Genomic DNA, 72,089 nt, shown 5'->3' with positions numbered 1-72,089 from the left:
ACATAAATGAATAAAGAATACTGATTAATAATAAAAGATGAACATGAAGAATATACTGAACATTCTGAGCATGAACTAAACTTAATGCAATGACCAAGTTCATAACAGACTGAAATATAACTGGTAACATGGTCAATGCACTAGAATCTGACCGTGGAAGCTACTATTAACCGACATAAAACCATGTGATTTAAAAGTGGTGTCCGATGTATACGCTCCATCGAGAGGACCCAATATACCTTGCCAGGGGTATAAAGGCATGACTGGCGTGATCACTAAATGTGATGCCCACATACGGGACTTAACCTATGGGGGGTAGTTCTGGGACTGTGAGGGTGACTGACCCTAGTCCAACTTGATATTAAGGTTGCTCCCAAATAGAATGCGTACAACACAACACAATTGAAAGAAATTGAATAGCTGAAGATTCTGACATGCTAACTAAAAATGCAACATTAAGAACTAATAAAGAAACATTTGAAAACTGATGCGTGTGTATGTGTATAAATTGACCTAGCAAGTGTAATTCATGAACTAAACGAATCTACAAGACTAGGGTTTTGAATTTTATGCAAGAATTAAGCAACATAGTTATGAAAATGTACTATGTTGATTTGGATTAATCTAATAGCTTAATCACAACAATATTCTGAAGTTCTAGAAACCCTAAGTCTAAACATAATGAAGGGAATCAAGAATGTGACTGAATTTTAGAGACCTAATGGGTGAAAGGAACCCACTAGTGAAATCCCACATACCTGGTGATGCATTCCATGGAGAAATCTTTCGATTTTGAGGCAGAAACTGCAGGAAACCAGCTGCGTTCTTCGAGAGGGTTTGGTCGATGCTTTGTCTCTTCTTCTGCTTAGTTTTATTGATTCTTGGGTGAATGAATTGGTTAGGGTAAGGTCTGATTAAGTTACTAAGCTAAAATTGACCAAATCGACGTAGTTTAGGGGTTAAACGACATAGTTTAGGTATCCAATGCATAGGATAAAGACCAAAAGATCCCTGACTTAAAAGTTGTCGAGGCCAATCGACGGACCTGACCGACGGACCGTCGACTGACCTACGGTCCATTCTAGTCAGTCGTCGATTGACTTCAGAGGATGGCTTTAGGGCGTCTTGAACCATGGCCCTGGACCACAGATCGTGGTGCCATCTACGGTCCGTAGGTCCTGGCTTGGGTCGACTCTTAGCTGAATTTTTTCTGGGTTTCTAGGGAGGGGGTTGCAGGTGGCCAACCACGGACCCTACCTACAGTCCGTGGGTCAACCTACGGTCCGTAGGTGGCCTTGTTTGTTGCACCTACAACTTCTGTAATTTTGCATTTTGGTGTTCCTAGCCTACAGGGTCTTTCATTTGGACTATTTGGCACGGGAGAGTTATGGAGTGCTTATTTAAATTAAGAAGTACGAGAAGAGAGCTTTGGCTCCAGCTCCAAAATGACGTGAAAACAACAAAAGAAGGTGGTAAATTGGCAAAAGATAGATATGACCAATACAAGTAAATTTGGTGATAAAAGGTACATGTTTTATTTGATAACATTTATTACTGTAATGTTGATTATATGTATTTTATCTATGATCTGTTGTAACTAAATTTTTTTAGCAATTGGAAGTGGTGATATTTTAAAGGTTCGATGGTGAATCTTAATGTATTTTGACATAATATGTCATTAATTGTGGGTAAGATGACAGATTCATGTCCAATCGCATCAAGAGGGTAAGACAATGGATTCATTTCCAATCGCACTAAGAGGGTACGACAATGGATTCATTTCCAATCTCTCTAAGAGAGTAAGACTGTGGATTCATGTTCAATCGCACCAAGAAGCTAGGACATCGAATTAAAAGTTTCGGTGCACTACAATGATAGAAGATGTTGGATTTATGTCCCATAAATTTATGGCCTAAAACGCATTTATACGAATAAGCCATTAAATATAAGTACCAATGCACTATATTGATGATATATTGACTATTAAAGCAAACAATGTGCTTATGATACAAAAATAGTCACGAAACATATTCCATTGAAACTGCTTCATTCCCTAAAGTGAATGTGATAGCAGTGCATAATATGTCTGAAAGAATACAAGTGATTGAATAATGCGCATGAATATGTCTGAAAGAAGACAAGTGATTGAATAATTAATGATTTCGAGATTTGGACTCATTTGGGGCTTTGTTTATATAGTTTTAGTGTCCTCAAATGCATAATTTGTGCCATGAACTGATGTTAAAGCCTTGATTTTAGGGTATATGGATTGAGGAGCAAATCAAGGACACTAACAGGCAAAATGGAACAAAACAAACTGTAGAAGTGGAGAAAGGCGAGCTTGATGATTGCCAAGAGCACTTTGCAAATCGTCGAGTGGCTATTTTGACCGCCAAAAGTTCCAGTGTGCCAGCCTTGAGGGAAGAAACCAAGTTAGTGACAGGAAAGGGGAAGTTGGCGTGTCACCGATCAATTCTACGATGATAAGAGTTATCGCCCAAAGTTACAAGGCTTGAGGAATCTGAGAGCCAATGCGGAAAGGCGATAGAGGAGAGCAAAGAGCAGTTCGCCAAACCACTCGGCGAACCCAACTTACCTCGCCTAATGGCCCTTCATGGCTAATTTTTGGCAACTATCAGTTGGTTTTTGAACTGTTAATTCATGAGCTCTTTTTTCCAGATTTTAGGCTACTACCATTTAGAATAGTTTCTTGATGAGTTTGAGATTTGGAATCATTTGGGACTTTGTTTATATAGATTTAGCGTCCTCAAATGCTTAACTTGTGCCATAAACTTATGTTTAAGAGTTGATTTTCAGGTATATGAATTGAGGAACAAAGCAAGGATACTAACAGGCAAAAAGGAACAAAACAAACTAAAGAAATGAAGAAAAGCAAGCTTGGTGATCGCCAAGAGCACTTGACGAATCGTCGAGAGGCTAATTTGACTGCCTAAGGTTCCAGTGTGCTAGCCCTGAGTGGAGAAACCAAGTCGTCGACAAAAAGAAGCAGTCAGCGCGTCGCCGAGCACTTCTGTGAAGCAATGCTAGATCGCCCAAAGTTATAGAACTCAAGGATGCTGAATCCCAAGATGAAAAGGTGATGGAAGAGGTCAAAGGGTGGCTCACCGAGTGGCTCGGCGAGCCCGACTTACTTTGCCAACTGGACATTTGTAACTTTTTTTTGGCAACTATAAATTAGATTCTAAACATTTAGTTTAGTATCTGGACACATGTGGATACATTTTTGAAAAATACGATTTTAGCTTAGAACTTTTTTTTCTATAGTATATCATAGATTTGAAGAATTGGAGAAGTTCAATTTGGAGTTTTTGGAAGTGAGTTTCGAAGATTCAACAAATTGAAGCATTGTAAAGATTAAATCACTCTTACCCAGTTGATGGATAATCAATTCGGTAAATGTTTTTACCTTTTAATAATGTTTGGCTAAAACCCCAATTCTTCGGGTGTAATCATGTCATTATGGTTTGAATTAGTTTATGAGTATTGTTAATTACTGTTTAAATGCTATTTTGAAGTGAGTTTAATCATTAATTGTTGGTTAATTTATGAGTTGTAGTTGCAAATGCAATTCTATCTTTGTGTTATTGGCTTGCTTGAGAGAGAGGTTTTAGAACTAAGATTATTGATTGATGATTTGTGGGTATTGGGTTGAGCTAGGTTTAGCTCGAGAGGGTAAATCCTAAACCCAATCCCACACATTTAGCTCGAGTGAGTGAATGAATTAAGGTGTGGTTTGTTCTTCATTGTCATGATTGTTGATGTTTGAAAGAAATCACCTTATTCGGGGTAGTTGTTCGAGAGAAAACTATCTCCCTTATAGTCTAGCCTACTTACTGATATTAAGTTATTTACTAGTAGTTGCAATTACCCGTATGCCTATATTTGCCTATAATCGATCACATCCCGAGAATCCTTCTCCCTATTGTTAGTTCGAAGTTCTTTTGTGACTGTTTATAGTCGATAAATAAAACCAAAAAAACCCCATCTGACATTCTTTTCACCTCTTCTACTTGATAAATGTCTTTTCTCGATAATTTCTATTTCTATGGCTGATTAGACCACATTTTCACTTCCTAATTGAATTCAAAACATGTACCACTCCTTGTTGGATTCGACCCCCACTCATTTAGTTGGGTTATACTAATTTACGATTGTTGACACCAAGAATTGGAAGAGGTGTGCTTGAAACGTTAATTCAAAATGGCGCCGCTGTCGGGGAGTGGTGTTGTTTGAAATTCTTTTGGTGAAGTTGAATTGTGCTCTTTTTAGTTCTAGTTGAATCTACTTATTTTTGTTTTTGGTTTTGTGTTGTTGTGTTAAACAGAGGAGGAGATGAGCATTAACAGAAGTAATGATAGCCAAGTGGGCCACCAAGATGATGTTGGAAACCTCAATGACCCAAACGCCAATGACCAAGTCCAAATGGGTTGTGTTGAAGCCTTTCATTTATCTCCAACCGAAGGAAACACTGTTTTTCACATCACAAGCACCATGCTTCAGCTCCTACAACTGAAGGGTTTATTTGGGGGCAAGCTCATGATGATCCCCACGAGCATATCAAAAATTTTGTTAATGTCTGTGGACCGTTCTCATTTAAGAACATATCGCAAGAATCGGTCCATTTGAGATTGTTCCCATTCTCTCTAATGGGCAAGGCAAGCAAGTCGTTGGCTGAATTGCAAAGAGATTCCATCAGTTCTTGGATGGAATTGGTTACAGTATTCCAATTGAAATTTTTCCCTCTGTCAAAGATGATGATGCTTAGGGATAGCATCAGAAGTTTCAAATGCTTGGAAGGTGAACCGATCCACGAGACATGGCTGAGGTTTAAAAAGTTGTTGCTGCAATGCCGAACTCATGGATTGCCCAACAACCTAATGCTGCAATACTTTTATAGGAGCCTTGACTCGGTGAACAAAAGAGTTGCTGACCAACTTGTTCTCGGTGGTATAATGCAACAACCCTATGAAATAGCTTCCCAACTCCTTGATAGGATGACCAAGATCAATAGGGTGTGGTACACTCGAGAAGATCAAGTCTCTCCTCTCAACTTTAGAATGACAAAGGAGCAGATTGAAAAAGATCAAGAGAGACCAAAACATGGCAAAGATGATGACCCAACTGGATATCTTGTCTAAAAATGTCATGGGTGTTAGTACAAGGAGTGTTAATTCTGCGGCTGTTGGAGGAGTAAACCCCAATGAATACCAATTTGAAGCTCAGTACAATGAGGAAGTGAACTTCCTAGCCAACCAAGGAGAAGGTTATCATGCTAACTACCCAAGACCGGGTGGAAATCAGGATTCGAACAGGGATGAAGGTTGGAGAGACCTTGACAGATTGGAAGGAAAGAGAGGAGGAGAAGGATAGGTGTGTTCCTCTACATGAGCGTCAAAAGCCCAAAGATTCTAAGGGTGGTCGCACGGAATACATGCTCTCACACATTCTCAACAAGGTTGTAGGGTCCGTTAAAGTTTTGAAAGAAATGAAAGAGGATGTTTCGACTCTCAACTAGACGCTGACCTCTTACGCAATCTCAATTAAGCAGCTGGAGACCTAAATGAGACAGATTTTTTCACATTTTAACCTAAGACAACAAGGGGGGTTGCCTAGTGATATTTTGGCAAACCCTAAAATGAAGCTTAAATGGGTACTTGCGTCGTGCCACGACATTAACTAGACTGATTCCTTGGAGGCAACCTAAGTTTTTAATGCTTTGTGTTTGTTTTTGAATAACGAGTGTTGATTGTGTAGGTTGAAAGTGGAGTGTGATTGAGAATGTGCATTTTTGAGAGCCAAGAGTCTAGTTGGCAACTTGCCGAAGAGGTCGGCGAGCCCGACTTGGACCGCCGTTGGACTCACAACAATAGAAAGTGGAAGTCTGTCAAACTCGGTGAGCCATTGGCTGAATCGGCGACTCACCGAATAGGTCAGCGAGCCTGATTTTGTTCGCTGTTTGGACCCCTATATTGACTAGAGGTCCTGTAAAACTTGGCTAGGTTAGTCACAACTCGGTGAATGGCTGAGTGGTTCGGCATGGTCGATTTATTCGGCTAAAAGGGCACGAACTGAAAGGTTTGAAAGGCCAAACGATTTAAATTTTCAAAAACATTCACGTTCTCTCATTTCTAACCCCGTACATTCTCACCCACAGTATAGATTATCATTACTTTCCCGTATTTTGCTATCTTCCTTCGTTTGTGTGTGTTATCTCGTGCTTGGATTTGGATTACTTTGCCGCCTAGCTTATAAAATTCTCTATTTAGCATTAAGGTTGGTTTTTCGAACTCTAGATTAGTTGTTGAACTCGAATGCTCTTGGTAGATTTGTGTTGTTGTGTGTTGGGCATGTGTTTAACTCGTGTTTGATTCGTTAGTTTACCTATTTTGTGTTTCGAAAGTGTGCATAATTGCTTAAAATGATGAATCCCCGTGTTTAATGCATTAAAATTGAGTCTAAATTATTGAGTTGCGGTTATTTTACGTTGGGTCTAATTGGGTGAAGTCTAACTAATCCTTAATTGAGCCAAATGATGTAATTTGCCCAATGATGGAGCGATTTACGTCATTCTTTAGCGTAAATGTCATCAAATGGCCAATTTTGGCCAAACCGGGGTAAGGCTGAGTACCCTGGAGGCATGGGTGGGTCTTGTCGGTCCTGTATGAATTGCATTGTGTGTGAGTTTGATTATGATTTCGGGGATGCAGGCTTGATTTTGGGAAACGGGGTTGAAATTTGGCACGTTGGGTAGTTTGGCGAGCTGCGTCGAGCTCGCCGAACGGTTCGCCAACATCCCCCCTTTATCACCTTTAATCGCTTAACTTGGCTAATTGGAGTCTGTAATTTTCGGTGGGGAGCCTGAGCTTGCCGAGTGAACTCGGCAACTCACCGAAAGGTCCTTTGATCACCCTTTCTGCGCCCTAAACCCCTAAAACACACTGTGAATTTTGGTGGGTTATTCTAAACTCGCCGAGTGGAGTCGGCGACTCGCCGAAAGGCCCTACACATCACAAATAAGCCATATTTCTGGAAAAAAATTCAAGCTGATCCTTTCGGTGAGTCAGATCCTTTCGGCTAGCCCGATCTGACTCGCCAAAGTGACTCGGCGACTGGTTCGGCGAGTCTTTCTGCAACTTGAATTTTGCAAATTTTCTTAAACTATTCCTAATTGTTTTCGATGTGTTTTGCAGCTATGGCTAGGACCAATTGGGAAGAATGTCACGACCCAAGGGTACCCCCTAGACGTAACAAGGCACATAATGCCCCTAAGGCATCATGAAAGCCACTTAGCATCATCATCACATAAGTAAAGAACAATACAGAGTAGAAATACATTTTTCAAAGTCTTTAGAAATCAAAGTAAAGCGGAAGTCTGTACTTGTCTCATATAATACCATCTATTACAATAGGAGTCTCAAAATAGGGTCAAAGCCCTTAACAACATAATTCTCAAATGAAAGTACAAGAATGACACTAGAAAATCATCATCCGTCCTCGAACCATGAGGACTCACCAATAAGCGAGGAGAATAGTCAATCCAAGCTTCAAGCAAGAAGGATACCACCTCAAGAACCGAGACCTACACTTATAAAAAAAATAGAAGAAGTATGGGTTAGTATAAAAATGCACTAAGTATGGTAGCTATGCATACAAACCTTAAAACATGCTAAAAAAGGACAATTTAGTTGAAAACTATGCATTTTACCAAGATAAGGATCATCATGGACAATTTAGTTGAAAACTATGCATTTTACCAAGATAAGGATCATCATGAAAACTAAGTGCAAAAGCATAAGATACAAGCATATTAAACATATTGATCACTATATCATAAATGGAAACATACCATAAATATCCTCAAATAATCTTTGTGCATTGTATGAATAAGATCTCATACTCCTACCCACACTAAGGAAAGCTTATTAAGTAGCCATTGCACATAAATCATATTCTAGTTCATTCTACCATAGTGGGATTGGCTAAATAACTGACATAGATCATGAGTGCTTAATCATGGAATCAGATGTCTGCCCCACACCGAAAAGGGGTTGTCCTACTTGCCTAAGGTAGAACTATACTCTTAGCTTAGGTGGGTCCACTAGCTAAAGACCTATGTGGGCACATAGTTTATGGGCTAATGGTATTGCTACTAGAAAACCCGACCTCTACTAACGTAAGGGCTTCCATCCCAAGATATTGTTCCTAGAAACCCGGCCTCTACTATCGTGAGGACTTCCATCTCATATCATTATCCACTCGGTGCTAAGAATAACTCCCATTGAGTTTATATTAAGTCTTGACTTAACTTTATAATTAAGTAAGAATGTCTTGATACTCAATCCAACAATTCATTCTAAAGCTCCTAGATTCATTAGGGGAGACTAGTCTTCAACCCTTAGAATCACTACATGTGACAAACCTTTCACATTGTATGACATTCATACCTAAGTGTGCAAGTAAGAATAATCATCCAATCAACACAACAATTAGATTATAATGTATTCACTTTACTCTCAAAGCAATCTAATTGGATACACACAAGTCTCATACCTATAGACAATTCTCATGGTTTACCCTTCAAAGGCTATAGATCACATTCAACCAATCCTATCTAGAATTACTACATTAGATAATGATGAAAGAACGATTTAAATAACTAAAGTACTACAATTGCAATTTCATGGTATTCATCTTACTGCAATTCACCCACATCACAAAGTCACAAATTAGGGTTATGGGGATTTCATGGATTCATGGATGATTTTATCATAAAAACTACTATAATCAACAATTCAACAGTAATATATGTTAATTAAATCAATGAAAATGTTTTAAGAAAGAATCCATGACTTGGAGTGAAAACCCTAGGTTTTGGAGACTTTTCTACCTTGAAATTGAGAGTTTAAGGACTTCATGGATGAAAGCTAACCATGAATCAAAACTACCATACCTTAATTGAGGATTCTTCATGAATTTGAGTAGAAACGATGAGTCCTTGAACCCTAGACTTTGACTTCTTCTTCTTCTTCTTCAATGGAGGTTTTAGAGAGAAGATTTTGGAGAGGGTTAAGTTAGTTATGATTTGGGTAGTTAAGATTTATGAAGTAAATGGGTTATTCAATGGCTTAAAAACCCTTATATAGGTCTAAATAATCAACATAAAACGAACTCACTTCATAATAACTAACCTAGGAATTTACCCTTACGTTGGCCGAGAGTGGGCAAGTTGCAGGCATGACCTACGCCTTAGACCTACCTACGGTCTGTGGATTGGCCTACTGGCTATCCTGCAGGTCTGTAGGTCATGACCTGCAGGTTTTTTTGGAGGGCTTGACCCACGACACCCACCTATGAGGCATGGTTGGACCTACGGGGTGTAGGTCTCCCTCGTGGGTCACTGCCCATGCAATTTTCTAGGCCTTTTCCTTAAGGACCCATGGTTGGTCCTTGGTGTTTAGTCCTTGACTTTCTAACATGTAAACATGAATTTAAGGTATGGGGAGGTATTTTCTAAGCTTTAACCCTAGCGTCAAGTTTTAAGTTCCATGTTAGACACTAGTTTAGTTTAGAACTTTCCAGAATTTTACATTATCTCTCCTTTGGGAACATTTCCTCGAATGATGATCTGGACACCTTACAGATTTAAAGACTCAAGACTAGAAGCCCATCATGCATGAAACATCAAAATAATGCACAATTCAAAGGAGGAAACATAACCTCCGTCTCAACACATAATCAATGCAATACAAGGGAGTAGGAACGACGTCTAACAACCCAATATTCATGAAGCTCCATATTTCTCATATTCATAAGAGAAACTAACTTTTCCCCAACTAAATAATGCTTAACACAACATCATGGAGCCAATATGCCAAATCTCTCAAAAGCACTCTAATGCATGTTCATCAATACATCTCATGAAGTCAAATAGGCAATTTTTACTAAATGCACAAGAACATGAGGAACATAACCATGAAAACTCATTTTCTCACTAAACATGAATTCATCAAGAACATGCATAACATAAGGAAATCATGAAAAAACTCATTTACACAAATGACTCCCAAAACACTAAAACTCAAGAGAGACTACTTACCTCAAGCTTGATTAGGAGTAGAAGGAAAGATATGAGGGTATTGGGACTTCATATCGGCCTCGGCCTCCCAAGTAGCACCCTAAATTAGATGATTTCTCCATGAAACCTTAACGGAAGCTACTTCCTTGTTTCTCAACCTTTTGACTTGCCGGTCAAGGATCTCTACAAGAACCTCTTCATAGGATTGTCTTTCATCAACTCCCTACCTTTCTAGAGGAATAATGGACACCGGATCCCCAATACACTTTTTGAGCATAGAAACATGAAATATTGGGTGAATCGGGGCCAACTCATAGGAAACCTTCCTAATACGCTTCAAAATTTGATAAGGAACTACAAACCGGTGACTAAGTTTCCCTTTCCTCCCAAACCTCATCACATCGTTCATGTGTGAGATTTTCAAATAGACCCAATCACAAATTTCAAATTCTAAATACCTCCTCCTCACATCGGCATAAGACTTTTGCCTACTTTGAGCCATTTTCAACCTTTCTCTAATGAGACGAACTTTCTCAATAGCCTCATAAACCGATTCGGGACCAATAAGGGAAATCTCACCTACTTTAAACCAACCTACCAGAGACCTACATATCCTACCATACAAAGATTCAAAAGGAGCCATATCGATACTTGAGTGGTGACTATTATTGTAGGCAAATTCTATCAAGGGCAAGTGATCATCCCAATTACCTTTAAAGTCTATAACACATGCCCTCAACATGTCCTCTAATGTTTGAATGGTACGTTCCATTTGACCATCCGTTTGAGGGTTGAAAGCAATGCTAAGCTTCACCTTAGTACCAAGCCCTTTTTGGAATGACTTCCAAAAGTGAGCTGTAAATTGAATACCTCGATCCGAAATGATAGATAGAGGAATTCCATGCAACTTCACTATCTCCCTTATATACAACTTGGCATAGTCTTCCGCTGAGTGAGATACCTTAACGGGAATAAAGTGGGCTGATTTGGTCATCCTATCAATAATGAACCAAATAGAATCATGTTGCCTTCGAGTACGGGGAAAACCCACAATAAAATCCATAGTCACCTCTTCCCACTTCCAAGTGGGAATTGGAATCTCTTGTAAAAAGCCTCCCGGCCTTCGGTGCTCAACTTGACTTGTTGACAATTAGCGCATTTGGCTACAAATCCCGCAATATCCTTTTTCGTACCATTCCACCAATAGACTTCTTGTAGATCACGGTACATCTTGGTGGCTCCTGGATGAATAGAATATCTAGAACCATGAGCCTCTTCTAAAATTTTCTCCCTTAACCCATCAACGTCTGGAACACATAATGGACCTAGGTACCTAAGTACCCCATCTCTCCCTTGGGAGAAAGCCTCAACGGACTTCCGAAGTTCTGACTCTTTCAAATCCATTAATATAGGATCAAGGTATTGTTTAGACTTCACATATACCACAAATGATGATTCAGAACCATTATGAACCGTGAAATCACCCTTAGGAGAATCTACTAGTTGGATACCTAACCGGGCCAATCTATGCACATCACGGACTAGCTCTTTCTTTTCATCCTCTATGTGAGTCACACTACCCATGGATAAGCTACTAAGTGCATCCACCACAACATTAGCATTGCTGGGGTGGTAAAGGACACTCATGTCATAGTCCTTTAAAAGTTCTAACCACCTTCTTTTTCGGAGATTCAAGTCTTTTTGGGTAAACACATATTGGAGACTTTTGTGATTAGTGAAAACATCTAAATGGACCCCATACAAGTAATGTCTCCATATTTTCAAAGCAAGTGCAACCGCCGCTAGTTCAAGATCATGGGTCGGATAATTCTTCTCATTTACCTTGAGTTGCCTTGAAGCATAGGCAACTACATTACCATGTTGCATGAGGACACATTCCAACCCCACTCTCGAAGCCTCACAATATACCACAAACCCATCGGTACCCTCCGGTAAGGTCAACACCGGAGCGGAAGTAGTCTACCTTTCAACTCTTTGAAGCTTTTCTCATAAGCCTCTCACCAATCAAATTTAGCCTTCTTTTGAGTCAAAGCCGTCAATGGGGAAGCAATGGAGGAAAAACCATCAAAAAACCTCCTGTAGTAACCGGCTAAACCCAAAAAGCTTTTAATATCGAAAGGAGTTGGAGGTCTAGGCCAACTCTTGACTGCATCCATCTTCTTAGGATCTACCTTAATACCCTTGCTCGACACAATATGACCAAGAAAGGCTACAAACCTCAACCAAAACTCACAGTTACTAAACTTTGCATATAGTTGGTAATCTTTAAGGACTTGCAATCAATCCTTAAATGGTCCATGTGTTCACCTCACTCCTTGAATAGATCAAAATATCATAGATAAACATGATCACAAACATATCAAGGTAGTGCCTAAACACTCTATTATTAGATCCATAAATGTCGTCGGGGCTTTAATTGAGCCAAATGACATCACAAGGAATTCATAATGCCCATACCTAGTTCGAAAAGCTGTTTTGGGTATATCATTACCTCTCACCCTAAGTTGGTGGTAGCCCAAACGAAGGTCAATTTTTTAGAAGTAGCTAGCCCCTTGGAGTTGATTAAACGTGTCATCGATTCTCGAAAAGGGGATATTTATTTTTAACGGTTACCTAATTCAATTGGCTGTAATCGATGGACATTCTAAGAAACCCATCCTTCTTTCTAACAGACAACACCGGAGCACCCCATGGGGAGATATTTGGTTGGATAAAGCCCTTGTCTAACAAGTCCCTTAGTTTCTCTTTCAACTCCATTCTATAAGGGGGAATGGCGATAGGTTGCGTATTTGGCTAAAGATGAATGCCAAAATCTATTTCCCTTTCGGGAGGAATACCGGGCAAGTCATTGGGAAAGACTTCCGAAAACTCACTCACCACGGGGATTGACTCTAGAGAAGGGGTTTCAGAATCAACATCCATTACCCTAACAGTATGGTAAATGCACCCTTTGGAGATAATTTTTCTAGCTTTGAGACAAGAAACGAATTGACCTCTAGGGATAGAATTCCCCCCTTTCCATTCTAAAGTAGACTCATTTGGAAATTGGAATTTGACCACCCGGGTCCTACAATCTATAGAGGCATAGCATGCATGCAACCAATCCATACCCAAAATTACATCAAAATCAAGGATGTCTAACTCTACCTAATACACCAAGGTAACTTTATGAGACAAAGAAATAGTCCAACTTCTACAAACTATTTTTCCCACTACCGAGTCACCAACCAGGGTAGAGACCGTAAAAGGCTCTAACAACACTTTGGGGGAGTATATCAAACTTCATAGCCATAAGAGGTGTAACAAAGGACAAAGTGGAACCGGGATCTAAAGAAGCATAAACATCAATAGAAAAGACTTGTAACATACCGGTCAACACATCCGGGGAGCTCTCTTGGTCACCACGGGATTGAAGAGAATTAAAGTGGTTTTGCTTTTGAGCAATGGAGTTGGACTCGCTTGGAGGTGTTTGTTTGCCTTCTCTCCCCTTGGCCATGAGTACCGGGCAATCTCTTATCTTGTGGCCACTCTTACCACACCCATAACACCCATCTAAGCCAACTAAACATTTGCCTTCATGTTTTCTACCACATTTTGCACAATTAGGCCTAGCAACAAAAGAACCACCACTATTACCTCCTTGTGGTTTAGGGTTGGAAACCCTATCCTTCTCAACCCTTGGAGTACTAGAGGAGCCTTGATTGGAGAATATTTGCTTAAACCTTTGCCGACCTTGCCCATCGGACTTAGCATTGGAGAAATTACCATCACCGATTCTAGCTCTTTTTACCTGTGTTGCCTTGGAGTTTATCATCCTCCATTTATTGAGCATGCACCATAAGGCATGAGATATCCATATCATGAAGAAGCATTGCCGTACGACATTCTTTTCACTCCAATTTAGACAGACCTGTCACATACCTACTAATTTCATCCCTTGGATTTTCCACCATAGATGGAGCATACTTGCACAACTGGGTTAACTTTAGAGAATATTCTTGAACACTCATACCTCCTTGACGATGGTTGGTAAACTCTTCCACCTTAGCTTCCCTCTTCTCTCGGGGAAAAAACTTATCAAGGAATGCCTTCTTGAACACTTCCCAATCTATCAGACCCGCTTCCACCGGCCTATTCCTCTTTTATTGAGTAAGCCATACTTGAGCCACACCCATCAATTGGTAAGCGGCTAGCTCCACTTTCTCTACCGAAGTCACCCCTATGGCATCAACTATCTTATAAACCTCTTTCACAAATTTTTGAGGGTCCTCCCCTACTCTGGAACCAAGAAACATAGGAGGGTTCATCCTTGCAAAATCCCTCAATATAGAAGCTGCGGAATTCACATTGGTGTTCAAAGGAGCAATCACCTCTCTATTGGCTCGAGTAGTCGCAACTTGAGCCAACAATTAGGTAGTAGACCGAAATTCCGCATGAGTCACATTTTCAACAACGGGGTCAACCGAAGCTTGGTAAACTTGAGGAGCTTGATTTCCTTGAGGAACTCCTTGATTCACAATCTCATCCTCCACCCTTTTAGCATTTTCCCTTTTTGTATTCATTTCATGAAGACATAAGAAAAGGGTTAGGAAAGGGACCTTTATAGAGTTAAACTCTAAAGAATCGGTCCGTTTGAGGTTGTTCCATTCTCTCTATTGGGAAAGGCAAGCAAGTGGTTGGCTAAATTGCCAAGCGATTCCATCACTTCTTGGTTGGAATTGGTCACAGTATTCCAAGTGAGATTTTTCCCTCTGTCAAAGATGACGATGCTTAGGGATAGCATCAAAAGTTTCAATCGCTTGGAAGGTGAACAGATCCACGAGATGTGGCTAAGGTTTTAAAAGTTATTGCTGCAATTCCCACCTCATTGATTGCCCAACAACCTACTGCTACAATACTTTTATATGAACCTTGACTCGGTGAACAAATGAGTTGCTAACCAACTTGTTACCGGTGGTATAATGCAACAACCCTATGAAATAGCCTCCCAACTCCTTGATTACATGACAAAGATCAACAGGGAATGGTACACTAGTGAAGATAGAGTCTCTTCTCTCAACTTTAGAATGACAAATGAGCAGATAAAAAAATATCAAGAGAGACACAAACATGGCAATGATGATGACCTAGCTAGATATCTTGTCTAAAAATGTCATAGGTGTTAGTACAAGGAGTGTTAATGTTGTGGGTGTTGGAGAAGTAAACCACGATGAATCCCAATTTGAAGATCAGTACAATGAGGAAGTGAACTTCCTAGCCAACCAAGGAGAGGGTTATCGTGCTAACTACCCAAGACCGGGTGAAAATCAGGGATCAAACATGGATGAAGGCTAAAGAGTCCTGGTGCGATCATAACGCCACTTGTAAGGAAAGATATGAGGATAAGAATAGGTATGTTCCTCCCCATAAGCATAAAAAGGCCAAAGACTTTAAGGGTGGTCGCACGGAATACATGCTCTCCCGAATTCTCAACAAGGTTGTAGGGTACGATAACGTTATGAAAGAAATGAAAGAAGATGTTTCGACTCTCAACTAGACGATGACCTCTCACTCAATCTCAATTAAGCACTTGGAGACCCAAATGGGTCAGGTTTCTTCGCAGTTTAACCCAAGACAACAAGGGGGGTTGCCTAGTGATACTTTGGAAAACCCAAAAAATGAAGTTTAAATAGGTATTTGCGTCGTGCCACAATGTTAAACTAAGGTGCTTCCTTAGAGACAACCAATGTTTTTAATGCTTTGTGTTTTTTTTGAATAACGGGTATTGATTGTGAAGGTTGAAAGTGGAGTGTGATTGAGAATGTGCAGTTTGGCGAGCTAAGAGTCCAGTCGGTGACTTGCCGAAGAGTCGGTGAGCCCGACTTGGACTGCCGTTGGACTCACAACAATAGGACGTGGAAGTCTGTAAAACTCGGTAAGCCATTGGCTGAATCGGCGACTCACCAAACAGGTCAACGAGCCCAATTTTGTCCGCCCTTTGGACCCCCAAATTAAGTGGAGGTCCAGTAAAACTAGGCGAGGTTAGTCACCAGTCGGAGGATCACTGAGTTGTTCGGTGAGGTTAGTCACCACTTGACGGATCGCTGAGTTGTTCGGCGAGGTCAATTAATACCGCTGAACGGGCCACGAACTGAAAGGTTGAAAAGGCCAAACAGATTAAATTTTCAAAATCTTTCGCATTCTCTCATTTTTAAACGCGTGCATTCTCACCCGCACTCTAGATTATCATTACTTTCCCATATTTTGCTATTTTCCTTCGTTTGTGTGTGTGATCTCGTGCTTGGATTTCGATTACTTTGCCTCCTAGCTTATCAAAATATGTATTCAACAGTAAAGTTGTTTTTTTGAACACTGAACTCTAGATTAGTAGTTGAATTCGAATGCTCTTGGTAGATTTGTGTTATTGTGTGTTGGGCTTGTGTTTAACTCCTGTTTGATGCATTGGTTTGCCTATTTTGTGTTTCGAAAGTGTGCCTAATTGCTTAAAATGATAAATCGCCGTGTTTAATGCGTTCAAATTGACTCTAAATTATTGGGTTATGGTTATTTTATGTTAGGTCTAGTTGGGTGAAGTCTGAGTAACTCCTAATTGAGCCAAATGGCATAATTTTCCCAATGATGGAGCGGTTGACGTCATTCTTAAGCGCAAAAGTCATCAAATGGTCAATTTTGGCCAAATCGGGGTAAGTCTGAGTACCTTGGAGGCATAGTTCTTGTGGGTCCTATATGAATTACATAGTGTATGAGTTTGATTTTGATTTTGGGGGCTGCGGGCTTGATTTTGGGAAACGGCGTTGAAATTTGGCACGTTGGGCAATTTAGCGAGCTGGGTCGAGCTCGCCGAACGGTTCGGTGGTTCTCCAACATCCCCCTTTTATCACTTTTAATTGGTGAATTTGGCTAATTGGAGTCTGTAATTTTTGGTGGGAAGCCTGAGCTGCCTGAGTTCACTCGGCGACTCGCCGAAAGGTGCTTTGATCTCCCTTTCTATGCCCCTAACCCCTAAAGAAACTGTGAATTTTGGCGGGTTAGTCTAAACTCGCCGAGTGGTGTCAGGGACTCACCGAAAGGCCTTGCACATCGCGAACATGCCATACTTCTGGAAAAAATTTCAAGATGGTCCTTTCGGCGAGCCCGATTTGACTCGCCAAAGTGACTTGGCAACTGGTTCAGCGAATATTTCTGCAACTTGAATTTTACATATTTTCTTGAACTATTCCTAACTCTTTTCGATGTGTTTTGTAGATATGTGTAGGACCAATTGGGAAGAATGTCATGATACAAGGGTACCCCATAGACGTAAGAAGACACATAATGCCCCTAAGGAATCATATAAGCCACTTAGCATCATCATCACATATGTAAAGAACAATATAGAGTAGAAATACATTTTTCAAAGTCTTTAGAAATCAAAGTAAAGCTGAAGTGTTTACTTGTCTCATAATGCCATCTATTACAATAGGAGTCTCAAAATAGGGTCAAAGCCCTTAACACATAATTCTCAAATGAAAGTACAAGAATGAAACTAGAAAATCATCATCCATCCTTGAACCATGAGGACTCGCTACTAAGCGAGGAGAATAGTGATACGTCCAAACTTACACCTTAATCAAGAGATATAAATGGTCGAAGTCAATTTATAGAATTCAACGTGAGTTGAGGTCGATCCCACAGAGAATATCTTTACAAAAATGATTTCATTGTCGCGTTTTACTCAAATGTCGTTAATATTTCCTAAAGAAACAATTACAGAAAGTAAAATGGGTTTATTTGTGATGTTCTAGTAACTAAGATTTGTAATCAAAATCTAGATTAACAATTAACAGAGTTTTCAGTTCTCAAGTTATTTCGATGATTAAAAGAAACCAGGATTGTGTTCCCCATAACGTTACTCCTAATGTTCTTCCGTAGTTGAGTTTCAAGCAATTTATCTTTACAAGATGCAGACTAATTAGATATATCTGATACTTCTCAGTCTAATCAGATAATGTTCACTCAAGTCCTCTCGGTCCTAGAGTGTTACTAGTTTTACCCTCAATTACAATGGTGTTAAACTTCTTTTCTCTCGAACTCAAACTTTGACTCCATTTCTTATAGTTAATTTAGATTTTTCCTAACTATTATTTTTCTCTCGAACAAATAATAGATACAAGTTTACTCCAATGCGCGCACTCATCAGAATACGTGAATAATGAAAGCTAGATTATAAATTGCAAATATAAATAGCCTATCACTCATTTTACAGAATTACACTTTGATTTTACGTCATAGATCCCACAATCCCAGTTGTGGTATTTAGCCACTCATGATTTCATGTAAACATTCAGAAATAAAAAATGAAAACATGTTTAGAAAGTACTTACGAGAATAAGCCAATCAATAAGCCAATTCGATAATTCAAGAACTAAAAATCCAAACTTCGAACTTAATTTAATGTCAAAGTCAAAAGTAAAAAACTAAGAATAATGCAAACTTGTTAGTCGTTCAAGCTACGATAAGATAAAATTCAAAAAATGATCTAATTAATTCAAATAAAGTTTTTAAAAAAGAGTCCTACTCGAAGTAGGACTGAACTGTCGGCAACTTCACTGCCACTTCTATGACCCGTCAAGGGCTTCACGGTTCATGAAGCCTTTTGTGGTCTTTACTTGGACTCGCCCAAAACAGGCTCTTTAAGACCTGCACACTGTATCATCACGGACACTACCACGACTCATGACAATTACCACGGTCCGTGTAGTTGTCCGTGGTCTTCACTTAATGAATTCCCTCTTCAACTTTCCAATGCCCCTTCACTGATTCAACTTTAGGAACTGTATCACGACCCATCAAAGGTATTATGGTACATCAAGTCGCCCGTGGTCCTCACTTAGCATTGCCACAAAATGCCTTCTCAAAGCCTGCTCATTGGAAATTACATCACGGACAACACCACGGACCGTTGAAGAGATCACGGTCCATCTGTGTCTGTGGTCTGCACTTAAAACTTTCCAAGATTGGGTCTCCAATGCTAGCCTCCTGGAAATTGTACCACAGATGCTATCACGATCAATCTTGAACTTCATGGCCCGTAAAGGCGTCCGTGATCTTCACTTGATTTGTCAGCACTTTAGGTTTCAGCTTGCATTTTCATCTTTTCTATCTTCTTTCTCTTTCACTTGTTTCACTTGTACAAACACTACCAAACACATTATATCCACATAAATACACTCGAATCTAGTATCAATTCTTAGTTTTCAAGCATCAGATGTGTCAAGATTTCGCGGCACATCAACATCCTCAACTTAGAACCATTACCTGTCCTCAAGTGATGAGAAATCAATACATTTAGCCCTTAAATCATTCAAACACTTTTGAACTTTCGCAACAGCCATCTCAAGTACAATTTGTGTCCAAAACCATGAACCTAACATGCAAGGATCAATATATGACATCTCATTACTCATAGTCGATCATGCTTTTGCTTGTGAACTATTAGCTAACATAATCTACTCTCAAATGCAATCACTGTGTCCTCACACCAAAGAAGTCCCTCACTCATGACAGTTAGGACTAAGTACTATGCTCGCATTCCCAAAGAACTTCTAACACTAACAACAAACTCCCATAGGCTTGCCCTTTCTTTCTACGCATTATCTTTCAAACACCCAAAATAGGATCACTGTAGGACTTTATCGGCTTCTAACATAGGCTCAGGCTAGGGAATGGATATTTGGGTTTGTAAGTGACTAGTCCCTTGGTTTTCCAAAGTTTTATTTTCACACAACTCTTTTCTGAGCGATTCCCTCTTTTTCTTCATTTCAACACATCCCAATAGCAACTATTTTCTTTTTCTTTTTCTTTTATTCTTTTTCTTTTCCTTTCTTCACACTTTTTTTATATGCACTCAACTCACTTGTTAAACCTTCTTTTTCACTTCTTCTTTTTGCTCGGATTGCAATCACACTCAACTTAGGCTTTTGGCCTGAGTTGTGACATCGTATCTTCGGAGCCCAAAGGATATGATATTTACTGGGTAAGAACAAAGATTGGTTTTTAGGCTCAAATCGGGTTCAAGGGATAAGCTTTTTGTGTGGTTGTTCTATTTTTGGCTTTTTAATGTCTTAAACAAAAAATGGCCTACTAATCCTTCGCTATCCAGTTATTGTCATATTTAAGCAAGACTACTCGGGCAAGTTCTAGTTTTTGCTCCTAGTGTTAGACTTCGAGCAAAACTCACAAAAACATGACACATGACTACACTCTCCAGTTTCTTGGTTCACCACTTTATTGATCAGACTAGCAGTGTTCAACATGTAAGTATCTAAGATGTCATCTAAAGATCCTACTACGAAAATCTCAGAACAAGGTAATCATTACAGACAGACTAGCTTCTACACACCTCAACACACCAACACAAGCACATGACCATAGCAGTTTTCACAGTAAACACATAGTCAACCTCCATTCATTCTAATAGCTAGAATGGAAGGTAACTCACCACCCCCTCCCCAAACAAAATGCTTTGCCCTAAAAGTCAATAAAGAAAACAAAATAGGGCTATGAGGAGGGGTCATACATGTGGCGCTCTAGGTGCCAGTAGTCGGATCTGCATTGAAACCCTTATCAACAGGTGCACTCTCAGAAACCAGTGCAGGATAAGGCTGGCTAGTGCCCACCAGGACAGGGACTCCGCCACCAGAAGCTCCAGAGTGTTAAGCTCCAGTTAACACTCTATCTTATTGTTGTTGCTCAAGTTCTTATTTTTCTCTATCTTCTCTCCTTGATGCCATGCGAGCTTTCTTGTGTTGCCTTCTTTCCTCTCTGGAAAAGTCAGTTGGTAGATCATCATCAGATTCTCCAGCTTTTTTATTTCTCTTGCCGAATTTGCTTTTAGGGAGTTCCATCCAGATATCGTCAAGAGACTGAGTAGTAGGCTGCACATCAAATATCTTCATTAATGAGTCTGGCATGACTGGAGTGGGCACCTATACCGACATTTTAGCCAGTTTAGCATCTTGGAACTCGCATTTCGGCCAACTGCTTCTTGAATTCTTCATCATTGCCCGATCCGGCAACCTGCAATTGTGTTTGGACATGGGCCTCCAAGTCATCCATCATGTTCTTTAAAACAGCAAGCTCCTTCCAAATTTCATATTTTATACTCTTCTCCGTGGCTAACACATCGCGCTCTTTGAGCTGAGGCATCCGGTTGACAATTTGGTCGACCAATGTCCTTGTCTGTCGCTGATCTGCAACCAACCTTTCAAGGAAAGATGTGGGAAAAGTGATATAAGTACCTATAGTCTGGGAGTCTGTAGCAGGTGACGATGATGGTGCCCTCAAAGCTAGCTGTGATGGCTCACCCTGCTCAGTTTGGCCTGCAACCTGTGGGATGACTACTAGAGCATGAGGTACTACCCCTAACGGTCCCACCGCTCCTGATTTTCTCCTAAAAAGAGGATTGTTGACATCCTGGATTTTGGAAGCTGCAGTTATCTTGGATGCCGCAATCGGTTTATCTACCAACTTATTTGGAGAAATGTTCGCTTGCAAGTAAAGTTTCCCTATTAGACAGGGAAATGACAAACCTGCTCGGTCATTCAGCGCTCTGTCTCGCATCTCCGTGGTTATGATCTGACCTGCATTCACAAGGTAACCTACCACGAGGTAGGCAACCAATGATGTTAATGATGAAGACAGTTTATTATCATTTACTGTGGGTCGCAGTTGAGCTTGAACTATTGACCACAAGACCTTGGCTGGAAAGGTGAGGGATACTTTTGTAATGGCACATGTGGATCAGACACCCATGCTACTGCCTCTCTTTCTGTAGCAATGTAACCAACAATCCAACGCATGATGTATGCTCGTGAAGTAGGATCCTTAATCTCTGATTCACTCGTGACAGCGTGCTTGTAACGACCCAAAAAAATGAACTAGTGAAACTAGAGCCTCACATGTGAGTTTGGCGTTGAGAACTTGATGAAATGATGAGAAATGACAGTGACGTCCGGAAACTAGTCGTTTGAACTAGTAAGTTGTAAGGGTCTTGTCGTTGAAGTTTGGAGTGTTGTTTAAGGGCTTAAGGGGTTGATTAGCTAGTTGATTAATCACCTTTATAAGCTAGCAAGACCTTAATCTAGGTCATGAAATCATTTAGAACCGAGACCCTCAAAACAGTCCCCTAAAAATAGTTTTTAGTTTTAAATTAGGAGTGAGGGTCAACTTTAAATGGTCATATCTTTTAGCTCAAAATGAATTAGGTGGACCATTACCTATCCAATTAAAGTTATCTGAGTCCTCTTTCCAACGCCACCGAGTTTCCCCTTTTCCGATCTCGGAGTAAAAAGTTATGCCCAAAATAGTGAAGCACTGTCAGCATGGACGAGCTTAGACGGGTTTAGTGGAAACTTTTAAGTGGGTCCTTATTTCTTTTCCTAAGTTGAGCCCCTTTTATTATATGCCTTTCCTAGCAATTATAAAACCCTTCTAGACCAAATTCTTCCATTTTAAGTCACTCCAATTAGAATTAAAAAGAACTCACCTCCTCTCAAATACTTTTCTCTCTACAATCCTCCATTTTAAGAAGGTCAAGAACTTGGAGCTAGGGCTTGGATTGAAGGTGGTTTCTTCATCAATTTTCTTGGGGAATCTTAACAAAGGTATGGTGACCCTTGATCCTTGATTATCTTTCCTTCAAGGAGTCCATTCAAAAGGGTTTCAAAAGTCTTCAAAGAACAAAACTTCTATTTTCTATTCTAGGTATGGGTTCATGGGTAAAATGTTTTCAAAGTCATTATATTGGTGAATTGAAGTTCTATTTATGATTTTAAGATGATTTTTATATGAAACTTCTTCAAGAACCCATGTTTTCATTAAAAGCCTAGAATTTGCTAATGAAGTGGGTTTAATGCCTATGATTTAATGTTGATGAAATTGTGTTTAGATTGGATTGTATTGTTGATTTATATGGTTTTCTATACCTATTTATGATGAATTGTTGGTATATGGATAATTGAGGATTGTGGCCTTATGGGCTAGTTATGGAAGAATTCTCTTGTGGTAAGAAAAATGGTTGGGACTTGAGTGTTGTTGATTATGGCTTTGGAGGATGGTAAGTTGGCTTAATCTCATATTATGGATAAAAAAATTGTTCTTGCTTGGTTTGATCCACTTATGGTGGAGGTGTTTAATTATGGAATGTATTGTGACCATGGCCTTGAAGGCATAGTATGAGAAATATAAGTGTTACATGACATTTTTATGAATGGACATTTAATGGAGCTAATGTGATCATGTTATGAACGTAAATGTGTTATTATTGAAAGGATTTTTCTCAATTTGACACTCATGAATGTTGATGATAGAATATGAAGGATTCTCCAATTTATTGCATATCTCGAATTGGTAGAGCTTGTGCATCATTTTCTTGTTTAAATGATTATATTATTGGTTGTTGAATCCTCGGATCGGTAGGCTAGTAGCACCCTTCCACTCATGATAATAATGAACCTTGGAATCGGTAGGCTTATCGCACCCTTCCATTAATGATAGTAATGAACCTTGGAGTCGGTAGGCCTATGGCACCTTTCCATGAAGGTTAATGATGAGACTTGAACCGGTAGGCCCATGGCACCCTTTCAAGAGGAGTTAATGAGCTTTCCTAAATGAACCTTGAAACGGTAGGCTTAAAGCACCCTTTCACGTGTTAATGAATGTAATTTGGAGTTGGTAGGCCAATGGCACCTCTCATATGTGATAATGTCAAGGTAACGAACTATTCTATGGGAATGTAGGCTAAGCACCGAGTGGATTTGGTTAGATGGAAACTCCCCCAATGGTTAGGCATGAGTTTCAATGATCGTCTACCTTATCCCATAAACTATGTGCCCGCATAGGTAGCTAGTGGATCCATTAAGCTATATATACCGGTCTTCCTTAGGCAAGTAGACCACCTCTTTACGGTGTGGGGACTTATGACACCGGATTCCATGACAAGCTCTCATGGTCTATGTCGGTTAAATGCTTACTTCCCATCATGTGAGATTTCATTATGGTTTCTTGATAGGCTCTACAAAGTGTAGGTAGTAGTATGGGATGCTACCTATACATTGCACGAGTAGGCTTGGAGAGGGTCATAGTGAGTTTCTCTAAATCCTAATGTATGTGACACAATTGTGGCCTAAATAAGGTTATTAAAGAATGTTGGCTCTCAAATGCTTAATATGAGATGCATGCTATACTTGGGTTATATTATGAGTTATTTTCCCTTGTCATGTCTTAATTAATGATATACCTCTTATGTATGAATATTGTGCAAAGGTGAAAGAAAGGAATGATAAGTTACTTTAAGTGACCTAAATGTGGTGCCTTAGTATGGATGGTGGTATGGGACGCCATCCATACATTGCACGAGGTATAGCATAAGGGTTGCTTGAGGTGAAGGTCCAAGGTAAAGGTTTTCATGTTGATATTGTTTAAAGGTGATATTATGACTTACTTGATGTTTATGCTTGTCTTGTATGTCTTTTATGCAACTGTTCATGATACTTCAAAAAGTGGCATAATGCATGGTTTCTAGCCAAAATGTCCCTTTTAAAGCATGTTTTGCATGGTCATCATACTTAGTACTTAATTGTGCTAATTCCATATTTCTCTATTTTCTACTAGTGTAGGTTCCGGAAAGTGAGCGGGTTCTATAGTAAGCTTGGAACTTGAAGTTCTTCCAAGATCTTGTGGTATGTCCTCATATGTCGAGGACAAGACTTTTCTATTCTAATTTTATGATAAGGTTCTTGTAATAGACTTAATAGACTTATTTTGATTGTAAAGGGCCGTGTCCCTACTTATGTTTTGTGATTGTGTCTAAGATGGCCATGTGAGACTTAGACTTCCGCTGTGTGTTTTTAAAGTTGTTTTAATGAAGCTTGAATGTTTGGATGTAAATAAGTTTTTAATTCCGCACTATTATCATTATTGAATGCAATGAATGACTATGTGGCTTGTATAAGACCCCTTCGGGGTCAAATACGCCTTGTTACGACTTGGGGGTGCTCCCGGGTCGTGACAGTGGTGTTTGCCCTCAAATAGTCCTACAGAATCTGGTGCGGTATAATCGGGGTCATATAGTATTCTATTAATAGTTTCCTCAGAGAAGTTCACAATCTTACCCCGCACAGTGATTGTATCTAAAGGAGCCAATATGGCTGCAAGTGTCTTCTGTGTTCGCTTTGTTGTTTCAGTTTCTGCAGCAATGTTCATTAGGGTGGCGGCGTAGATAGTATAGAACTCTCGAGGTAGATGACCGGTGTATTCCCTAGGAGCATTGTTCATCCATCCAAACTGATGAATCTGAAACAGTCTGTAAATCTCTGGAAATGCCTAGATGTTTGCCATCACTACTCTAGTCTCAAGCATGAGTGGTCTCTTTCTAAATCCCCCTGACTTGTTCATAATTCCATTTTTGAAGAACTCCTCCGACCTGTTCACCGTCCACATAGACCTGAAACAATCAATCAGTTGTTGTCTCACCACTGGGTCAAATTCGTGGAGGTGAACATACTGAACCATTGTGTCATCTGGTGTAACCTCATCATCCCCTTCTACTGCACCTGCCTCTGTCTGAGCTCCATTTTCAACTTGTGGTCCTACAGTGGTTGGAGATGTGGTTGCATCTTCTTGATAGTCGCTTTCAGACTCTGCACTGCCTCACGAACCATCATGGCTTCCCGAACTAGCATCCAATTTACTTCCGGATTCCTCTCTGCTAACTGAACTACTACCTCCCTCTTCAGACTGGGGAGGAGTGTCATGGAGAATTGCCCTTCTTGTTTGTGCTCTAGTATCCCAAGGTGAGTGATCCTCAATGGTGGTATTTATTTGCACCTCGAAACTACTAGACTCGGAGTCATTATGACCTTCTAATTGAGAAGCAGTGGGGGAGGAATGTTTGGTTGTGTTCTATCTTCGGGGAGCCATAGTAACTGAGAATTACAAAATTCATTAGTTACGCAAATCAATAAAATGACACATTATTGGGTACTCAGACTTCTCCTGTGTAAGTACAATGTGACGCCTTGCCTTAAGAGTGTCGTCACCTAATCTATCAATGGGAAGGGCCACAGAATCAAAAGATGAAACAGAAATAAAAGTACAAAAAGTAAACTATACCGGAGCTCACATGGGCCATAGTACGGACCATGTTCGTAAAACTTCTCGTGGATTTGTTATAGAATCAGTGTATAACAGTGGGTTGACCAAGTATTGTTCCTGGCTAATTCCACGGTCCGTGGAGTGAACCATGGTCCCTGGTAATGCCCGTGAACATAACCAGTGATGGTATGAAATGCCCAAGTGTGGTACACGAGTTGTTTCACGGCTCGTAGTAGCTTTCACGATCTGTGAAGCCTATCGTCGTCTTACACTTGGGCACTCAATCAGTCTTTGTAACCCCCAACTTCATTATAGGATATGTTATCCCCATTTTTGACACAGGATCACAACATAACTACTAACCCACAATAATTCAACAATCACAAGGACAACAAGAACAATATTCATCCAATACACATATACCTTAATCCTACCCACGTAAAAATAATCAATTGTACACAACGCATACTAATATCCATCAAACATAAGACAACTGAATGTAATACTCATTCAACCAAACACATACCCAAACATCAACACTGTTCTTCATATATTCAATTACCCCACATAATATCACAACCAATTTAGACAAAACTCATATAAACCCATAACAATTCATCAAACCCTCCTAAGTAGATATCATCAAAGATCAGTTCTCACACAATCATGCTTAATTTCGATCAAATATAAGCAATTCTAACTTTTTTATAGATAAAATTAAACATATAACAACTGAATTAGGAAACTTACGTTGAATGAGAGCAAAATTTGGTTCGACACTTCGATGAACCTAGGAAACTTACACAGAGATATAATGAACCACACTTCGATGCTTTGACACTAGAACTAGGGTTTTGATTGTTCAAAAATTTTGGAACTTACGGATGATGGAAACCTAGTTATACTTGTGATAACCGTTATGGAAGAGAGAATGGGAAGAAAAGATGACCCTTGGCGCTTTATGGACTTAATATACACTTTAATTTCAATTCTTCCTTTCGCGAAGGTCGGGTCGGGTTACCGACATTCTGGAGCATAGCCGACGGACCGTGAAGTTATCCGTGAAGGGCACCATGGTCTGTATAGTGGTTCGTGAACATGACTTGAAACTAAAGTTCTTAGTTGAGGTTCACGAGAGGCTAAACGGTCCGTACAAACGATGACGAACCGTGAACCCTTCTGTGAACCATTTTGTGGCAATTTCTAGTAGCTTCCTTAGGTTGTTGTTGAAAATGATGGGCCGTGAAGTTGCCCATGAAAGGCACCACGACCCGTGAGGCTGCTCGTAAAGAGCTATTTGCACCCAGTTCCTGCAATTCTTAACTCCAGTCTCTCCTGCACACATCAACACACAGTGACTCTATAAAAATATAAACAAATGAGGAAAAGGAAATTACCTATTACAATTACATCTTGGGTTGCCTCCCAAGCAGCGCATAATTTAATGTCACGACGTGATGCAAGTTACTTGATTACTCAGACTTCATCAAGTTTACATTCCTCCACAATCTTCATATCTTCTGGAACACCCAAGTATGCCTTGATTCGCTGACCATTGGCTTTGAATCTCTCACCCTTGTCATTTTCAAGCTCAATAGAACCCGACTTGAACAACCTGAGTAACCTTAAAAGGTCCAGACCATTTGGATCTCAATTTTCCCAGAAACAAACAAAGTCTGGAGTTGAAAAGTAAAACCAAGTCACCAGGAGTAAAGGTTCTCTTCTCAATATGTTTATCATGATATAGCTTCATCCTCTCCTTGTACAGTGCTAACCTCTCAAATGCTGTCAATTGGAACTCATCCATCTCATTGATCTGATCAAATCTCAAGTTTGCAATTTCACCCCAACTAAAGTTCAGCTTCTTCAAAGCCCAGAGTGCTTTGTGCTCAAGCTCAACTGGAAAATGACATGCCTTTCCAAACACCAATCTATATGGGGACATACCAATAGGTGTCTTGAAAGTTGTCCGATATGCCCATAGAGCATCATCTATCTTTCGTGCCCAATTTGTCCTGTTGGCATTCACTATTTTAGTTAGAATCACCTTAATTTCTCTATTAGACACCTCTACTGGGCCACTAGTCTGTTGGTGATAAGGTGTTGCCACCTTGTGTTGTTTAACCCCATATTTGGTCAGAAGCGCACTGAATACCTTGTTGCAGAAATGGGAACCGCCATCGCTGATGATAGCTCTGGGTAAGCGCAATGAATACCTTGTTGCAGAAATGGGAACAGCCATCACTGATGATAGCTCTGGGTGTGCCAAACCTTGAGAAGATATTCTTCTTCAAAAAACCAGCAACACTCTTGCCATCATTCTCAAGCAAAGCGACTGGCTCGACCTATTTGGACACATAGTCCACTGCCACCAATATGTACTTCTGCCCATAAGAGCTCACAAATGGGCCCATGAAATCGACTCCCCATACTTCAAACAGCTCCACCTCCAGAATATATGTCATGCGTAACTCATGGCGTCAAGAGATGGCTCCTTGCTGGTGGTACACATCACAACTCCTTACTATGTCTATCGTATCCTGATGAATTATGGGCCAGTAGTGCCCACACTGAAGTATCTTGTGGGCTATACGAGCACCTCCATGATGACCACCTATCGGAGATGAGTGACTAGCTTCTAGAATATGCAACATCTCAGCTTTAGGAATACATTGCCTGATGATGTTGTCAGCACACACCCTGTACAGATAAGGTTCATCCCAAAAATAATTACCCACATCATGCAGGAACCTCTTCCTTTGCTGAAATGTCAGCCCATCAGGCATCAAATCACTAACAAGAAAGTTAGCAAAATAAGCAAACCAAGGATTAAGATCAAGAGTGGCAGCCAATACCTACTCATCCGGGAATGGATCATTGATTTCTAGTTCATGTTCCTCTTTCTTTTCATCCTCCAACCTAAACAAGTGATCAGCCACCTGGTTCTCACAACCTCTCCTATCCTTGACTTCAAAATCAAACTCCTGAAGAAGTAATACCCATCTGATTAACCTTGGCTTGACATCTTTCTTAACCACGAGTTATCTCAGAGTTGCATGATCCGTATGGACTGTCACTCTAGTACCCAACAAGTAAACTCTGAATTTCTCGAAAGCATACACCACAACCAGTAGTTCCTATTCAGTAACTGTGTAATTTCGTTGTGCTTCATTTAGTGACTTACTAGCATAGTAAATCGGATGGAACATCTAGTTGCGCTTCTGCCTTAACACAACTCCTAAAGAAGTACCATTAGCATCACACATTACCTCAAATGGCTCAGCCCAATCTGGGCCAATGATCAATGGGGCAGAAATCAGCTTCTCCTTCAGGCATTCGAAGGCTCTAAGACATGCCTCATCAAAAATAAAATTTAACCTCCTTCTCAAAAAGCTTGCACATAGGGTGTGCAATTTTCGAGAAGTCCTTGATGAAGCACCTATAAAATCCAGAATGTCCTAAGAAATTTTGAACACCCTTCAAACAAATAGGTGGAGACAACTTTTCAATCACCTCAATTTTGGCCTTGTCGACCTCTATCCTATTTTTGTGACACCTTGTGCCCAATGACTATGCCTTCCTTGACCATGAAATGACACTTCTCTTAGTTAAGCACTAGGTTGGCCTCCTCGCATCTCTGTAGGGCCCTGCTAAGATTAAGCAAACATTCATCAAAGGTGTCACCTAACACTGAAAAAATCATCCATGAAAAACTCCTAAGTGTCCTCCACCATGTCCGAGAAGATAGACATCATACACCTCTAGAAAGTTGCCGGTGCATTATATAATCCAAATGGCATGCGTTAAAATGCAAAGTTGCCATAAGGACATGTAAAGGTGGTCTTTTCCTGATCTTCAGGAGCAACTGATATCTCGTTGTAGCCAGAGTATCCATCTAATAAGCAGTACCACCTTTTTCCAGCCAACCTGTCAAGCATCTAGTCCATGAAAGGAATCGAGAAGTGATCCTTCACGGTCCACTTGTTCAGCTTTATGTAGTCCATACATACTTGCCATCCAGTGACTATTTTTTATGGGACCAACTCGTTCTTTGCATTTGCAACCACAGTCATACCACTCTTTTTTGGGCACACATTGCATTGGGCTGACCTAGTGACTGTCAGAAATAGGGTACACCACCCCATCATCTAACCACTTGATGATCTCTTTTTTAACCACCTCTTGCATAGATGGGTTTAACCTCTACTGGTGTTCAATGCTTGGGATGCAGTCCTCCTTAAGTTGGATCTTATGGGTGCATATACCCGGAGGTATCCCAATGATGTCAGCAATGGTCCACCCGATAGATCTTTTGTACCTTACCAACACTTTTATAATAGCTTGGACCTGTTCATCATTCAAATTTGCAGCAAAAATCATAGGTGAAGTGTTGTTAGTGCCCAAAAATACATACCTCAGGTGGTTGGGTAACTGTTTCAGTTCCAACATAGGTGGCTCCTCAATGGATGGTTTTGCGGGAGGGCTTGGCCTATTTTTCAAATCCATGTCTAGTTTCTTTGGAGCATAAGAGTGTGCTCCCATTCCCTGCAATGCATTCATGGTCTCTACATAGTCAGACCAGAAATCAGCTTCAGTATTTATCAACACGACAACTAAGGTTTCAATAGCCAACCTCTCCTCAATGGTTACTCCCATTTCTTCTTCATAAAAAACCTCTATCGTAGACACCACATTCATGTTATGTGGGTATTTGATTGACCTGCAAATATTAAACTTTACCTCTTCTTTGTTGAGTCTGAACTTCAGTTCTCATCTCTCAACATCTACCAATGCTCGTCCTATGGCCAGAAATGGTCTTCCCAAAATTATAGGAACGTCAAAATCCACTTTGCAATCCAAGATCACGAAGTCTGCCAGAAAGATGAATGTGTCCACCTTTACGAGCACATCATATAGGATGCCCACATGCCACTTCACTAACCTATCTGCCATCGTCAACCTCATTGCTGTGGGTTTTGGAACTGCTAACCCCAGTTGCTTGTAGATGGCTAGCGACATCATTCTTATACTTGCCCCTAAATCACACAAGCCCTTTGCAAATTTGATTGACCCAATGGTGCATGGTATGGTGAATGCACCTGAATCCTCTTTCTTCTATACCAGAGATCTAGTAGCAATAACACTGCAGTGATGAACATGGTTAGTCAAATCAATACTTACAACTCTCTTCTTGGTAACCAAGTCTTTCATGAACTTGGCATATCTTAACATCTGCTCCAGGACTTCCACCAATGGTATGCTTACTGACAGCTGTCTCAGCATGGTGATGATCTTCTCAAATTTCCCATCCTCGGCTTTCTTTTTTAGCCTTTGAGGGAAATGAGGAGGTGGTCTTGGGATCTGCTGTAAAGGAATAGTTCCCTCAACCTCTTTTTATTTTGCTCCTGTTGGTTTTGGTATTGGTATTGGTTGAGCATCCTCCAAGTCATGTACTCGTTCAGCTTCATCCTCATCTATTCCATCTTCCACCAACACCTGCTCATGTTTAGTACCTACAGAAATTATGTCATTAAGAATCTTACCACTTCTGGTGGCGATAGCCATGCAATGCTCGTCCTTCTTAGGATTTTGGATCGTGTTATTTTGTAGTGACCCATTCTTCCTTTGATATAATGAGGCTGAAGGTTGCCCCAACTGCTCAATTTGCTTGATGGAGGTGGTGTGAGAGTCTACCAGTTGACTCATACTGGAGAAATCACCTTTCATCTCCTTCACCCCTGCATCAGTTGATTCAACTTTTTGGAGCACCTTGGCAAACATGTCTTCCAGTTTAGACCTGCTGGAACTACGACTTGCCCGATCTCTATTACCTTGGGGCACATAGACACCACTGTGATCATTTTTGTACCCATCTCTGTTCTGCTAGTTTCCCAGCTCTCTATTTGCTAGCCTATCATATTGTCCTTCCCTTGAGTAGTTTCGACCTGCATTTCCCAAATTGTAACCCTGGTTTCTCGAGTTATAATTTTAGAAACCTCCTTGGTTGCCCAGGTAATTAGCCTCCTCACCTAAATTGATATACTGATCTTCATACATGTTCGGCTGTACCACAACGTTTACCTTTTCATACTTTGAGATTATATTCTTAGTAAGTAGATCTGTTTGGGTCCTCATGTGTGCCATGTCCTGATCTCTTTCTTCTTCTCTTTTCCTTTGTTCAGTTGAAAGTTCAAATGTGTACCCAAGATTTCCTACTTCTGCATCCCTAGTGTACCATGCCCTGTTATTCTTTGAGACCTCATCCCTCAGTTGCATGCTTTCTGAGAAAGGCTTCCTCATAAATGATCCTCCACACGCTTCATTAGCAACAATTTTAGTAACATAATATAAGGATCTATAAAATATCTGTTTTAGATGCCTCTCAGTGAGACCATGGTTTGAACACTTCTTCAGATTTTGGTTGAATCTCTACCAGGTGTCATGCATCGCTTCTCATGGTAGCTGCTTATGAGCACTTATCCCATCTTTCATCTGCAGCTCTTTTGATTCTGGAAAGAATCGTTCCAGGAAAGCTTCCTTCAGTTTAGTCCAAGTCCTGATTAAGTCATCAGGCATCTCATTCAACCAATTTATTGCCTCTCCAGTAAGAGACAATGGAAACAACCTCAATCTCATCGTTGTTTTGCTAACTCCAGGAATTTCTTGCGATTTGCAGATCGCCATAAAGTTTATCAGATGTTGGTTAGAATCATCACCACCTGCACCCCTGAACATACCTTTCAGATTCAGCAATTGAATCATAGTGTTGGTGATTATGAATTTAACACCTGGAGGTAGTGCAGGTAACACTATCGCTCTAGTGGCTCCAACCCCATCCAAGTCTAAGTCATTCTCTTCATACATCATGTGAGTTGGAGGGTATGGTCTACCCCTTGGAGCTATTGGTTGGCGGTCGGGAGGAATGATTCCATCCATTGTTATGTTTTCGTCCACTGCCCTAGGTTAGTTGCTCACAACATTCAGTGGAATACCTCTTGCAACGGTTTCAGCTTCCAAGCCAAATCTTTGTCTCTGCGCCTCAAGTTCTTGTGCGTTCACCATGTTGCAAATTATTTTCAGAGTTCTGGATTGTATGGGACTAATGGGGCTCCCTTACTGCTGGTATTTGGGATACACAGTCGAACTAACTTGAAAGAGACACAGACAAAAAACAAGATGTAAATTTAGGAAATCTAACTACAATTAGAATAAAATCTAGTAAAATAGTTCTAAATTTAAATTCCCTGGCAGCGGTGCAAAAATTTGATACGTCCAAACTTACACCTCAATTAAGAGATATATATGGTCGAAGTCAATTTATAGAAGTCAACGTGAGTTGAGGTCGATCCCACAGAGAATTTCTTTATAGAAATGATTTCACTGTCGCTTTTCACTCAAATGTCGTTATTATTTCCTAAAGAAACAGTTACAGAAAGTAAAATGAGTTTAGTTGTGATGTTCTAGTAACTAAGATTTGTAATCGAAATCCAGATTAACAATTAATAGAGTTTTCAGTTCTCAAGCTGTTTGGATGATTAAAAGAAACCAGGATTGTGTTCCCCATAACGTTAACCTAATGTTCTTCAGTAGTTAAGTTTTAGGCAATTTATCTCTACAAAATGCAGATGAATTATATATATCTGATACTTCTCAGTCTAACTAGATAATGTTCACTCAAGTCCTCTCGGTCCCAGAGTGTTATTAGTTTTACCCTCGTTTACAATGGTGTTAAAGTTCTTATCTCTCGAAGTCAAACTTTGACTCCACTTCTTCCAGTTAATTTAGCTTTTTCCTAACTATTATTTTTCTCTCGAATAAATAATAGATAGAGGCTTACTCCAATGCGTGCACTCATCAAAATATGTGAATAATGAAAGCTAGATTATAAATTGAAAACATAAATTGCCTATCACTTGTTTTACGGAATTACACTTTAATTTTACGTCATAGGTCCCATAATTCCAGTTGTCGTATTTATCCAGTCATGATTTCATGCAAACATTCAGAAATATAAAATGAAAACATGTTTAGAAAGTACCTACGAGAATAAGAAAATCAACAAGACACTTCGATAATTCAAGAACCGGAATCCAAACTTCAAACTTAATTCAATGATAAAATTGAAATTCATAAACTGAGAATAATGCAAACTTGTTTGGCGTTCAAGATACAATAAGATAAAATAGAAAAAACGACCTAATTAATTCAAATAAAGTGTTTTAAAAAAAGTCCAACTCGAAGTAGGACAGAACTGTCGGCCACTTCACGACCACTTTTACGACCCGTCAAGGGCTTCACAGTCCGTGAAGCCCTTTGTGGTCTTCACTTGGACACGCCCAAAATAGTCTCTTCAAGACCTTTACATTGTATCATCACTACAGACACTACCATGACTTGTGACAATGACCACGGTCCATGTAGTTGTTCGTGGTCTTTACTTGATGAATTCCCTCTTCAACTTTCCAATGCCCCTTCACTGATTCAACTTTATGAACTGCATCACGACCTGTCAAAGGTATTACGGTCCGTCAATTATCCCATGGTCCTCACTTAGAATTGCCACAAGTTGCCTTCTCAAAGCCTGCTCATTGGAAATTACATCACGGACAACACCACAGACTGTTGAAGAGATCATGGCCCGTCTAGGTGTTTGTGGTCTTCACTTAGAACTTTCCAAGTTTGGGTCTTCAATGGTAGCCTATTGGAAATTGTACCACGGATACTATCACAATCCGTCTTGAACTTCAAGGCACGTAAGGGTGTCCGTGATCTTCACTTGATTTGTCAGCACTTCAGATTTCAGCTTGCATTTTCATCTTCTCTATCTTCCTTCCCTTTCACTTGTTTCACCTGTACAAACACTACCAAACACATTATATCCACATAAATACACTCGATTCTAGTATCAATTCTAAGTTTTCAATCATCAAATGTGCCAAGATTTCGCGGCACATCAAATAGTCAATCCAAGCTTCAAGCAAGGAGGATACCACCTCAAGAACCGGGACCTACACTTATAAAAAAATTAAAAGAAATATGGGTTAGTACAAAAATGCACTAAGTATGGTAGCTATGCATAAAAACCTTAAAACACGCTAAAACGGGACAATTTAGTTGAAAACTATGCATTTTACCAAGATAAGGATCATCATGAAAACTAAGTGCAAAATCATAAGATACAAGCATATTCAACATATTGATCACTATATCATAAATGGAAACATACCATAAATACCCTCAAAGCATCCTTGTGCAATGTATGAATAAGATCACATACTCCTACCCACACTATGGAAAGCTTATTGAGTAACTATGGTACATAACTCATATTCTAGGTCATTCTACCATAGTGGGATTAGGTTTAACCGATATAGGCCATGATTGCTTAATCATGGAATCTGGTGTCTACCCCACACCGAAAAGGGGTTGTGCTACTTGCCTAAGGTAGAACTATACTCTTAGCTTAGGTGGATCCACTAGCTAAAGACCTATGTGGGCACATAGTTTATGGGATAAGGGGATTGCTACTAGAAAACTTGACCTCTACTAACGTAAGGGCTTCCATCTCATATCATTGTCCACTAGGTGCTAAGCATAACTCCCATTGAGTTTATATTAAGTCTTTACTTAACTTTATAATTAAGAAAGAATGTCTTGACACTCAATCCAACAACTCATTCTAAAGCTCCTAGATTAATTAGTGGAGACTAGTATTCAATCTTTAAAATCACTACATGTGACAAACCTTTCACATTGTATGACATTCATACCTAAGTGTGCAACTAAGGATAATCATCCAATCAACACAACAATTAGATTATAATGTATTCACTTTACTCTCAAAGCAATCTAATTGGATACACACAAGTCTCATACATATAGACAATTCTCATGGTTTACCCTTCAAAGGCTATAGATTACATTCAACCAATCCTATCTAGAATTACTACATTAGATAAGGATGATAACATTATTGAAATAACTAAACTACTACAATTGCAATTTCATGGTATTCATCTTACTTCAATTCATTCACATCACAAAGTCACAAATTAGGGTTATGGGTTTTCATGGATTCATGGAAGATTTTATTATAAAAACTATTATAATCAACAATGCAACTGTAATATATGATAATTAAATCAATGAAAATGTTTTAAGAAAGAATCCATGACTTGGAGTGAAAACCCTAGGTTTTGGAGACTTTTCTACCTTAAAATTGAGAATTTAAGGACTTCATGGATGAAAGCTAACCATGAATCAAAACTACCATACCTTAATTGAGGATTCTTCGCGTATTTGATTAGAAAAGGTGAGTCCTTGAACCCTACACTTTAACTTCTTCTTCTTTTTCAATTGAGGTTTTAGAGAGAAGATTTTGGAGAGGGTTAAGTTGGTTATGATTTGGGTAGTTAAGATTAATGAAGTATATTGGTTATTCAATGGCTTAAAAACCCTTATATAGGTCTAAATAATCAACATAACACGACCTCACTTCATAATAACTAACCTAGGAATTTACCCTTACCTTGGCCGAGATTGGGCAGGTTGCAGGCATGACCTACGCCTAGGACATACGGTTCGTGGATTGGCCTACTGGCGGTCCTGCAGGTCCATAGGTCATGACCTGCAGCTTGTTTTGGAGGGCTTGACCCACGATCCCCACCTACGGGGCGTGGGTGGACCTACGAGTGTAAGTTGCCCTCGTGGGTCAATTCCTACGTAGCTTTCTAGGACTTTTCCTCAAGGACCCATGGTTGGTCCTTGGGGTTTAGGCCTTGAATTTCTAACATGTAAACATGAATTTTAAGGTGCGGGGAGGTATTTTCTAAGCTTTAACCCTAGCGTCAATCTTTAACTTATACTAGTTCCATGTTAGACACTAGTTTAGTTTACAACTTTTCAGAATGTTACAAAGAAAGTGGCATGCCACCCCACAAACGAGCAGATGGAATTTTTATAAATGAGGGAGCAGTAGCTTCCAAAAAGAAGGGCAAGAGAGCATCTCCGAAGGGATGCAAGGGTAAGGGCAAAGAGCCCGTAGCTGAGAGAATGATGGGGAATCTTTTGATTCTCAGGATGCATTCTCTGAGCCTGAGGATGACCAACCACTATAGACCCGACGAGCAGAGATTCGTGGAAGGGCTCGTCAATATTCGTCTATGATCCGGGAGTCTACCCCTCCTGCTGCTAATATAGTGTCAACTTCGGCATAAATGGTGGCTCCAACACCACTAGTTCAAGGTCATCCTCCCCGGTTACTTAGCTCGCTAAAGGTTGAGGGATTGAGGACCATCCTGGAGGAGAAGAGATTGTCTACAAATGGAGTAGTGGATAGGTACCCTCTTGTGTGAGACACACTTCGGTTTCACAAGTTTGAGATATTTACCAAGCCCCATGGCCCATATATTCTTACATGGGTCTGGGAGTTTTACGCAGCATACAATGACTTGGTACCAAAGGGTAAGAAGAATGACAGTCCCTTCAAACCGGTGGAGTCTGTAGTGGTCAGGGGGAGGACAGTGTGATGCGACACCAATGAGATAAATATCATATTTGATAGGGCCACAGACGTCGAGCACGCATATAAGAGTATCATCACTTCATAGACCCTAGATGACTTGAAGGGTTAGCTAGCTATCCTTATTTCGGACACCACCCCAAGGTGGATTGAAGCAGGGGGCCCTATTGAGAAGAAAGATCTAAACATTGCGGCTCGGTATTGGTTCGGGTTCATCAGTAGCTCAATCATGTCATCACAGAACGAGTCCATTCTCGTCCATCTAAAGGCAGCCTGTCTCGGGTCCATCATTGCTAAGAAGCGGCTGAATCTGGAGTTAATTATAAAGCAGGAGATGGCCATGAGGGCCAAACAGCGCCAAACATCCCTTCTATTCCAAGTTCTTATCATAGAGTTATGTCAGCGAGAGAGAATTCCTCTTGACGAGAAGAGGGATATTGAGATTACACCCACATCCTCCATCGACATCCGGCGTATATAGGCCGAGCACACACGGGACAACGTAGATAGGAGTAGAGTAGCTCCGGTGGATACGTCCCCAGAAGTTGATGTTGAGTTTATACCTGCAGAGATAGCTTTTCCTACTCCGGCCTCTGCGCCTTTACGTTCATATACTTCTACTCCTTCCTAGGCCCCAGGTTCATCTTCAGGTACCACTGCCTCGAGGACTCCAATCACTCAGGCCATGATCTCCAAGATGGAGCACCTATCACATTCTACCGATGTGCGGGATTCTTGAGTAAAGGCTGAGGTTCACTGGATGATTGAGAGAGCCATTTTAGTTGCTTTGATACCTCTTTGAAATTCCATTGACACTCTCACGGTGAGAGTAGAGACTTATGATAGAGGAAAGAGGGTGACTACTGAGGTTACGACTTTGAAAGCTAAGGTTTTTGAGTTGAGGAAGGATGTGGACCATCTAAAGTCCACAGACTTCACTTCACTATTTGAGTCAGCAGAGGTTCCTAAAGTTCTGGGTGTAGAGGTCCCAACTAGTTCTAATATGCCTCCGGCTACCACCAGAGATGATACTATGGAGGATGCTAATGTTGCTGCTGACTTAGAGGTCGAGACTGATGAGGAGCAGCTTGGGGAGCGAGATACGATTGTGCATGATGATCTGGCCGACATAGAGAGTGCTATGTTTGAGACTATCCGACAGACTTCCTTGAGAGACACTACTATGGTTGGGTTGAGTACAGTTACAATTGAGGCTACCCCGGGCATTGATGCCCTGACAAACGGAGAGACTGAGTAGACATGATCATTTTTACCTCACTCTTCTGATTATATTTTTGTTTGTATATATTAGGTTTTGAGATCTATTTTTGTGTTTTGCTTTTGTGGATGTTTGAGCTTGTGGCTCCTTGTTTTGAATGGAATTGGTTTTTGACCTATTTTGAAAAATTTGTGCCACCTCTTTTATGTATGATTGTGTCTATTCTTGTGCAAATTTGAGTATCAGTTATGATCAATACCAATGACTTGAATAGTGCTCTTAATTGAACGAAATGAATGCGCGGCTACGATGAGGACAAATGAAGTTGCATAGACAATGTATGGACTTTTTGCATCTTGTTGTGAGTAGCCGGTTATCAAATGAGTCTCTTGTGATGAACATTGCACACTAGCTAGAAAGTGTGGAGTCTCATTTGATATTGGTGCCAATGCCTTGTGTGATGAGCTTACCTTAAACACTATGTGTGATGACACTTAGAATTTTCCCCGTTGGTCCGGTTAACTAAGTGATGCAAGCACTTGAAATGATCTTAGGCAACAATTTTATAGAGTGAAACAATTTGACAATATACATATTTTGTGGCCAACCTTGTGAGATTTGTGAACCCTGCTTGAACCCTCTTGAGCTTTTTCCTTTTCTGGGAAGAAACTTGAGAAATTGTGATCCCCATTTATCGATTCACCCATAACTCTCATGAAGTGTGATTTATTTGAATAGCCAATTTAGGCCAAAACCCTAAGCTGGGGTTGTGGTGAAAAGAGAAGGGAAATTAAGAACTGTGAAAAATTCCCCTTAGAACTATGGTTTTGAAAGATATGGAACCCCTCCATACAAAAAAAAAGAGAAAATAAGAAAAGAAAAAAGAAAAAGAAAGAAAAAGTTGGGAAATAAAGTAGTTGAAATTGCAAAAGAAATGGGGTATCCGATAATCCATTTGAAAGTGAATAATGGGGTCAATTATAAACATGATCAAAATATTGAATAAAAAGAAAAAGCGATGTTTAGACCACATTCCATGAGGGTAATAGCCACTGAGCCTAAATGATTATTTACAGTCAACCCCGTTACAAGCCTTGAAAAGACCTTTGTGATCTTGAGTGAGCTGAAACGAATGTTGATTGGAAAATAAGGGAAAACCTACCCGTGAAGTCATGCATGTGTTCATCTTTATGAGTGTGAGAGTTGTATGTGATTACAGATCTATAAATTGTTGAAGAACTTTGTGTGAAGAAGGAATTATCTTTGTTGAGAGGTCATTTGAGTACCTTTGTTGAGCTTGAACTTGCATTTGAAGCAAGTATTGTGAACTTGAGCATTTTTAATAATTGTGAGTCACAATTTGAATCTTTGAGTGCACAATTGATCATTGCATGAGTAAGTTGAATCTTGTTGTGTTCATTCATATTGTGTCTTTTGTAGCACTATTTGAGGCATCCTTTTTAAACTGTTGATCTTGAGTTTTACTTGAGGACAAGCAAAAGTTTAAGTTGTGGGTGTTGATGAGTCTGAGGTTTGGACTCATTTGGGCCTTTGTATATATTGATTTAGTGTCCTCAAATGCTTAATTTGTGCCATAAACTGATGTTTAAGCCTTGATTTTCAGGTGTATGAATTGAGGAACAAATCAAGGACACTACCAAGCAAAAAAGAACAAAATAAGTTGAAGAAATGAAGAAAGGGAAGCTCGGTGAACGCCAAGAGCACTTGCCGAATCGTTGAGTGACTAGTTTGACCGCCTAAAGTTCCAGTGTACCAGCCCTGAGTGAAGAAACCAAGTCAATGACAAAACAGAGCAGTCGGCGCATTGCTGAGCAGTCTTGCGAAGCAATGCTAGATCGCCCAAAGTTACAGAACTCAAGGATGCTGAATGCCAAGGCGAAAAGGCGATGGAAGAGGTCAAAAGGCGGCTCACCAAGTGGCTCGGCGAGCCCGACTTACTTTGCCAACTAGACATTTGTAACTTGTTTTTGGTGACTATAAATTATATTTTTAAAATTTAGTTTAGTATCTGGACAAATCTGGATACATTTTTGAGAAAGACGATTTTAGCTTAGAACATTTTTTCTATAGTTTTCCATAGTTTTTAAGAAGTGGAGAAGTTCAATTTGGAGATTTTGGAAGTGGGTTTCGAAGATTCGACAAATTGAAGCATTGTAAAGACTAATTCACTCTTACCTAGTTGATGGATAATTAATTAGGTAACTGTTTTTACCTTTTTATAATGTTTTACTAAAACCCTAATTCTTGGGGTGTGATCATGAGATTATTGGTTGAATTAGCTTATGAGTATTGTTAATTACTTGTTTAAATGCTATTTTGAAGTGAGTTCAATCATCAATTGTGGGTTAATTTATGTATTGTAGTTGCAAATACAAATCTATCTTTGTGTAATTGGCTTGCTTGAGAGAGAGGTTTTAAAACTAAGATTATTGATTGATGATTTGTGGGTATTGGGTTGAGTTGGGTTTAGCTCGAGAGAGTAAATCCTAAGCCCAATCCCACACATTTAGCTCGAGAGAGTGAATGAATTAAGGTGTGGGTTGTTCTTCATTATAATGCTTGTTGATGTTCGAAAGAAATCTCCCTTATAGTCTAGCCTACTCACTGATATTTAACTATTTACTAGTAGTTGCAATTACCCATATGCCTATATTTGCCTATAATCGATCACATCCTGAGAATCCTTCTCCCTATTGTTAGTTTGAAGTTTTTTTTGTGACTGTTTATAGTTGATAATTAAAACCAAAAAACCTCATCTGACATTTGTGTCATCCCTTCTACTTGATAAATGTCTTTTCTCAATAATTTCTATTCCTATGGCTGGTTAGACCACATTCGCACTTCCTAATTGAATTTAAAACACGTAACGCTCCCTGTGGGATTTGACCCCAACTCATTTAGTTGGTTTTTATACTGATTTATGATCATTGACACCTAGAATTGGAAGAGATGTGCTTGAAGCGTTAAATCATTTCCTAGTAGACTTGAGAGCTTTTGGGAGATTCAATCTTGAGATTTTGCAAGTGTGTTACTAATTTTCTTCAATTTTGAGCATTGTAAAGGCTTGAATACTCTTACCCAGTTGATGGATAATCAATTTGGTAACCATCTTTACCTTTTAATGATAATTGGTTAAACCCCAATTCTTAGGGTGTGATCATGTGATTATAGGTTGAATTAACTTATGGGTATTGTTAATTACAAGTTTAAATTTTATATTGAAGGGGGCTTAATCATTAGCTGAGGTTTAATTTATGAATTGTAGTTGCAAATACAGTTCTAATCTTGTGTTCTTAGCTTGCTAGAGAGAGAAGTTTTGGGGCTAAAACTTTCGATTAATGATTTGTAGGTATTGGGTTGATATGGGTTCAACTCGAGAGAGTTAATCCTAAGCCCAATCCTACTCATCTAGCTCGAGAGAGTAGATGAATTAAGATGTGGGTTGTTCTTAATTTCTTTGCTTGTTGATGTTCGGAAAAAGTCACCTAATTCGGGGTAGTTGTTCGAGAGAAAGATATCTCCCTTATAGTCTAGCCTACCCACTGATAATTAGCTATTAAGTAGTAGTTTCAATTACCCATATAGAAAAATTTACCTATAATCGATCACATCCCGAGAATTCCTCTCCGTAATGTTATTTCTATTGTGTGTGATTGCTTTTTAGCTATTAATTGCAAACAAACCCCCCCCCCCCCATCTGACATTCGTGTCACCCCTTTTGATTTGCTTCATGTCTTTTTCTATAATTTATATTCCTATAGCTAGCTAGATCACATTTGTACTTCTTCATTGAATTTGAACATGTATCGCTCCCTGTGAGTTCGACCCCAACTCACTTGTTGGGTTTTATATTTCTTAACGACCATTTGCACTTAGAATTGGATAAACTGTATTTGAAACTTTATTCATCAAAATGGCGCCGCTGCCAGGAAGTGTGTTGTTTAAAATTCTTTTAGTGAAGTTAAATTGTGATCTTTTTTGTTGTAGTTTAATCTACTTATTTTAGTTTTTGGTTTTGTGTTGCTTATGTTAAACAGATGAGGAGATGAGCGTTAACGGAAGTAATGGTCGCCAAGTGGGCCACCAACATGATGATGGAAACCCCAATGATGTAAATGACCCAATTCCATTGGGTGGTGTGGGAGCAATACGTCTACCTCCAAATGAAGGAAACATTGCTTTTCACATTACTAGCACAATGCTTCAGCTCATACAATTGAATGGTTTATTTGGGGGGCTGGCTCATGGGATCCCCAGGAGCATATTCGAAACTTCATAGACGTTTGTGGTCCATTCTAATTTAAGAACATATTGCAAGAATCAATCCGTCTTAGGTTGTTCCCATTCTCTATGATGGGTGAAGCTACCAAAAGGTTATATGAGTTACCAAGAGACTCCATTACCTCTTGGGATGAGCTAATCACAACTTTCCAAGTGAGATTCTTTTCCCATCAAAGATGATGATACTCAGGATAGCATCCAAGGTTTTAAACGCTTGGAAGGTGAGCCAATCTATGAGACGTGGCTAAGGTTTAAGAAGTTAGTGTTGTAATATCCAACTCATGGACTTCCAAATAATGTGATGTTGCAATACATCTATAAGAGCCTCGACTCGGTGAACAAAGGAGTTGCTGATCAACTTGTTCCCTGTGGTATAATGCAACAACCTTATGAAGTAGCATCTCAACTCCTTGATTGCATCACCAAGATCAATAGGGCATGGTTCAGTCGTGAAGACCAAGTCTTTCCTCTCAATTTTAGAATGACAAAAGAGCAGATCAAAAAGGATCAAGACAAAGGCCAATACATGGCTAAAATGATGACCCAACTGGATATCTTGGCTAAAAATGTCATGGGTGTTGGTATAAAGAGTGTTAATGATGTATGTGGTTGTGAACTTCCTAACCAATCAAGGAGGAGGTTATCTTGCAAACTACCCAAGACCAGGTGGAAATCAATGTTGGAATAGAGATGAGGGCTGGAGAGACCATGACAAAGATTGGTGTGATCGTAATGCCACTTGGAAGGAAAAAGAGGGTGACAAAGATAGGTATATCCCTCCCCATTAGCGTCAAAAGCCCAAGGAATCTAAAGGTGGCCATACAAAAGATATGCTCTTACGCATTCAAAACAAAGTTGAAAGGTCAGACAAAATGTTGAATGGGATGAAAGAGGATGTCTCAACTCTCAATCAGACAGTGACCTCTCACTCAGTCTCTATTCAGCATCTAGAGACCCAAATGGGTCAAATTTCTTCTCATTTGAATCCAACACAACAAGGGGGTTCGCTTAGTGACACAATGGCAAACCCCAAAAATGAAGCTTGATTCGGTATCCTCGTCGTGCCATGACGTTAAATAAGGCACTTCTTTGGAGGCAACCCAAGTTTTTAATGTGTTAGTTTATGATTTTAAATAACGGGTGTTGATAGTGCAGGTTGAAAAGGGAAAAGTGTTGGAAAATAGGTGGTTTAGAGAGCAAAAGTCCAGTTGGTGCCACATCGAACAGTTCGGCGAGCCCCTATTTGGACCGTCATTGGATCCACCAAGCTTGAGGGGGAACTGTGTAAAACACAGTGAGCTAAAGACTTTAATCGGGGACTCACCGAAAAGGTCGGCGACCCCGATTTTATTAGCTGTTTGAACCCCTAAATTTCTGGAGGTTCTGTAAAATTCAGCGAGGTAAAGTACCACTCAATGCATCGCTAAGTGAGTCGGCAAGCATGACTTACTCCACCGATGGGGCCGTAAACTGAAAGGTTTTAAAGGCCAAACAGTTTAAAATTTCAAAATCCATCATTTTCTCTCATTTCTAATTCTCATACCATCTCACCCGCACTTTTGATCTTTAATATTTTGCTTTTACCTGCATTTTTTTGCGTAAATTCGTGCTTGGAGTTGGAGAACTTTGCCGCCTAGCGATACAAATTATAATTTCGACATATAGGTTGGTTTTCCAAACTCCGTACTTTAAGTTTGTGATTGAAATCAAATGCAATGGGTAATTGGGTGCTGTTTGGTGTTGGGTAATATCTTTAATTGTATTTTATGTGTTGGATTGCCCGTAGTGTGTTGAAATATGTGCCTAAAGGTCTAAAATTGATCGATTCACATATCTTGTTTGATAAAATCGGTTTAAATTTTTGGGTTGCGATTTATTTGTGTTAGGTTTAGTTGGGTGAAGTCCAAGTAGCCCTGAATTGTGCCAAATGACATTATTTGCCCAATGATGGAGCGTTGGACGTCATTCTTAAGGGCAAAAGTCATCAAATGGCTAATTTTTGCCAAATCGGGGGCAGTTTGAGTACCTCGAGGGCATGGGTAGTATGGGTCTAGTGCTAATTGAATAGTCTATATGTTTGATTTTGAATTCGGGGGCTACGAGTTTGATTTTGAAGTTTGGGTTGAAAATTGGCACGTTGGGTTTGGCGAGCTTTGTCGAGCTCGATGAGTGGTTCAGGGTTCATCGAAGTCCCTCTCAGATCCCCTTTAATTTCATCATGTGACTTTCGGCTAGATGCCTGAGTTCACTCAATGACTCGCCGAAAGGTCTTCTAGATTGTCCTTTCTGCGTCGCTAACCCTTAAAATACATTGTAACTTTCGGTGGGCTACTCCAAGCTCGTGGATTGGTGTCGGCGATCCGCCGAATGTCCCTGGACATTGCTGACATTCCTTAAATCTGGAAATTTTTTGCGCTGGTACTTTCGTTGAGCCCGATCTGACTCGCCTAAGTGACTTGGCGACTCATCTACTAGTTCGGCCTCTGCAACTTAATTTTTGCATTTTTCTTAGACTATTTCTAACACTTTTCGATGTGTTTTGCAGATAAGGCTAGAAAAAACTTGAATGATAGTGGAATGCAGCCTCGAAAAAGGGCAGAGGGATTGTGATCAATGAGGAAGCATTTCTTCCAATGCAAAGAGAAAGAAGTTACCTCCGAAGGGAGGCAAGGGCAAGGGTAAAGGTGCCCGTAGCTGAGACACCGGAGCACATTTCCGGCAGTGAGAGGGAGTCCTTTGATTCTCAGGCTTCATTCTCTGAGCCTAAGGATAATCAGTTATTGTAGAACCGACGAGTAGAGCTACGTTCCAAAGCTCGTAATGATCCGTCTAGGATTCTAGAGCCAACCCCTCCTGCTTCAGATTCAGTGTCAGCTCCAACACAAACGATGGTTCTAGTACCACTTGTTCAGGGTTCTTCTCCCCGGTTACTCAACCGGTTAAAGGCCGAGGTATTGAAGACCATCTTGGAAGAAAAAAGGTTGTCCATGGATAGCGTAGTGGACAAGGATCCTGCAGTGTGGGACACTATCCGATTCCATAGGTTTGAGGTCTTCACCATGCCCCGTGGCCCATACATTCCTACATGGTTCCGGGAGTTTTATACTGCTTATAGTGACTTTGTACCCCAGGGGAAGAAGAAGGCCAGTGCATTCAGACCGGTGGATTCTGTGATGGTCCGAGGGAAGACAGCGAGATGCAACAACGATGATATCAATGTTGTGTTTGAAAGGGCTACAGGATTTGAACACGAGTATTAGAGTGTGCTCACTGTACAGACTCTGGATGACCTGGAGGGCTGGCTAGCTCCCCTCATTTCTGACATCACTCCTAGGTAGATTGAGGCCGGAGTGTCAATAGAGAAGAAAGACCTAAACGCAGCAGCTCCATACTGGTTTGGACTCATCAGCAGCTCAGTATATTTTAGGATTCATCAACAACTTAGTCATGCCATCACAGATTGAGTCCATTTTCCGCCACCCAAAGGCAGCCTGTCTTGGAGCTATCATAGCAAGGGTGCAACTGAATTTGGGGCTGATTATCGAGCAAGAGATGGCCATGAGGGCCAAACAACGCCAAACATCCCTTTAGTTTCCAGTATTCATTATAGAGTTATGTCGTCGAGCGGGAGTTCCTCATGACCAGAAAAAAGATGTGGAGGTTACACCCACATTGTCCACCGAAATCCGGCACATAGAGGCCGAGTACATATGGCATAAGGCTAATAGGAGGAGAGCAGCTCCAGTGGATACATCCCCGGAGGTTGATATCGATTCATTACCTACAGAGGCAGCCTTGCCTACTCTGGAGTCCGGGCCTTCAGGTTTATCTAGTTCCACTCTTTCTCACGCCGCGAGTTCTTCTGATGCTCCCCCTTCCCTAGAGTTGCCACTGGTTCTACTACCTCCAGGTCTCCGATCACTCAGGCCATGCTCCTCAAGATGGGGCACCTTGCCCATTATACCGATGTGCAGGCTTCTCGGGTAGAGGCCGAGGTGCCCTGCATGATTGAGAGAGCTATTACTGTTGCGTTGACACCTCTCTATGCTTCCATTAATGGTCTCACAATAAGAGTAGAGATTTGCGAGAGAGGACAGGGTGTTACTACTAAGGTTACGGCTTTGAAAGCCGATGTTTCTGAGCTGAGGAAGGATGTGCACCATCTGAAGTCCACAAATTTTTCTTCGCTATTTGGGATGGTGGAGATCCTAGATGATCCGAATGTTGAGATACTAGCTTGTGCTGAGGTATCTTCGGCTACCATCGGAGATGATATTATGAAGGATGTTGTTGCTACTGAGTTTGAGGCCGAGACAGATGAAGAGCAACTTGAGGTACGAGATGCAACTGTTTATGAGGATCTGGCCGACTTAGAGGGTGCCATGTTTGAGATAGCCCGACAGACCTCCAATCTCAGAGTGTTACCCCGGGCACTGATGCCCCGAAAGACGGAGTGGCTGAGTAGAAAGGATGATTTTCCCCTCCCTCTTTGTTATTTTAAGATACTTTATGTTGTTTAAGTTGCATTTGAGGACAACTTCTTCTTTTTGTTGGGTGGGGTGAGGTATTTCCATTCCTACCTCTTGTGATTTTTATTTGTTTTGTGAATATTGGTCTGATTTTGTTGATATATATATGATTTGATCTTGATCTTATGGATGTTTTAGCTTTTGCCTTATCATGTTGAATGAAAATGGTTTTGAACCAAGTTTTAAAAATTTTCCAGCTCTTTTGTGTATGATTATAGCTATTCTTGTGCAAATTTAAGTGTCAGTTATGATCAATACCGATGACTTGAGTAGTGCTATTAATTGAACGAAATGAATGTGCGGCTACAATGAGGCAAATGAAGTTGCATAGACAATGTGCATCTCATTGTGACTAGCCAGTTGTCGAATGAGTCTCTTGTGATGAACATTGCACACTACCTAGAAAGTGTGGAGTCTTGTTCGATATTGGTACCAATGCCTTGTGTGATGAGATTACTTTGAACATTGTGTGTGATGACACCTAGAATTTGCCCCGTTGGTCTGGTTGATTGAGTGATGCAAGCACTTGAAATGAGGGCAAACCTATGGGTGAAGTCATGCATGTGTTTATCTTTGTGAGCGTGAGATTTGTATGTGATTCTGGAACTCTAAATTATTGAAGAATTTTGTGTGAATATGGAATCATCTTTGTTGTGAGGGTATTTGAGTACCTTTGTTGAGCTTGAACTTGCATTTGAAGCAAGTATTGTGAACTTGAGCATCTTTGATAATGGTGAGTCACAATTTGAATCTTTGAGTGCGCAATTGATCATTGCATGAATACTTTGAACCTTGTTGTGTACATTCATGTTGAGTCTTATGCAACACTATTTGAGACATCCTTTGTGAACTGTTGATCTTGAGTTTTACTTGAGGACAAGCAAAAGTTTAAGTTGGGGATGTTGATGAGTTTGATGTTTGGACTTATTTGGGGCTTTGTTTATATAGTTTTAGTGTCCTCAAATGCTTAATTTGTGCAATAAACTAATGTTAAAGCCATGATTTTTAGGTATATGGATTAAGGAGCAAAGCAAGGACACTAACAAGCAAAAAAGAACAAAACAAACTGCAAAAGTGGAAAAAGGCGAGCCTCATGATCGCCAAGAGCACTTGGCAAATCGCTGAGTGGCTATTTTGACTACCTAAAGTTCTAGTGTATCAGCCCTGAGGGAAGAAACCAAGTCGGTGACAGGAAAGGGGCAGTCAACGTGTAACCGATCAGTTTCACGATGACAAGAGTGATAGCCCAAAGTTATAGGACTTGAGGATGCTGAGAGCCAATGTAAAAAGGCGATAGAAGAGAGCAAAGGGCGGTTCGCCGAATCACTTGGAGAACCCGACTTACCTCACCTAATGGCCCTTCATGGCTAATTTTTGGCAACTATAAGTTGAATTTTGAACTGTTAATTCAGGAACTCTATTTTCCAGATTTTAGTTTGCTACCATTTATAATAGTTTCCCAGTAGACTTGAGAGCTTTTTTGAGATTCAATTTGGAGATTTTACAAGTGGGTTACTAATTTTCTTCGATTTTGAACATTGTAAAGGCTTGAATACTCTTACCCAGTTGATGGATAATCGATTTGGTAATTGTTTTTACCTTTTTATGATGTTTGGGTAAAACCCCAATTCTTGGGGTGTGACATATGATTATGGGTTGAACTAACTTATGGGTATTGTTAATTACTAGTTTAAATGTTATATTGAAGTGGGTTTAATCATTAGCTTAGGTTTAATTTATGAATTGTAGTTGCAAATGCAGTTCTAATCTTATGTTCTTAGCTTGCTTGAGAGAGAAGCTTTGGGGCTAAAGCTTTCCATTAATGATTTGTACGTGTTGGGTCGATATGGGTTCATCTCTAGAGAGTGAATCCTAAATTCAATCCTACTCATCTAGCTCGAGAGAGTAGATGTATTAAGGTGTGGGTTGTTCTTAATTGCTTTGCTTGTTGATGTTCGAAAGAAATCACCTGATCCGGTGTAGTTGTTCGAGAGAAAGCTATCTCCCTTATAGTCTAGCCTACCTACTGATATTTAGCTATTTACTAGTAGTTTCAATTACCCATATAGCGAAATTTGCCTATAATCGATCACATCCCTAGAATTCCTCTTCGTATTGTTATTTCAATTGTGTATGATTGCTTTGTAGTTGTTAATTGCAAACAAAAAACCCCCCATGTAATATTTGTTTCACCCCTTTTGATTTGCTTCATTTCTTTTTCGATGATTTCTATTCCTACAGCTAGCTAGATCACATTTGTACTTCTTAACTGAATTTGAGCACGTATCGCTCCCTATGGGTTCGACCCCAACTCATTTGTTGTGTTTTATATTGCTTAACAATTATTTGCACTTAGAATTGGATGAGGTGCATTTGAAATGTTATTCATCAATAATGCACATGAATGTGGAATGAGGTACTACAGCTATCATAATTTGATATGCTTAGATGATTGTGTTTAATTCATGAAGAATGTAAGCTTCTGATAAATAGTAGAAACACAGATCCATTCTCTGAAGTGAATAGGGTGTAAGCCCACCATGTTAGGTGTGGAAAAGGTTGTGACTTTGATCGTGGACTTAGTATCACCAAGAATGTCTCTGGGCAGACATACATTAAAGAAAAGTTTCATACTTTATCTTTTGACTTTTATTGGATAATAATTAGTGCAATTGAGGCGCATTCTTTACTAATTCTAATATTGTCTTAATTTTGCATGATTGTATGGGACATCATGGGTCTATAATGATGAGGCGAATTATAGATAATTAAAATGGACATTCATTGATGAATCTAATGATTCTTTTAAATGGTGAATTTTCTTCTACTACTTGTTATCAAGACAAGTTAATGATGAGACCATCATCAATGAAAGTTGAGATTAAGTCCACAACATTCTTGAAACATATACATAGGAATATTATGGACCTAGTCACCGACCTAATGGGTTGTTTAGATACTTCATGGTCCTAAATTATGTTTCTTCAAAATCGTCTCGGGTGTGCCTATTGTGATTTCGCAATTTGGCATTTGTAAAATTATTGGCACAAATAATATAATTACAGACACAATGTTCTGATAATCATATTAGTCTATTCAGTGATGGGATCATGTTTCACTGTTAGCAGAGGTAGAGTAATTGTTGAAATTTACTCATATAATAGTAAATTAGAAATTTACTAAAGCAAAAGTCACATGGCATAGTAAACTTGGAGTTTACAAGTACTAATAATTTAATTAGTTGACATGAATAATTTGGTCATCCCAAAGATGTGCATACTGAGCAATAGACATACATTGAAGAACTAGATAATTCTTCAAGAATTCTTTTTGTTGCTTATCTCATGATAAGTTGATTGGATCAACTAATGTTGGGACTAAATCCCTAAATTCTGAAAAGTATAAAAGGTGAATATGGGCATGTTCACCTATCATGTGATATGATAAAGAGATGCATATATAAGATAATCACATGTGTGTTTGTTGTCAACTTGCAGTTTGACATTCACAAAATTGTTTGTGCAAGATAATTGAGTTAAGAGAACAAACTTTCCAAATATGTAATCAAGACAATTTATCTTGATAAGATTGATAAATATTCAAGATGATGTTACATTAAATGTCTCATATAGTGAAATCATTGCTTATGAGAACACAGTTTCATGGTTTAAAATATAATGTATTACATACTAAAGTAGTTGTATGCATCAGACCAATAAATTATCATCAAATTTTCTTTCAATTGATTTATGGCCAGGGACCAAATATTTTTCATCTCATTATTTTGATATGTAGTATATAATCAACGAATATACCATGATGCACAAAGATAGATTCTCCAAAATATTGAGATATATGTTAGTTTGTCTAACATAAGGGGGAGATTAGAAGCAATACAAGAGTTGTAAATGCTCCTATTGAATGTTTCTAAAGGATAGAGTCTATGAGATGCATGAAGGATGATAAAAAAATTGAATCTAAGTAAAATAATCCTTGAAAATGGGGAGGAGCAAAGAATCAAAATGATCATAATAAGTAGACAATGTGCTCTTAAAGAGTGTACAACATAACACTTCATGAAACCTCATGAGAGGGGTACGTACCTGAAAATAATGAAGTGATGTGATATCAATAAGTTATGTCGTATTGTGAATCATACAAAATGATATGTCATTGACGATATCTTTGATACAATAGTGCGCAAATTTGTAAAAGATTATGATGATATAAATTCTACAACTATTAAAGCATGTTGTTGTAGAAATAATAATCAAGTGAAAAGGTGGAATGATGCATCTTGGTAAGCATAAAGCTTATTTGACTTGCAGTCTAGACACTATAAGATTTCACACATTTACTATTGAATGGTTTCAATCACTTGACAAAATTAATATGAAAATTTTTGAAGGATTCAAAATCTAAAGTATGTGCATGTTTTTGGAAAACTTGTTTATAATCCTCACAAGAATTAAATCGATTCAAAATGTGTGAAGCATATGCAAGTATTGTTATGCAAGTTAATAACTTGAATTGAACTCTTGAAAAGTTTTCAAAAGGCAATAGATTATTTGCTTAAAGAGGTTAAAATAAGGAACTTGCATAATTATTTGGCCCTGAAGGGAGAATTCATAAAAGGAGATAGAAGGAAACATAGTTCATCAAAGTTTTTCTACACTCATGAGCTCCCAAGATTGGTGATATCAACGTGCAACAGGTTTGTTCAAGTAATAGTATAGTTGACTTATTCACCAAGTCTCTACCAACTACAACTTTCAAGAAGATGGTGCACAAGCTTGAAAAACGAAGATTCAAGTCTCTAGATTGATGTTCTCATTAGGGGGAGTTAATACGTGATGTACTCTTTTTTCCTCACAAAGTTTTGTCCCATTGGATTTCCTTGTAAGGTTTTTAATGATGCATCCATAATGCGTATTATTAGATGTGTACTCTTTTTCCTTCAGTAGATTTTTTTCCACTGGGTTTTATCTAGTAAGGTTTTAACGAGGCACATAAGCTACCGACATTCAAGGGGGAGTGTTATAAACATATTTGTATTATAGTGAATGTCTATTATGTGGAGTTCTTTTAGGGAGTACTTAGGAATCCTACTTGGACCAAGTTACGTTTTCCCTATAAATAAATGGATTTTCCTTCATTGTAAATTAGATATGTGGATCCCTAAATATCACTCAACAAGAATAAGAAGTCTTGTCTCTTCTCCCTACTTTGTTATTCTTCTCATTGTTTTATATAGTTTCATTACAAAAGCAAGTTTTAAAATTAATGTTATATAATCTATAACTGTTTTTCACAAATCACATGATATAACTTAAAAGACACTAAAAAAACTGTTTTTTTTTTTGTTGTTGTTGAAATGAGATAATTATATTAATTTTGCTTCATAACAAAGAAAAAGTAGAATAATAAAGGATCAAATGATTAGCGTTGACAATACATTTTGCTAAATTATTTATACAAACCAAAATTTAAAAATTTCTAGCAAAAGTAACTAAGTTACTATACAAGTCAAAGTAAAAAAAAATCTAGCAAAAATAATCTCTAATTATGCTTCACTTTTTTTTTCTTGGACCATCTTCCTTTGCAAGTAGATCTGCCATCATATTTTGCTTCATATGTCAAAATATTCACTATATGTAACCAACTGAATAAAAAAGAATAAAAAAGTATCGTACACCAATTAAAAATAATTATATCAAAAGAAAGAAAAAAATTTAAACTATATGTAATATATTTGTATATTATCTTTTCGACAGTACTAACAATACTAAATAATAAACAATTCTATAAATATAACAAATATTATAATAAAACTATATTATATCAGGAAAACTAACTATTAGAAAGAGCAATTTCATACAGACAACACATTGTTAAGAATTACAGAGACATTTTTTTAAGTCATACTTGCTTGATGAATGATAATACAGACATAAATAAATATTAAGAAGGCATGTCTAAGTACATAAAAATAAAGAGAAAGACTTGAGAATGAAATATATCTTACCTTCATGTACTTCTTTTTTGTTACATGTTAGTTAATTCACAAACAAATAAGATCAAGAAGAGAAAATACAATTTTGTATGTGACTATTCATGAAAATAAATATGAATTTATATAGACAAAATAGTGGAAATGAAAAAATAAGGACTTGAGAATGAAATATTTATTGACTTGATGTACTTTTTTTTTGTTACATGTTAGTTTCATTCACAAACCAAATATGAATTTATATAGACAAAAATAAAGAAAATGAAAAATAAAGATTTGCAACGAAATATTTCTTACCTTCATGTACTTCTTTTTTGTTACAAACCAAACCAATATTAAAAGGATAATATTGAATGTGAATCTTCATTAAACTAATATGAATTTATAGGCAAAATAGAGGAATATCATAAGACATCATAAACTTACAAATTTAAGTTTGGAGGTTATGGACATAAAAATTACGAGAGTTATGAATATTATTAAAAGTAAAAATTAAAGAGGGGCAAGTCGTGGGTAATAATAACTCCTTGTGAATAAGTTAAAAAATAAATAGAAAAATACTTAAAATATTAAAAATAAATAAATAATCGTTTCATGATTATAAGTGAGACAAACAAATAGAAAAAAGAATGTGGAGAGTTTTTTGTTGTAAATGTTCCTACATCAACAAAATATTTATTTGTAATAAATGAAGTAATTTACTTTTATAGTAAAATAATTATTTAGAATTAAAAAATAGTCAAAAAAGAGAAAAAAAGATAAATTATGTTTCAGCTTTATTATAAGTGAGACAAACAAATAAAAAAAAGAATATAAGAGTTTTTGTTGTAAATGTTCCTCCATTAATAAAATATTTATTTGTAATAAATTAAGTAATTTATTTTTACAATATAATAATTAATTTAATTTTTTTTAAAAACCAAAAAAAGGAGAAAAAAGATAAATACAAATGGAGGCCATAAAGAGGCGCCACATCATCTTTTCTATGTTTGTCCTTTATTATATATATAGATTATGTGGGAAACACTATATTATTTACCTTTTCAAAGGTTCATTTGACAAAATCAAACAACACATTAACAATACATGTTCTATATTCTATATGTTGTTTCCTTCTTTGGTGGAGTTTGCTGGGTGGAATTTGCTTCATATTAGGGGGAATTTGAATTCAGGACAACTACTAAAAAAATTATATCATTATATTAATATGTAATATACTCAGATCTTTTGAATATATATCTTTTGTAAATTTATAATTCGAATGGGTAAGCATCAATAATTTTTGAAATACTTACATCTTTCGGTACAATATATCTACTCAATGAGAACTCATCAATGATAAGCAATGAAGAATGAAGTTATACAACGATGGAATATAACACATTGCAAACATTCACTTATCTTATTTTTTATTGAATTGATTCTTCAAGATAAGAAGGTAGAAAATCATTTTTGAAAAGTTATTCTTTCATCTATTACTTTTAAAATTCTCCGTTGGATTATATTAGGACTGGTTCGCTAATTTTTTTTTTAAAAGATTGTTTCCTGAAAGTTACTTTTTAAATATGTAGATTAGTTTATCGAATTGCAACAATTATCTTTAAATCCTCCGCTTAATTTAATTTTTGGTGTTTAAAGTATGCTTTATGAATATACTCTTTTAATAATACATTATGTGTTCTGTTTTTCAAGTTGCAACAATCATCAGGATTTTGTAAGTTGTATGGCAAGAAAACAATAAAATTGCTCACTAAGATTTTAGAATGCTATTTTTTCATATACATGTATACGTTAGTTTTTTTCAAAAAAGTATATAAAATTAACGCATTATATGTAATTTTTTAATGTGTAAATATTATCCATTAAAATAATAGAAGAATTTAGGTAGAAAAATATCTTTTTAAAAGAATCAAACGTTCATATAAAATATTATTAATAATTAAGAGTAAAAATCATTATTGGATATTAAAATAAAAGGTTCCAATTTAATTATCTCTTAAAAATATTGCTAGAAGATGTACAAATAATATATTTTTTTTAAAAAGATTGTTTATACTTCATACGAACTCAATTCAGAAATTTGAATATAATATTTTAAGTTTTAAATTACATGAAAAACCAATTAGAGTATCACAAAAGAAAGTCAAATACATGCAATAGATGACAGAAATTTTATAACAAATTAAATAATTTCAAAACTATTAATATTAAAGTATAAATATAATTTTATAGGAAATAAAAATGTATGACGTAACACAATATTAAAATTGTGTAGCACATAAATTAAATTAGAATTTTTTTTAAATAATACTTTATTAATGAATTACTTAAAAAGATTATCAAATTTTCAGTTTGGATATTTTTTTAAGAAAATTATCTCCAAAAAATACAATTTTAATTTGATAAATAATTATATAAAATCTTTCACATAAAAGTGTAAAAAACAAAAACGGATAGTTATATGTTATTAATAAATTGCAGATTTTCTAAAAAAAAAAAAAACTTATATATTATTAATAATTTGGAGGATTTCTAAAAAATATATTAATTAAAAAAATATTAAGAAATTACAAATCATCTAAATGCACGTATTTAGTATTTTGTACATTCTTATTTTATGAGATTGTATAGATTAAATGAAAATTGTCTTATTTTGCAAGATTAAACGAGAGAGTAGTGTACTAAAGAGGTTGCAACATACTTTGTAAATTATTTTTAGATTTTAGCTAAAAGTAGAGACAAAAATTTTAATACTACATTTTAGATTGATCTACGAATTTATAATTTAATTATTTAACACAAATATCAATTGAACACATGCTACATATGTTATTAGTCTTCATTAAACCAGAAGAAGGAGAAGTTGTTAGAATAATATTTAGTGTCTTTGAAGAACATACACTCATTGCACATTCATTAGGGTAAAAATCTGTTAGCATTAAATGTATACAAAATATTAAAACATTAGATATGACTATACATGCACTTTTGTTACTCAATAATATTTCATATTATTTATTTTTAATTTTAAAAATTATTATATTTTAAAATATCCGCGCCACACGCGGGCACGTATACTAGTAATGCATAATATCGAACTCAAATTATATTACAACTATCGTTGATATTTAATAAAACTTTAATATACTTTTTAGAGCTTCACCCTTCTTCTCTGATGAATCACTACCGTTGGGCTTCCGTCGGGCTACCATCAAATCATCAGTATCTCAAGTAAAAATTACTTTTATGTTGTTAGAAATGTATTAGATTTGTTAAAATAGCAATAATTGAATTCATAACAATGTATTGTAACGACCGATTTTCGACGTTATAGAAAAGCCAACGGGGATCAAGGGTTTGATCAAGAGTTGATAGAAATGTTGGTAATTCGGGTAACTAGTTATTGTTTATTGATTCATGTGTTATATTAATTATTTGTAGATCAAGAACAAGCGGAACAAAACTGAAAAGGGTAGAATCAAGTTTCTTAGGGGATTCAAGCTTGTTTCGAGGTAGGTGATGGTTGTGATTTCATGATTGTCTGATATATGTTTGTCCTTGCTTCATTATAATTCATGTATGTATGCGAATGTTGCATTATTGATCACACTAGTTGTAAATGAGATAGATGAATGTTGAATGCCATGAATCATGACTTGATTGTATGATTATGAGGATATACTTGTGATTATGGCTGTGGCTTGTTGAATGGATAAGGTGTTGCGTTCAGACACACTAACTTGGATAGGTTGCCACGTTCCGACATAAATATGGTATCGGTTGCCACGTTCAGGCATAAATATTGGATCAGGTACCAGGCTTCGGTATGCTAACAGTTTGGGTTTTGGTTTTGGTTCCACGAGAGAACCAATGACTTGACATAACTGTATATCTTGAGAAATGTGAAATTGTATGTTGTTTGTAAATGATGTTGATATTGTTTATGTTCGATGTATGCATGTTGTTATTTTATTGTATTTACTTATATATGTAGCACTTAGTGGGATAGCCGTGTGATCCTACCAGTACACTATGGTTATGTACTGATAGTACACTTACTCTTTCTTTGTTGAATACAGGGCATCTTCAGGTGGCTATTGACAGACCTCGCTTAGAAGATCAGTGATTGTTCGAATTCAAGGGTGAGCTACTTCTTCCAGGCTGCGATAGGTTCTCTTTCTGTTTAGTCCATCTTATTCGGACTTAGACTAGTTCATTAGATATTCTTATGTTTAGTTGGGTTGTACCTATTTTCCTTTAGACTTTTGGTTCATTGTTAGAGTTTTGGTACATTGACTTTCAAGTTCTAGGCATTTAATTCCGCAATTCGTTGTTAGATCTTTTGGACATTTATGGAAACTTCAGTATTTATTCATTTAAACATGCTTCTGTATCTTTAAATGTTTGGTTTCATATTAATTAGTTAGTATTAATGGTTCTCCGACAAGAGGGTTAGTGTCGGTGCCAATCACGATGGTCCGGGTCGTGACAAAGTTAGTATCAGAGCCCTAGGTTCATTGATAGAGATGTACCAAAATGAGTCTAGTAGAGTCTTGCAGAATGGTACAGAAACGTCAATACTTTTATTCGAGTGGCTATAGGACTTTAGGAAACCTCTTTGTCTTCTATTGTCTCCTTTCGTGCTATAACTTGATTCCAATTGGTATCTACCGATTCAAATTGGTATCTAACCTCCTTCACTCTTGTGTCCGCATATGTTTAAAACTAGATTCAACGGCGTCAGGCCCGTAGCTCCCGTCAATGCTCCAGGTGAGGAATCTACAGCGAGAGGTTGAGGTAGGGGTAGAGGAAGATCTAGGGGTACAGGCCGAGGAAGAGTGGCACCTACTAGGGATGGAGCATCGGTTGAAACTGCTCCCAGAAATGAGGCCCTCCTGCGCACCATGAAGAGGTAGAGGAGAATGTCGAGGTTGAGAATGAGGAGAATGTGGGACAAGAGGAAGCGGTGCAGGCTGAGACTACTGGTATTCCTCCCATAGATCCAGTGTTAGCTCAACAAATCATGTTGTTTTTTAAAGGATTGGTTGGTCCTGGAGTTTTTCCATCTGTATAAGCAACTCAAGCTCCCGCCAATCCCCTATTGCTATCACTGTCCCAAGGTGGGTGGAACTGGAGGTAACGACGCTTTCTTCCATCCTTTGGTGGGTCCTGTTTGGACTGGTAATGAGCATGAGATGTTGACCAAGTTCTTATAGTTGAAATTGCCTGTGTTCCATGGTTCCGAGAGTGAGGATGCATATGAGTTCATCGTAGATTATTATGAGAGTCTTCATAAGTTAGGAATTGTCCATCAACATGGGGAAGAGTTTGTGACTTTTCAGCTTCAAGGTGAGGGTAAGCAGTGGTGGAGAGCTTATGTGGAATGTAGATCTTCAGTTTTACCCCCACATACTTAGAATTAATTTCATGCTCTGTTTTTAGAGAAATATGTGCCTCGAACTTTGAGGGATCGTAAGAAGGATGAGTTCATCGCCTTGGAGCAAGTTGGTACATATGTGGTTGTTTATGAGGCCAAGTTTCATGCTTTGTCTAGATATGCTATGCAATTGGTGACTACTGAAGAAGAGAGGATCCGTTTATTAATTAAGGAACTAAATTCTGAGTTGCAGGTATTATCGGTTCATATGACCTTTGCAGGAAAAAGCTTCAATGAGGTAAATAATAATGTGAAGAAAGTGGAGGGGGTGAGGCGAGACGGTCAGGCTAAGGCATTGGCTAAAAGGACCAAAAACTCGAGTAACTTTAAGAGTTCTTGCAGCCAGACCAATTCAGTCTGCTATGCCTGCCTCTACAAGTAATTACTCGGGAACTCCACCTTATAATTTGATTCAAGATAGCCAGGGAGTCGCACCTTCGACGGGCAGTAGGCCATCCTTTGATCGTACTTGCTATAACTGTTGAGAACCTAGGCATATGAGGAGAGATTGTACCCAGCCACATGTGATGCAGTCCGCGCAGCAGCAGACTAGAGCAGTGGTACCCGCGGGGAATGGCAATAATGGTCGAGGGCATCCATAAGGTGGGCGAAGAGGAAATCAGTGAGGCCGCGGACGTAGGGGAAATGGTAACGTAGGCAGAGGTACAGTACAACTAGACAGGTAAGCCACCCATCATGATGATCAGGTCAGTTTTATGCCTTTCCAGGCAAGAACGAGGCATAGGCGTCTGACGCAGTGATCACATGTACTATTCTTGTCTGTTACCAGGTGTCTAATGTGTTATTTGATCCGGGTTCTACTTATTCTTATATGTTCGTGCGATTTGCCTAAGCATTTGCTATGATTTGTGATATACTTGATGCCCACACCCATGTCAATTGGAAAGTCTGTCATAGTCACCCATGTCTATGGTGCTTGTCTATTTTGTTTATGGTTTTCAAACTTAGGCTGATTTGGTGATTTTGGATATGACTGACTTTGACATAATCATAGGCATGACTTTGTTGTCCCCATATTATTTTGTGCTTAATTGTAATACTAAGTCTGTAACTCTAGAAATTCCGAGAAGGGAAAAGTTAGAGTGGGAAGGGGTGTACAAGTCGAAGCAAGCTAAGATCGTATCCTCTATTCGGGCTAGAAAACTGGTAGGGTAGGATTGTTTACTTTTTTTGGCTCATATTCGGGATGTTGAGGTAGAACCTCCATCTATTGAGTCTATTCATATGGTGTCAGAATTTAGAGAAGTGTTTCCTACGGATTTGCCTGGTATGCCTCCTGATAGAGATATAGATTTCTTCATTGATTTAGAACCTGGTACTCATCCCATTTCCATCCCTCCATATCGCATGGCTCCGGCGGAATTAAGAGAGCTTAAGGCTCAAATCCAGGAGCTTCTTGATAAAGGATTTATTCATCCTAGTACTTCCCCGTAGGGTGCTCCAGTTTTGTTTGTTAAGAAAAAAGATGGTAGTATGAGGATGTGTATAGATTATCGGTAATTGAATAGGGTCACCATTCATAATAAGTATCTATTGCCTCGAATAGATGATATTTTTGACCAATTGCAAGGTGCGTCAGTTTTCTCCAATATTGATCTAAGGTCTGGTTACCATCAATTGAAGATTAGGCATGAGGATGTGCCTAAGACGGCGTTTAGAAACCCGTTATGGGCACTATGAGTTTCTAGTTATGTCGTTTGGGTTGACTAATTCTCTTGCAACTTTTATGAGTTTAATGAATGGTGTATTCAAGCCATTCCTAGATTCATTCGCCATAGTCTTTATGTATGATATTTTGGTCGATTCGAAAAGTGAGGAAGAGCATGCTGACCATTTTCGTGTTGTTCTTGTTGTTCTTGGGAAACAAAGGTTGTATGCTAAATTTTCTAAGTGTGAATTTTAATTGACTTCGTTTGCATTTTTTGGGGCATGTAGTTTCGAAAGAAAGGGTAATGGTAGATCCCCAAAAGATTGAAGCGGTTAAGAATTGGGTTCGGCCTAGCTCTGTGACGGAAGTTAGGAGTTATGTGGGGCTTGCTAGCTACTATCGTCGATTTGTGAAGAACTTTGCTTCTATCGCCACTCACTTGACAAATTTGACCAAAAAGGAGGTACCCTTTGAATTGACTGAAAAATGTGAGGAGAGCTTTCAAAAGCTCAAGACTCTCTTGACTACATCGCCTATTCTAGCATTACTAGTGGAAGGTAAGGAATTTATTATTTATTGTGACGCTTCCCATTCGGTTTTGGGTGTTGTGTTAATGCAGGATAAGAATTCATAGTCTACGCATCGCGACAATTGAAGGTGCATGAGAGGAATTACCTAACACATGATTTGGAGTTGGAAGCGGTAGTGCTTGCTCTTAAGATCTGGCGGCATTACCTCTATGATGTCAAGTGTGAAGTGTTTATTGATCATCGTAGTTTGCAGCATGTGTTCACTCAGAAGGATCTGAATTTGAGATAGTGAAGGTGTATGGAGCTACTCAAGGATTATGATGTAACCATTCAATACCATCCGGGTAAGGCTAATATAGTAGCAGATGCCTTGAGTCGAAAGGTTGTGAGTATGGGTAGTCTAGCTTGCTTGAGTGTATCCAAGCGACCTTTGGCTAAGGAAATTCTGACCTTGGAGTCTAAGTTCATGTTGTTAGGCATCTCAGAGAAAGGCGGGGTGTTAGCTAGCATTGAAATAAGGGCCACGTTCATTGAGGAGATCAAGGCCAAACAGTTTGAGGATGAAAAGTTGAAAGAGCTTAGAAACAAGATTGTGATTGGTAAGGTACAAGAGACCACTCTTGATCTGGAAGGTGTGCTCAGTTTTAAAGGAAGGATTTGTGTTCCTAGAATAGATGATTTGATTCAGAAATTGTTGACAGAATCCCATTGTTCGCGATATTTCATTCATCTGGGTCTGACCAAGATGTATCGAGATTTGAAGCGAATTTATTGGTGGACAGGCATGAAGAAGGATAAAGAGAAGTTTGTGGCTCAGTGTCAAAATTGCCAACAAGTAAAGTATCAACATCAAAGGCCTGGAGGTTTACTTTAGAGAATTCGATTCCGGAATGGAAGTGGGAAAGGATAGCCATGGATTTTGTAGTTGGTCTTCACAAGACTTTGGGGAAATTTGATTCTATTTTGGTAGTGGTTGACAGATTGACTAAGTCAGCCTATTTTATTTCAGTAAGAATAGATTATGATGCTGAACAATTGGCTAAGGTGTATGTGAACGAGATAGTGAGGTTGCATGGGGTGCCCCTTTCTATCATCTCAGATCATGGTACGCAGTTTACCTCCAAGGTTTGGAGGAAATTACATGATGAATTGGGCACACAACTCACTTTTAGTACTGCTTTCCATCCACAGACAGACGAGCAGTCAGAGAGGACTATTCAAGTGTTAGAATTCATGTTGAGGGCATATGTGATTGATTTTGGAGGATTTTGGGATAAGTTCCTACCGTTGTGTGAGTTCTCTTATAATAATAGTTATCTCTCCAGCATTGATATGGCATCATTTAAGGCATTATATGGGAGGGGATGTTGATCAACCATAGGATGGTTCGAGGCTGGAGATGTGAAACGTTTGGGGGTTGATTTAGTGAAGGATACTCAAAATAAGGTGAGGAGTATTCAAGCTAAGCTTATAGCAGCCCAGAGTAGACAGAAGAAGTATGCAGACCATAAGGTAAGAGACATGACATTTCAGACTGGTGAGAATGTTCTTCTTAAGGTATTACCCATGAAAGGGGTGATGAGATTTGGCAAGAAGGGTAAGTTAAGTTTGCGTTACATTGGTCCCTTTGAGGTTCTTGAATGTGCAGGGCCAGTGGCTTATAGATTGGCTTTACCTCCCAACCTATCAGGAGTTCATCCGGTATTTCATGTGTCCAGGTTGAAGAAATATCATGGTGACGGGGATTATATCATTAAGTGGGACTCAAATGTGTTAGACAAAGACATTCAGTATGAGGAGGAACCGATTACAATTATTGATTGTGATATACGTAAGCTGAGGACCAAGGAGATTAAGTCTGTGAAAGTTCAATAGAAGCATCGTCCAGTTGAGGAAGCTACTTCGGAAACCAAGAAGGACATTCGAGACAAGTATCCCCAGTTGTTTGTCGATTCAGGTACTACTTCATTCCCCCTTTAGCCAATTTTCCTAAGCTTGTCACTCAGGGATGAGTGATGGGTAAATTTGTATCTATTGTAATGGCCAGTTCCCGTCGTTATAGAAAAGCCAACAGCAAAAAGATTATGGCTGCAAAACTTTTTCGTAGTAACATGGAATTTCCCAACCTAGTCAACATTTGGACGAAATCGGAGTCATTAAAGTCTAGGGAAATATTATAACAATTAGGCAATCAAATTATGAATTTGATCACATGAGTAGATAGCTAAGGGGTTAAGGAACCCGTACGACTTTACAGAATTGAATTCGGGTGAGTACAACTCCCGAAATTTCTCTTAGCGTGAACATGTAGTTTTTGAGTGTCATAGGTTGAAGGTGTGTTGTGAAATAGGTGTCTTGGAATTATTAATTTTACTCAATGGTTCCGTGCAAGCCTCTAAGGCGGGATTTTTCCCGTCAGGGCGGGGACGCCATAGACAAACACGACTTAAAGTCGGAAATAAACCCCAAAAACATTTTATTTTGCAATTTTCGAACTTGAAAGCTAAGGAACGAACCCAAGTGTTTTTTGGATGGTTTTTCACCACTTTTAAGGCTAAAGGAAAGGTTAACTCCCTGAATCCATTTTTCGATCCGTAAAACTTAATCTAGTGGGTAATTATCGATGGTGGAGGGTTTTGATTTGGAAATTATGATGGAAAAAGTCCTAATATGGGTGTGGGGATCAAGGGTTTGATCTAGGGTTGATAGAATTATTGGTAATTCGGGTAACTAGTTATTATTTATTCATTCCCGTGTTATATTATTTATTTGTAGACCAAGAACAAGCGGAACGAATCCGAAAAGGGAAGAATAAAGTTTCTTAAGAGATTCAAGCTTGTTTCGAGGTAGGTAATGGTTGTGATTTCATGATTGTGTGATATATATTTGTCCTTGCTTCATTATAATACGTGTATGCATGAAAATATTGCATTATTGATCACAAAAGTTGTAAATGAGATAGATGAATGATGAATGCCATGAATCATGACTTGATTGTATGATTATGAAGATATACTTATGATTGTGGTTGTGGCTTGTTGAATGGATCGGGTGTTACATTCTAACACACTAACTTGGATCGGTTTCCATATTCCGGCATAAATATGGGATCGGTTTCCATGTTCCAACATAAATATGGGATCAGTTTCCACGTTCCGGCATAAACATTGGATCGGATACCATGTTCCAGTATGGTAACAGTTTGGGTTTGGGTTCCATGAGAGAACCAATGACTTTACATAACTGTATATCTTGAGAAATGTGAAATTGTACATTGTTCGTAAATGATGTTGATATTGTATATGTTCAGTGTATATATGTTGTTATTATGTTGCATTGACTTATAAATCTTGCACTTAGTAGGATAGCCATGTGATCCTACCAGTACATTGTGGTTGTGTACTGATACTACACTTGCTCTTTCTTTGTTGAATACAGGGCATCTTTAAGCGGCTATTGACAGACCTTGCTTAGAAGATCAGTGATCATTCGAATTCAAGGGTGAGCCAATTCTTCCAGGTTGCCATGGGTTCTCTTTCTGTTTAGTCCATCTAATTCGTACTTGGACTAGTTCATTAGATATTCTTATGTTTAGTTGGGTTGTACCCATTTTTGTTTAGACTTTTGGTTCATTGTTAGAGTTTTGGTACATTGACTTTCATGTTCTAGGCATTTAATTCCGCAGTTCGTTGTTAGATCTTTTGGAAGTTTATGGGAACTTCAGTATTTAGTCATTTAAACCTGTTTCTGTATCTTTAAATGCTTGGTTTCGTATTAATTAGTTAGTATGAATGGTTCTCCCACTGAAGGGTTAGTGTGGGTGTCAATCACGATAGTCTGGGTTGGTATTAGTTCACTTTCATACACATCAATCTCTATTTCTTCAATCAAGTAATTCAACTTCCTCTTCTTGCATATGTGGCCTAGTCCATTCTTTTCCCCACACCTACAAATAAATGATTGTTCTTCCTATGCCCATATACTTAAGATTAAGTCTATATGTAGGGTTTTTAACAAAAGAGATTATAGGCCCTTTCTTAAAAAAAACAATAGACACTAAATGAAGATTGAGTAGACTTAGTGTTTGTTCAACTCTTTTTTGAGCAGCCCCATCCTAGCATTTTTGTCATCTTTATTGTAGATGGTTTAAAAAAAACAACTTGTATCTCCTCCTTAAGTGCACAACTCAACATCAAATATTATCTCCTCCTTAAATGCACCTATGAAGATAAATAAAAAGTGACTTTCATTCAGGAAAGGATTTTTAATGAGCATTTAAGGCTTGAGATCCTGAAACCTCCCAAAAATCCATCAACAATCCCCATTTGTTTCAACATGTTGAATTCCTCAACAACATCCTCAACTAAGATCTCATCAAATCTACTAATTAATTATTTTCAAACTCTAAGCAATTCACTATTCCTCTACTTAGCACCAAAATATAATACCAAGTGATGTAATTCTTACCGCGAATTACAGATAGAATGCAGAAATAAAAGAAGGATAGAAGAAGAGATACAAGAGAGGGACCTATTGCCAACTAAAGGATGTATTAAATCCTAAAACCTCCAATTACAATCCCTAAACAAGAACCTAATCAAAATTAATAGATTGACACAAGAAAAGGAAATCAAAGGCAACCTATAGGTATATTAAACCTAAAGACCTCAATCGATTAATCCGAATCAAGCATCAAATCTCATACGAAGATCTCAAGAAAATTGAATCTTCAAGCAACCCCCATTTCTAAACAAAGTTCAATAGAAGCTTCACAAAGCTCTCAAGTCTCTCAAAGGATATCCAATTCATCAATCAGACAAATTCAAAATAGTCTAGTGAAATAAGAACCTAAACTAGCTATTTATAGTTATTAGAAAAGAGGACCAAAAGTGGCCTAAAATAGGATAAAGGGTGAGCTGAGTCGCCCGCGCCGAATGGATTCGATGAGTTACCGATGAAGTTGGTGAGATGACCCCTTCTCAGAGGCTCCTGGAACTTTTGGCGAGCTACGTCATGATCGCCTAAGGGACTCGGTGAGTCACCAACTGGTTCGGCAAGGTGACCCTCCTTTGGAGCATTTTGTAAGTTCGAGAGAGATGGGGTCCTCGCCAAGCCATTGGGCGAGTCGCCGAATCGTTCCTGCTGCTCGCCTAAAGTGGCAGCTTCCATCTTCTTCCTTGCACTTCCCCAAGCGATCTTCAATGCATGGTAACTTTTCCTCGCCATCAATACAAGCTCAAGAACCCCTAGCTTCATGAGCAATCCTTAGGGGTTCCCAACTTGGCTTCGAGTGAGCTGCCTAGGTGCAATCTGAGTTGCATCATTCTCTCCTACTTAAAAAGGATTCGTCCTAGAATCAAAATCTTGCAGAACCATGTAAAATACAAACAACAGACATATCCTTATAGCATGAGAGTCAGTACAATGGTAATCATAAAAAACATTACATCAAGGAACTCAAACTCAAGGAACAACCAAGCATCCTCTAGTATCATGACTATTAAGCCCATAGATAGAGAGCAAGGAAATTGGCAATTCTTCACATCAAAAGGATAATACCGCCCAAAAGATGAAACTTCTACAAACTCAAATACTCTGAAACATTCATCGGGGCCAAAATGATAATAGGTTCACATAATCGGGTCATACGAACAATTATAGACCTTAATGATACCCCGATCCAAATGCAATGCACCTTTAAGACAAACAGGGGACTCATAATATGTAAAGAAATAGTAGAGAAAGGTTTCACATAAATGAACTTCAATCAAGGTGTTCTCAAGTCTAGCCTCCACTTTAGATACTAGAGAATCACAACTCCTATGAAGCATTTGAACACACAAGGATGAAGTAACAATTAACACATAAGCATACCCTTTCATCTTAACACTAACCTTTAAAATAAATGTATTATCATCTTCACAAAAGAGATTTCCATCTTTGGAAAGTGTGTCATTACAACATAGTGGATTCTCAAATAATTTAACAACATTTGTGAGGTTTCCATCTTTGAAAAATGTCATCACACCATAGTGGATTCTCAAACAATTTAACAACATTTTTAACACACAAAAAGGCCACATTGGAAGCATCATCACATTTATGACATGGAGTGAAAGGAGCCATCTTTTTAAGCACACAATAACCATTAAGCGCATCAATCTTATCATCTAATCTAGGGATAGGATGACTATACTTGTCTGTGATTTTGTTGATGGCCCAACAATCAACAAACATGCACCATGTTCCATCTTTCTTTGGAACCAAGAGAAGCGGAATGACGCACGGGCTCATACTTTCTCTCACATAGCTCTTGTTGATGAGTTCCTCAACTTGCCTTTGTATCCCTTTGGTGTCTTCCGTATTACTTCGATGTGCTGGCTTGATTGAAATTTGTGAGCCCGATATGAATTTAATTTGGTGCTACATTCCCCGTATAAGGGGTAATCCACTTGGTAATTCCTTTGGGAAGACATCTGCATAATCCTGCAAAAGAAGGGAAATAGAATGGGGGAGAGAAGAATGAGATTGTTTAGTTTGCAACACATGATCCTTATGTGTGGTAAGGATCAAAGTGATTTTGGCCTCCACTTCCTCCCTTATCTCTTTGTACTTAGCCAACAACACTTGGGCTTTCCTTTAAACTTCCTCCTTTCTTCCTCTTCATGGCCCTCGACCTCCCCCCCTCCTTCCTTCTCTCTCTCAACTCACTAATCATTTGATACATTTTATTGACTTGAGATGGTGACATATTTACGTTCCTTCAACACAAGAGAATATGTGTTGATTCTCCCATCATGTCTAGTTGAACGACTATATTTCCAAGGTCTCCCGAGTAGTACATGACAAGATTGCATTGGGATTACATAACATAGGATCTCATCTTCGTAGTTCCAAATTTTGAACTTGATTAACTTTTGTCTTTGAACCCTCAATTTTCCACACTCACTCAACCATTGAAATTTGTAAGGTTTAACATGCTTAGTGGTAGGAAGCTTCAAGAAATCCACTAAAGTCATGCTAGCAGTGTTTGCACAACTTCCACTATCAATGATCAAGGAACATACATTACCCTGGACGAGGCACTTGGAATGGAAAATATTCTCTCTTTTACTTGGACTATCCATGGCCTTGCTAATCATAGTTCGCCTTACCACGTACCTTGGTACGGTGAACTCTCCTTCTCTGGGCCAGGCCTCTTCCATTGTTGACTTCCTCATCAAATCATCTGGCACGACGACATCTCTCTCCCCTCACATGAGTTTTGTTCCTCACCTTCAACACCTTCCAGGTTTCCTCTTCATGACCCTCTTCTTGATTGATTGGTGTTGGGTTGAGCATTTGATGGAAAGTTCCTAGTGTGATTATAGGATTAAGGCGATCCTCCATATTGATCCTTCTATCACCCATCATGGACATCCTTGGGGTTTCCCAGGTTGGCTTCAAGTGAGTGGCCTTGGTTCAATCCGAATTGCATCAACACTTCAGCTAATCTATTAGAATAAAGAGCAGAAGTTTCAATATTTTGTTCATTAGATATTCTATATTGCACAAAATATCTTTCGCATTTCCTAATTCATATCTTAGGTTCAATCCCTATGAAAGAAGGTAATTCTTATATTGGAGATAAAATAGTAGCATTTGAGATCGGTTATGTTGTCTATAGCTGGAACTAGTAGTAAATCACCTCCAATATACTATTCAGTAAGAGCTTTCGTTAGTGCACTCAACTTGTCCAAAATAAACTCCAAGGTGTTTAGATTCCCAGTTTTTTCAAATAAGGTAAAACATTGTGTTAACTTAAAAAATAATATAATTAATTCAATGAAACAAATTTTAAGGAAAGGTTTTGAGGAGTCACCACCTAATTTTAGGACAATTACGAAACCAATTAATTAATTAAAAAAAAGAACATCTACGAAATCAATAGATTCTAAGAAAGGTTTCAAGTGATTTCAAAAGGAAGGTACTAAGCACCCTTCAAAATCTACAGTTGTGGTCCCAATTAAACTCATATTATCCAAAAATCATGATTTGAGAATTTATTATCATGATTTGAAAGTTTGTAATACAAAATTGACTCACAAGTTTATATTTTCTTAAAACAACCCTATATTTATATCTACTAGCCATTTATTTCATATGTGTCACGACCCGATTTCTCAAGTCATGATGGCACCTACTATAACCCACCAGTAGGTAAGCCAACCCGTAACCCGGAACAACAAGTAATGGGTCTGAGGGTAGAAATCAAACAAGAGTAGGCAAATAACAATATAAACAGGCGGACGCAAACCAAAAACTTATATACAAATAAAGATCCCTCCCAGAACCTGGAAGTCACTAGTACAGAGCTACTACAAAATGAGTACAAGTCCCAAAACTGGACAACAGAGACTGGACTGTCTCGAAGGGAAGAAGACAAGTCTATATATACAGATGGAGACCGAAATAGTACAGAACGCCGTGTGCTCACCCCCGTCTCCAGATAAGTCTACTCCAAGCTCGATCAACGCTGGCTACTAGTGCTCGGACCTGCATCACAAAATAGATGCAGAGCGTAGCATGAGTACCAAAACAACAGGTACCCAGTAGGCATCATCGGCCGACTGAGCAAGATAAGCAAAAGTAAACTGAAATGCAAATAAAGGGTCACATCAAGTGCAAAGAGTAGTAAATGGGGGGTATGTACACGAGCGTACAGGCAACAAAGACAAGCAATCTAACTAACTCCGCCGGGCTCCCATAAACCCGACGGGTACGCTCGTGCACAATAAAAGAAACCACCTGCACGGACCCCCATAAGCCCGGCAGATGGACTGACAGTTGAAGTAAAATAATGGAGCTAGAAGGTCTATCACAATATTACCAATTTCCGGACTTGTAACTGAACCATTCCCAATCATATTCCAAGATCTCATTACGTCCCGGACTTTAACCGGAATCTCTCCAACCTCCAAAACCTCAACCTGCAGATGAGAGTAATCAAGACTAAACTGAAGCTTTAGTGAGGAATTGGGAATACACCACGTGCAAGCTGGACCACGGACTCGAACCGGGTACTATAGCTAATGAGTCAACCTATATGGGCTGGACCACGGACTCGAACCGGGTGCTGTAGCCAAAGGTCGGGCACGGGTGGGCTGGACCACGGACTCGAACCGGGTACTGTAGCTAAAATCAGATCACAGGTAAGCTGGACCACGGACTCGAACCGGGTACTGTAGCTAAGCCTGGACATAAATGAGCTGGACCACGGACTCTAACCGGGTACTGTAGCTGAAACCAGATCACAGGTAAGCTGGACCACGGACTCGAACCGGGTACTGTAGCTAAGCCTGGACATAAATGAGCTGGACCACGGACTCTAACCGGGTACTGTAGCTGAAACCAGATCACAGGTAAGCTGGACCACGGACTCGAACCGGGTACTGTAGCTAAGCCTGGACATAAATGAGCTGGACCACGGACTCTAACCGGGTACTGTAGCTGAAACCAGATCACAGGTAAGCTGGACCACGGACTCGAACCGGGTACTGTAGCTAAGCCTGGACATAAATGAGCTGGACCACGGACTCTAACCGGGTACTGTAGCTGAAACCAGATCACAGGTAAGCTGGACCACGGACTCGAACCGGGTACTGTAGCTAAGCCTGGACATAAATGAGCTGGACCACGGACTCTAACCGGGTACTGTAGCTGAAACCAGATCACAGGTAAGCTGGACCACGGACTCGAACCGGGTACTGTAGCTAAGCCTGGACATAAATGAGCTGGACCACGGACTCTAACCGGGTACTGTAGCTGAAACCAGATCACAGGTAAGCTGGACCACGGACTCGAACCGGGTACTGTAGCTAAGCCTGGACATAAATGAGCTGGACCACGGACTCTAACCGGGTACTGTAGCTGAAACCAGATCACAGGTAAGCTGGACCACGGACTCGAACCGGGTACTGTAGCTAAGCCTGGACATAAATGAGCTGGACCACGGACTCTAACCGGGTACTGTAGCTGAAACCAGATCACAGGTAAGCTGGACCACGGACTCGAACCGGGTACTGTAGCTAAGCCTGGACATAAGTGAGCTGGACCACGGACTCTAACCGGGTACTGTAGCTGAAACCAGATCACAGGTAAGCTGGACCACGGACTCGAACCGGGTACTGTAGCTAAGCCTGGACATAAATGAGCTGGACCACGGACTCTAACCGGGTACTGTAGCTGAAACCAGATCACAGGTAAGCTGGACCACGGACTCGAACCGGGTACTGTAGCTAAACCTGGAATAAGTAAGCTGGACCACGGACTCTAACCGGGTACTGTAGCTAAGAATCAATATCCAACCATCCGTCGCGGGAAATATCACCAAACCGATTACCATAAATAATCCTTTTAGTCCGACCCTCATATACCCCAAATCGCCGAGGAAGTATCCAATAATGAGTAAGCTAGACCACGGACTTTAACCGGGTATTTGTAGCCGATATAAAAGCAGGGCATTATGGATACAAGGTCATAAGCTGAGTTACCGACTATCAGACTCAAGTCTGCTATATCAGTCTACAAGGAGCTAACCGTCCGAAACGACGTCGGAAAAAGTTCTACTGCCCAACGACAT

The 72,089-nt window shown here is 38.9% G+C and overlaps 1 long non-coding RNA gene and 1 pseudogene across 1 annotated transcript in view; one reads left to right on the top strand and one right to left on the bottom strand.

Moving 5' to 3' along the window:
• The first annotated feature begins 57,268 nt into the window (after positions 1 to 57,268).
• Positions 57,269 to 65,164, top strand: LOC125842782 (uncharacterized; annotated as a pseudogene).
• A 4,643-nt stretch (positions 65,165 to 69,807) lies between these two features.
• The window catches only part of LOC125842316 (uncharacterized), a 3,191-nt gene continuing 909 nt past the window's right edge, over positions 69,808 to 72,089 (bottom strand). The window contains exon 3 of the long non-coding RNA XR_007443902.1: positions 69,808 to 70,003. This is a non-coding gene — a long non-coding RNA (uncharacterized LOC125842316). The remainder of the gene's footprint in view (positions 70,004 to 72,089) is intronic.

This window comes from Solanum stenotomum, chromosome 10 (genome assembly GCF_019186545.1).
Source record: "Solanum stenotomum isolate F172 chromosome 10, ASM1918654v1, whole genome shotgun sequence".
Classification (NCBI taxonomy): domain Eukaryota; kingdom Viridiplantae; phylum Streptophyta; class Magnoliopsida; order Solanales; family Solanaceae; genus Solanum; species Solanum stenotomum.
Note: the sequence above shows the minus strand (reverse complement) of the source record. Positions and strands in the feature narration are given on the sequence as shown.